General features: G+C 32.9%; 2 protein-coding genes across 2 annotated transcripts; one reads left to right on the forward strand and one right to left on the reverse strand.

Moving 5' to 3' along the window:
• The first annotated feature begins 31,343 nt into the window (after positions 1 to 31,343).
• On the forward strand, positions 31,344 to 37,622 carry LOC126887076 (uncharacterized). The gene is made up of 2 exons (XM_050654412.1): positions 31,344 to 31,647; positions 35,300 to 37,622. The coding sequence occupies exons 1-2, from the start codon at positions 31,538 to 31,540 to the stop codon at positions 36,207 to 36,209; spliced, it is 1,020 nt and encodes a 339-aa protein (XP_050510369.1). The 5' UTR covers positions 31,344 to 31,537; the 3' UTR covers positions 36,210 to 37,622.
• Positions 31,688 to 38,020, reverse strand: LOC126887075 (transcription factor Adf-1-like). Its single transcript, XM_050654411.1, has 2 exons — positions 37,651 to 38,020; positions 31,688 to 34,058 (listed from the first exon to the last, which is right to left on the reverse strand). Exons 1-2 carry the CDS (start codon positions 37,781 to 37,783, stop codon positions 33,085 to 33,087), a joined length of 1,107 nt encoding a protein of 368 aa, XP_050510368.1. The 5' UTR covers positions 37,784 to 38,020; the 3' UTR covers positions 31,688 to 33,084.
• Between the last annotated feature and the right edge of the window lie 34,069 nt (positions 38,021 to 72,089).

Below are 72,089 nucleotides of genomic sequence, written 5' to 3' on the forward strand. Positions count from 1 at the left end.
CTTTCAATTAAGTTTACCCAATAAAAATAAAAATATTAATATCCAATTGTTAGATGCCAAAGCGATCAATAGAATTTCATCTTTGATGTAATTATTAGCTGTACTTTATCTGTTCAAATGATTGAAGTTATGTGCCGTGACAAAAAATCTGCCGTGACATCAAGGAAGTTGTTTAATACCTTAATTGCCGCATGGACGATGGAACACCCACGGATAAAAAAAAGAACAAGGTACTTGCGATATTTTTAATTTTTGAACTCTTACGTCTTCTCGCAAATTAACAAAATGATTCAGGATTCAAGACTTTTGTTTAATAAGAGCTTTTCTAAATTTTTATACGTTTTCAATAAAGTAAGAATAATGTTTAATTATTAGATTTTCTTTACCAATCTCTATCCTTCTTATAAAGTAACCATGCATGAGAGTAGCTACGGTAAGTACCTATTGAGTTTCTATTATATTTAAAATCTATTAGGAACCCATCCCCTAGGTCTCTGACGATTAAGAGCTACCGAGGCACTCCGAAAAGTTACGTAGCACAGAATATATTTTTATGATTGTTAAATTTATCGCGTTATATAAAATGTCGTCCACCGTCGAGGCTTTGGCATTTGACGTGGTCATGGTTTCATATTTTTTTTTGCATTTGTTATCAAACAGGCGTTCTACAAGTTCCATGTACAGTAGAACGTCGATAATCCGGACGTCAAAAATCCGGACCATCAGTAATCCGGATTTGTATCTAGCAAAAATATCTGATTTTTTAAAATAAATTAAGAACTTAGCTGCGAAAAACGAACGTCTACCGCAGTTCAAAAATATTGTACACATTTTTTTAAAAGCCCAAATAGTGTCTGATGTTTTTACTGTACACATGCTGCTATTATAAATTAATTACAATAAAGTGTTTAAACATAAAAAAATGTTTTGATTAATTTCACCTCTAGACACTTTATTGTACAAGAGAAAACATAAAATTTTAAAACATTTGTTGTACTTTAATGTGTATACTGGCCTTTTTTGAGGTAATTTCGATAATCCGGATAATTTGATAATCCGGACGGGGTCCGGTCCCAATTAATCCGGATTATTGACGTTCTACTGTATCTTAATTTGGAAACATTGGAGATCATCATAGCTTATTTTTTATTCTTTAGCTTTTTTATCATGAGGAGTTTTATTGTTGTCTGTCACTCCACTGCTTTAAATTTTTCAACCAGGACGTGTCGTCTCCCCGTTCCTTCCATTTTCTCTTGTGTAACCAATCGGATCAACTCATATTTTCCTTTCGTAGTATGCGATTAAAGTAGCTTGTTTTTTTACTTCATAGTATTGAGTGTTTTCTTTCATCTTTCTTAATGTTTCCATGGTTTTTACTGTTGTTAGATCTCATAGCTGGCAAGTTACACTACAACCACTAGGGTGGATCGAAAAATCGAAGTTTCGAAAACTGTTTTGGAGTAGTGCGCAAAAGTTGCCAACTGGTATTACAAACCTAATTCGCAAAATTATATTCCGACAGAGGGCGCTCAAAATTTCAAAGATGGACGATAACCATAGGAAAACAATGCATTTTGTCATTTGACCTCACAGTTCTAAAACGTTAAATTAAAATCATTTACAAGAGTGTTTTGCCAAAGTAACCACTAAGTTTTGCCACTAAGACATCTTATAGGTTAAAGACGACTCAAAATTATGTTTGAGTTATAAATATTGTTAGGTTTGAAAATTTGATGTTAACTACTGATTTGTTTTTACCTTTTTTCATAAAAAAATCTGGCCCTCCGATAATCACACATCGTTTTAAAAATTATTAATCTATCTTAGAATTTCTAATTTAGTTTTTAATTTAGTTAATAGGTACACTACAATTTATTTTACACCAATAGATAACAATTTTTAATTAAATAAAAACTTCAAACTAAATAGGTGAATTTATTTTATAATAATTGTGTTCTGGAAATTATAAGTTGGTTGGAATATTTTGCATAACAATGTACATTCTATGTACAGAATATATACTACATGTTATTTATTTATTTAATCTTGCAGTCGCTTAAACAATAAAAAATACTACGTTTAATACAAACGTTAAATTAACAAAATGTGTGATTTGGCATTGGTTAGTTTACGTCATTACGTAGAGTATAATAGGAATGAATACTGAGGAACACTGCAATAGTTTTTTTAAGTCGAAATCATTGTTAATTACAACATAAACTGACCGCAAATATGTACACAAATTAATGACAAAGTCAATGTTTTCCTAGAGTTGATGCTTTTCAAATTCGCCACCAGGCGTCGCCCACTTTGCGGTTCCTCGCCAATCTTTATTTGCGATTTTTCAAAAAAATTTCATCTTCTGCCCTCTACCGGGGGTTGAAAGAATAAAAAAAATAAAAAATTCGAACTGATTTTAATTGAAAAGTTAAGTAATAAGTACAGGTTTTTATTATAAAAATGATTTCCAACTGAAATATTTTTGAAATATGTCGTATTTATTCTTTCACCCACTCCCTACCCTCCCCCTTAATTTTAACCATTTATTGTTTAGAGTCCTTTTTGGACTCAAATGTTGGCATACCTTTGCGCGAATCAATTTTTTCCTTGATAAAACTGTCTTTTTTTTGTGACCCAATATCAATTGCGATATCAATACCGAAATGCAGCGATATCAATGATTTTCTCAGGAGATCCGGAAATAATATTTTTCAAATCCTCTACTTTCAAACCTTGAGGCAATGGAAGACAAGTTACTTTATTGTTTTGCCAATCAATAAGATCAATATAGTCATTTTCGTCAAATTTAATTTGTGGAATAATAAAAGCTCGGATGTTAGATGAATCATTATTTTCCTTAGTTTATGCACTGAGAATGCGGCGAAGTGCAAGCTCTCTTATATTATGCGGGCAAGTGTCATCCAGCATACATAGCAGAAGTTTTTCCGGATGTACAAAATAGGCATTTCTTTGAATTACAGGGTCTATACTGTCTATAGTCTACACACCTTTCAAATTTTGTTCTAGGTATCGACTACGCTTTACTGTTTGTAAAACATGCTTTGCACCATTCACATATGATGAATTGCATTTGATCTGGATCAAGGAGCATAAACCGTGACAATAAAGGTCAGTTCCTTTAATTATGATGTTGGATTTTGAGTACTAACATAAAGACGTAGAATGCGACTCGCCAACGTAAGCCATCGAGAATGACTTAACTTTCCAGGGCCTCGGCTTAATAAATCGACATAAAATTCCCCTGTAGAAATTGCGACACAAATTTGAAACAAATATTATTCTGATCGGCACTTAAATCAATTTAATTTGCACTATTGGATTTCCTATAGTTCCTGCAAAATCTCTTGGACCTTGAGTTTGACCGTCAAGCTAAGGCAATTCATTAAAGTGAAGCTGTCAGACAAATCTTTGTAAAGGGCGGCCTAATTTTAACTCTACGTATTTACCTCAGTTCCGTCACATCCTACTACCACCAGTTCTACATTATACCTATAACTCTCTAAAAATTCACAATACTTCGACAAATGCTTAGAGTCGATTCAGAAAGGGGTACTGTGTGACCTAAAAATATGGAGCCTGGCTCTTGAACTAATGAAACATGCTCTTCGATTGCGGTTCTTCTGTGGTGCTTGCCTTAAATATTTTCGATAACGGAGGTTTTATCTTTGCTTCCGTCAAAATATATGGTCTGCAAAGTTCCGGGGAAGTTTTGCATAAAACCTTTTCTTGATTTGTCTCTGGCTTTCCTTGTTTCTGTCTATCATATTTTTCGTGTTAGCGTTGGTAACAATTCCAAGGTCTTGTAGCTCTGCCGTTGCCACAGCTGTTGCAGAACTGTCCGATAGCCCATAGTGGTCACCTAATAAACATTACTGAAAGTCCAAAGGCGCAGTACCCCCGCACCCATAAGTTTGGACTAGACTAAACAAATCAGAACCGACAGGACCGGGCTTCTGTTAGTAATTCCAAATTTATTTTTTCGTTTTTCAGAAGCCTGTAGAGGGCAAAAGATGTAATTTTATCCAAAAGTCGAAATAATACTTTCTTATTGTCGTTACTAAAGGTAGGTAAATTTTGGTGGCTATTCCAACTCAATTTGTCAATTCCTTTTTAATTTTGTAATTATTACTCCAACATTTTTTTTTCGATTTTCAAAGGCCGTTAGAGGGCAGAAGATGTAATTTTATCAAAAAGTTGTAATACCACATTTTATTGTCGTTACTAATGGTAACTTTTGGTGGGAATTCCAAATCAATGTATCAATTTTTTTAAAATTCTGCGATAATCGATCCACCCTAACAACCACACAATAAACTGATACATTTAAACGAGAAAACATCAGAATAGTTTTAAAAAATTAATTCGGTTTGTATATCAGAAGCACATCGGAAGCGTTTTAGTTGAGATGCAGTTTGGTACCAGAGTGTAGGTGTAGGGTGTTGTTTGCTACAATTTAATTATTTTGAATAGTGATGTGGCTTCATCGTGGAAAAGTGCGATTTTGTAGAAAGTGCCAGTGTCAACTACGATGTGAATGTAATTACTAAAAACAAGGAAGATTGGAATGCATTTAAATGCTGAAACACAACAAGTATGTTTTACTGTATACAAAAATCTACATAAGAAATTTCAGTCGGAACATGAACTGGATATATGGAACTGGAATAATTAAAAAAGAACTATCTAATATTACCATACACTTTCCAGTCATACCCTATGGAGTAGAAGAGTAGACTCTAAGTGAAGATATGATTAAACTCTGGGGGGCATTGGAGACTAATAAAAATAAGCTGGGTCGACAAAATTAGATGGAGGGTTCCTTAGATGGCTGAACCAAACAATATAACTGGTCAATATAATAAAGAGATGCGAGCTGAAATACTTCGGTCACATTATAAGACACCCTGACAAATATGACCTTTTATATCTGATCATTTAGGTAAAGATCCAAGATAAACGTGTTCCTGGTAGAAAAAGAACATCATGGAAAAATCTGAGGCATGGAAAATCCACTACACATTACATTGTTATTCAGAGCTGCTGTTACGATCGCGAATATGGTAGTCAACATGATATACAACGATCTTAACGGTCATGGAACTAGAAGAAGAATTACAAAAGCTATTCGATATCGGTTATAAATGAAAAAGTATGAGGTAAGAGTAGGGAATACAGGGTAGAAGGAGTCGCGGAAGAAGACGCATCTCCTGGTTAAACAATTTGAGAGCTTGGTTTAATTGCACTTCTGCTGATCTCTTTAGAGCAGCGGTATCGAAAGTGCGAATTGCCGTGATGGTTGCCAACCTTCTTAGAGGAGATGGCACATGAAGAAGAAGAAGAGTAGGGTCCCTGTAAGGTGAAATGTATTAAATATTTTAATTATTAAATGTAAATTAAATATTTTTAAATACATATATTTAATTACCAAACAACCAGTCGCAGCACTATACTGCCGTGCTAAGCCCAAAGGCGGTAACTGATTTTTTATCGAAAATGAGATTTTTGAATTTTTAGGTAGAATAGGGTATTTAGTATATATTTATAAAGTCTTTGGAGTTGTAAAAGCATTATATTTTAAATAAAATTGCAATTTTGTTAGCGGTATCTACACTTTTCAGTTAAAATACTAAGCCATTTGGCGGTAAATACTATGGCGTTTTGACGGTATCTGCTACAGTTGCCGTCCATATACCTTAGCATATTACACTTACCGCTAATCTACTTTAAAGAATGCTACGCCTACATTTAGAAACCGCCAAATCGCCTTAGTATTACGAAGTAAATTCGGCCTAACTTTACAAGGTGAAATTATTGTGTTAGTTAAAATAGTTGTGTTAGTAAAAGAAATAATTAGCGAGGATAATGAGAACTTTTCGAGATTATTATATCTATTGATATGTATTTTCATTTTTGTTTAGAGTGTTTCAAGGATTAACCAATTATGTTGTCCTAAACAATATGACTCTGCTCCAAGTGGATGATTTATATCTTGAATTAGGCAGTAAGAGATTTTCACATTTAAAAATATTCCTTTTTTTAATTAGGTTTTAAAAACTTAATAATATATCCACACGCTGTCCACAAGCATTTTTAGAAAAAGAGACTTAGAATATTTTGTTTTTTTTTAGAAAATCAAGTAGAGTCGAGTAAGAGTTGTGAAACACGAGGTGAAACCATTGAAGACAATATTATAGAAAGAGGACAATTTATTGTAAAGTAATTACAAGAGGTGAAAGAAAATTATGTTCAGCCTGTACAGGCGCAAGGTTTGTTTCATACTTAAAGTTTTCTGTAATTAACCCTTTGTTGGTCGTACATGGGATTAGCAGTCCCATTGATTGCATTTTTTTTGTTTAAATACAAGCAAGCTATTATCATTGTTTAACTAGACAATATCTAGTAGTCTAGTTATACAATGCTATTATAAATAGGTAAAAGACAATGTGATCATATTTTAATCATAACATATACATAACTAGTTTGTACAATACAACTAATTAAATGTTAAAATTTGCCCTAATTACATTAAGTAATGGTATTTTAATACCCAATATGATATTGTGAAATACCCAATAATATAACAATGCATAATAATATTAGGGTAGGTGTCGGCTATCATAAAAATGTTAAAGCTCTATAATAACATGTCGTAAATAAATAGCGAACCTTTGTCGCTAAGAATATAATGCTGAAAATAGAAAGTGAAAAGTATGGTTTACAATCACATTCACAAGTCAAGAATTCTTTAAAACGCTTAACATCAGCAGATAACAATCTGAAGGGATTCTGTTTTTTCCTAGTATAAGTACAGTTTCGCCTAAATTATTAGACGCACTATAAAAGATTTTATAAAAAATGTTAATTATGAGGTAATACCATTGTAATACTACATAGGTTTTTCGGTATGTACCAGACACAAGGTATGTTGTTCGGTTGGCTATTTAATTGTCTATATTGAATCACAAATGGAACATTATTATTAATAAACCAATATGTATTTATTGACTGTTGAAAGAAAACAGATACAGGGTGTCTGCGTAACTTTGCACCATATGGGAAACTTGTTTAATATCAATTCTACGAAAAAAAGTCATTCTTTATAAAGTGCTCTGCATAGTCTCAAACCTAAGATGCAATCATCAGATATCAATTTTTGTCAACAGTATACGAGGTATGTCAAAAAATATTAATTTCGCATAAGAGCAAACTACCTTTATACTTCAAAATATCAAAAAATTTTATTATGAAAAGTTATTTGTAATTAAAAACCATATTCAAATATGCAATGACATGATAATACAAATACATGAAAAAAAAATTTCTGAGATTTTCCTAAATTACCGATTCCGAACATCATTTTTATTTATTAGACATGTAATAACTCTTTTATTGATAATTTTAGGAAAAAAACTTATTCTTTATAAAAATCTGTGCATGGTCTAAACCTCATGATAAAACCATCAGTTTTCCAAGTTTGTTAATTTGATACGAGGTGTGTCAAATAATATGAATTTAGAAAGAATATAGAAAGAATTCTTTCTAAATTCATATTATTTTATACAGCTCGTATAAAATTAACAATCTTGGCTAACAGATGGTTGCATCTTGAGGTTTAGACCATGCGCAGATTTTTATGAAGAATACCTTTTTTTCCTAAAATTATTAATAAAAGAGTTATTACAGGTCTAATAAATAAAAATGATGTTCGGAATACAAACATGTGTTACAAATAACTTTTCATAATAAATTATTTTGATATTTTGAAATATAAAGGTAGTTTGCTCTTGAGCGAAATTAATATTTTTTGACATACCTCGTATACTGTTGACAAAATTTGATATCTGATGATTGCATCTTAGGTTTTAGACTATGCAGAGCACTTTATAAAGAATTACTTTTTTTCGTAAAATTGATATTAAAAAAGTTTCCCATATGGTGCAAAGTTACGCAGACACCCTGTATAACGACAACTAAATATTGTCAATTTGTTGTTGTCATATCGTGGCTCAACAAAATAATAACATTTAATAGTACTTTAATTCTTTCAATTTAATAAACTTTAATACACAGAAAAGCTTTTTATTTCATATCAATCACAACTGTAAACCACATACCGCTAATAGGCTTAGTATTATAGTAAGTTTTGATAAAACCTTTTAGCGGTATCTACCTCTTTTTATATAAAACTTTGTTATAAAATATAATTAATGGTTCCCTTAATAAACTGGGGCATATATCCATGCATTAAATCTATTAGCTAGTCCATAAATCCCTAACGGGCCAAAATTGTAGCATTCAATTTTGAAATCGATTTTGCCACCATTTTTTCAAATGTTAGTTACCGCCTTTGGGCCTAGCACGGCAGCATATCTTAAAGTAGAAATGAAAACCAATAAATCTAAGCATTCTACTATATTTCTTACCGCAAATATAATAGCGTATTAAACATGTGAAGTCGTATGAATGCGGTAGCTAATTGTATTCAAAAATAGTAAGTCACATTTTTCTATGACAATATGATTTTTGTTTTCATTAAAATATTTGACTAGTTTTATTGGTGGCACTTAACGACTTCTTCATTTTTTTATATTTCCATTGAACATTTTAACTTTTTCTTATTTCTCTGTTAAAAGATATTTACCAATTTTCATTATAAAAGATGTTTTTTTGTATACGTTCCATTACTTCATTTATGTTTTGTACTAACTGCCATAGTGTCAAAGTGCATGCTTCAAAATGCCAACACATATGCTTGCAATTACTTTCTTCATCAAATCAAGCGTAAGATTATTTTTGTGCCATTTCTATTCTCAAGAATGGCACTAAATTAACCGTAAAAGCCGCTTAGAGCATTTTACTTCACGTCTAATGACATTTTGTAGCTTGACATCCTTTCATTTTAAAATTCCACATGCTCTCTTATGAAGTAGATTCAATTTTGCTGTAACGCCATCTGAATGCCAAAAAGAAACTCGCACATAATCATAATCCATAAACAATTTTTTGACGCGAAAAAGTATCTAACGACATTTTTGAAGCGAGTTACTGCTCTTATTGAATTCCGCTGCAAAAATGTATACCTACTTGTGGAGAATATTATATACGAGTCTCAGTTTTGCGAATAACGAATAAAGACATAGTTGGCTTACCTTTACATAGTAAATTTAATATTGTTTTGGTGTTAAAATTTTTCAATATATTTGATATAAAACAAAGGATAGGTACCAACCTAGAAATGGGAAGAGTAAAGAGAAAATGTAACAGAAATTCAAAATAAAGATGATTTGAACAACAATTACAAAAAAATTTCAAGATTTTTAAAAATATGTGACAACATTTCATAAAAAATATAAGTTTTTTGCAACATGAAGTTACAATCCGACAAACGAGACCTGGCGGCTGACCTTGCGCGAAAATACACAACGAGCAATACACAATACGACAAGGTCACGCGCCAGGTCTCGCTTGTCGGATTGTACGAAGCAACAAATAACACACAAATACAACCCAACAGTCACATCCATACACTGTAGCAAACTTAATTCTAAGAAAGATCCCATCATACTAGACGACAAAATCAAGAAGTCTAACCAGTTTCCAGAGACAACAGAATACATCACTAGCGGATGTAAACTGCTCTCTAGTATAGGCAATACAGATAGGCATAATATAGCAGCTAAAAAATACAAAACTAACAACGAAAACGCCACAATTAAAAAAATCGCATGTTTCATATGAAATTCCCAATTCAAATTGCGATGGGCTATATATTGGTCAAACCAGTCAACTACTTAATTCGAGAATACGTTCTCACAAATTTGACACAAGTCAACAGCCCTCGAAAAATATGAAAACGAAAAAAAACCTAAATTTGATTTTGACAAAACTAATATCCTAAAAACTGAATACAACAGAAAAAGTAGGAGCGCCATCCTAGTCCATAAAAATTAAAAAGATAATAATAAGGCAGTCGATGATAATATAGTGACCTTTTTACAGCATATAATGACATGAAGTGAATCGATTCGCGCCTGCGACTGTTCGGCTCCCTCCGAGGAGTGCACCGACTAGCCGAGGCCCTGGTCTGCCTACCTTTCGGCATACGACCTAGCATATAATGACAGAGTGAAAGACTAGATTTCACCTTCAAATACCTAGTGAAAATAAAATCGAAACTGAAAACATCGCAATCAGCCGGTAGACCAGGGCGGCTCTGTAAAAATATTAGTACATTTGGACGTTGAGAGGTGACTCAAATTTTTTTGCAGAAATTGCTTGAAAATAACTCAAATAATAATATTTGAGTTATCCTCCCTATTAAAAAGGTCCGGAACATTGTTTAAATAATCAAAATGTCAAAAAATGAAGGAAAAATTCGATTTGTTTTCTTCGTTTTCTTGATTATAACTTTAAAAGTATTCATTTCCGAGAAAAGTGGTACTGACATAAAAGTTGCACAATTAAATTTCCTACAATATAGAATTAGTCAAAAATTTAAAAAATAGTCACCCTTTTTGCAAAATAGCAATAATTGCGAAAAACTATACAAAAACAAATATTCGCATTTTACGTTTTTTTCAACCAATTATGCTACACTTAGGACCTTCATATTTCACCCAGAAAAACTTTATGATACAGTTAAACAATAATGTAAATTTCATTAAGATCGGTTCAATAGATTTTGCAAAATAAATTTTGAAATCCAGCTTTCGCAAAAAAAATTCGTTTTTTTAAATTGTTACAGGACTGAAAATAAAGCAGATAACAAGTTGAATTTTTTTTACGAATAGAAGTGTACTGTACCTTTTATTTGCAATTTGAAAAATTAAAATCTATTAACTGCCACGGCGTCAGGAATTTTTTTAAATAAACATTAATTATTGGTGCTACGCGCAGGACAGCGGATAGTTTGCTCTGATTTGGCATTTCAGTGACCTTTGATAATGATTAATACATTTTAATTTTTATTACACTTCGATATAAATAAATAAATTTGTGTATTGCAAAATAAAAACACATACTTTATCCTTTGAAATAACACTTTTTTAGCAAAACTTTCTTTGTTCATATATTTTAACTTGGAGAATAAAAGTTTATTATTTTTCAACATATGCAATTGTTTAAACAATATTTCACAAACAATAATAAAATTAGTTTGATTTTTGTGGAATTAAAATATTAAAATACAACAAAATATAGAGTAAGAAAATAATATATTAGATAAAGATTAGAAGAAATTTTGGTGGAAATCAACTTGTGTGAATCGAACACCGCTGTCCTGCGCGTAGCACCAAAAATTAATGTTTATTTTTAAAAATTTCCTGACGCCGTGGTAATTATTCGATTTTAATTTTGCAAATTGCAAATGAAAGGTACAGTACACTTCTATAAGCAAAAAAATTCAACTTACTCTCTGCTTTATTTTCAGTCCTGCAACATTTTTAAAAAAAGATTTTTTTTTGCGAAAGCTGGATTGCAAAATTTATTTTGCAAGATCTATTAAGCCGATCTTAATGAAATTTACAGAGTTGTTTTACTATATCATAAAGTTTTTCTGGGTAAAATATGAAGGTCCTAAGTGTAGCATAAATGGTTGAAAAACCTAAAATGCGAGTACTTGTTTTTGTATGGTTTTTTCCGCAATTATTGCTATTTTGCAACAAGGGTGGCCATTTTTTAAATTTTTGACCAATTCTATATTGTAGGAAATTTAATTACGCGACTTTTATGTCTGTACAACTTTTCTCAGAAATGAACAGTTTTAAAGTTATATTTAAAAAACCAATAAAAAAATCGAATTTTTCCTTCATATTTTGACATTTTGATTATTTAAATAATGTTCCGGACCATTTTGAGTGGGAGGATAACTCAAATATTATTATTTGAGTTATTTTTAAGCAATTTCTTCAAGAAAATTTGAGTCACCTCTCAACGTCCATCTCAAAACAGATGAGCCCTGGACTACGGGGCCTTTCCAAGGAGATTCGTTAAGTCCACTGTGGTTTTGTCTAGCTATGAACCCACTATGTCAACTATTGAACTCCACTGACGCAGGTTTTAACATCAAAAATAACAACAATGTGGTGACAAAGCTTAATCATCTGTTGTATATGGATGATTTAAAATTAATGGCTTCCACTCGAAACCAATTAGACGAGATGCTAAGAACTGTAGAATCCTTTTCAAATGACATTAGTATGCACTTCGGACTAGACAAGTGCCGTGTTTTAAATATAGTCAGAGGAAAATTACAGCCCGGTGGATTTGATATGCAAAATGGCCAGAAGATCGAGGCCATTGGTGAAAACGATATGTATAAATATCTTGGAGTAAAGCAGGCGCGGAAAATTGACCATAAGCAAATGAAAACTGAGATAACTGCGGAGTTTATACGAAAAGTAAAACAGCTGCTTCGTTCACACCTTAACAGTGGAAATTTGTTTAAGGCACTAAACACCTACGCATATTCCGCGCTCAGCTATTCGTTTGGCATTGTTAAGTGGACAAAAACGGACATAGAGAATCTTCAGCGAAAAGTAAGAACACACCTCACAAAGGCACAAAAACACCATACTAAAAGTGCAGTAGGAAGAACAACATTACCACGGAATCTAGGAGGAAGAGGACTTATGGATATAGGTGAGCAATTAAATAAACAAATTGCTAATTTAAGAAATTATTTTCAGTTGAAAGCTGTGACATCTACTCTACATCGCGCTATTTCGGCAGTAGATGGCACAACACCGATCAAACTGAGGGAACCAGAAATGCGCATAAACCACCTCACTAAAGACGAAAAAATGCGCACCTGGATGGGTAAACCTCTGCACGGGCGACATCCCAATGAGGTCAGCCAAGACTATGTCGACAATACAGCGTCGAACTATTGGTTGACATCAAGAAAGATATTCCCTGAAACGGAGGGTTCATTACTGGCCATTCAGGATCAGGTTATACCAACCAGAAATTACCTGAAATATATCATCAAAGACCCTCAGGTTCAAAACGACAGATGCCGATATGGATGTCAAGTCCAAGAAACTGAAGGTATTTGCTGCAACTGAATACAAGGAACGGCATGACACAGTGGGAAAAATCCTTCATCAGGAGATAACTATCAAACTGGGACTCCTCCAAACGGACCATCTCCCATATTATCAATACGTCCCTGAGAGTATGCTTGAGGATGGCAACTACAAGCTATACTGGGACCGCACTGTGCTCACAGACCAAACAGTGGCACATAATATACCAGATGTCGTACTAGTTAATAAAATAACAAAACAAACAACACTAATTGATGTGGCGATACCTAACAACAATAATCTACGTAGTAAATTTACTGAAAAGATCGAAAAGTACAGAGATCCGGAAATTCAAATACGAAGGCAATGGAGAATGCAAAGTACCCAGACGATATCGATTATCATGTCTACTACTGGAGTCATTCCGAAGACCCTCCTCGAAAGCATAAAAAAGCTGGGTCTGAATGAACATCTTTATAAAACCATGCAGAAAGCTGTACTACTCGCGATGGCCAGAAGTGTACGAAAATTTTTGGGAGATACACCGGCATTCCAAGTCACCTAGGGCTCGATAACACGGAAAAAGTCCCACCAGAGCTCTATCCTTTTAATACCGTAGGTATCTGCGATGAGTCAATTTTTCCCTTAGAGGGAGTGTGAGCCGTATGGCTAAATCTGGAGGCAATTAATTATTTTGTATTCTGCAATTAAAAAAATCTCAATATGTCAGTACTAGGTGGCCTCCTTGTCGCTGTTGGCCATCAGACTCTATCTTGATTGGACAAGTCTGAGATCTTCTCCAACATTAGCTTAATTTTTAACATTTACCATCAACAATACTCGACGAGATTTTTGAGTCCTTTGATTTGAAGACATATCACTAGTTGTGAGCATCCTAAAAGAGTCCATGCAGCCTGAAGAAGTAGAGATGACCAACAGTATATAAATAATAATATCGTATGCCATTTTTGTCGGGGGGATCCTTAAACAGGGTTGAAGATCCAATTGCATCTTTAACCCTGTTTCAAGTAGCTAGTGTCGATACTAGCTCAGGGGGACCGACGGCTTTACGTACCCTCCGAATCAAGGTGAATGGCTCGTATCAGTTTTAGACAGCAACATGTCGTTGTTGGTGCCGAGATTCGAGCTCATGTGTTCTTACTTATGAGGGCAGTATAATGCAGCTGGGCTATCAGCTGCAGCTGTACCAATCATTTTTGACGTAATGACACATTGCGTTTTAAGAACAAGACATAGCCAAAGATGTGATCGTATTAAATAATATTTTAGTAAGACACCGTTATGTTGCTAGCAAAAGAAAGCAAGTTACACTCAAAATAAAGTTGGTCCCTTTTTTTGGTAAAAAATCGTGAAAATTACCCCCTTGTTAGCAGCCCAAATGAAATTAATCGGGACCGCTTCACAAGTTGCTTTACGCGTGTCTATTGTTTATATGGTCTGAAAGTTTCATCAGTTCAAAGTGCTTAATTTTGAATGGGCTGTAGTTAAAAGGGTTTGAATTAGTCATTAATCAGGAGTATAGGCACATTTTGAATAGCCTTATCTTAACCAATTTTTCAACATTTCAACAAAAGCAACATTTACAACATTTTACTCTTGAGATTTTTAGTATCCGTAATAATCATTGGGTTATTTTGAAAAAAATGCATTTTTCAAAATTAAAAATTAAAAAATATATATAGGGTGTCAATTTGAAAAGTTGCCACTCCCTATAATTTGGTTCCTATAGAAAATTTAAAAATATACAAAAACACGTCAAATTTATGTGTGAGGGGGACGTTTTGTAGACCAGTTTTCAAGCAAATTACATTAACCCTCTAACGGGGGCGGACACAACCCCCAAAATCTTTAATGAAAAGGGGGGTTGAGTGATACTTCATTTTAAAGATCGTTCGATTACTTTTTCAAAAATACCACATACATTATTTTCAGTACTTTTGAAAAAATCAAGTGAAACCATACAGATATTAAGTATCGAGTCACAACTCCAAAATTTTATTGAACTCAAAATTAAATTTTTTTGGTATTGGAGTATTTAGAGTAGTTTTTTGGAGTATTTTTGGAAACATCAAGTAAAACCGTAAATATAAGTATCGAGTTCAGAACTCCAAAATTTTTTTAGAGTATTTAGTCCATGATTTTTCCAAAAGTGCTGAAAAGAAATATAAGGTATGTGATATTTTTGAAAAGGTAATTGAATGAACTTTAAAATAAGGTATCATTCAACCCCCCTTTCCATTAAAGATTTTGGGGGTAGTGTCCGCCTCCGCTAGAGGGTTGATGTAATTTAGTTGAAAACTGGTATACAAAAAGTCCCCCTCACAAATAAATTTGACGTGTTTTTGCATATTTTAAGATTTTTTATAGGGACCAAATTATAAGGGGTGGCAACTTTTCAAATTGACACACTGTATAGGTACTCTAAAATCAAATTTTTGGCACTTTGAAGCGATAAAACTTACATAATAACATATAGTGTAGGAAAAAAAGGTTGAACCTTGCAAAATGGACACAAGTCCGGTTTTATTTTTTTTCTGGTATATCAAGGGGTGCTTATTATAAGACTAACTTTTTCTGAAAAAATTTCGCCCCGGAACCTCCCTTTTCACCCCTTTTAAGGGGGTAATCTGTGGTTTTTGCGGAACGTAGCCCTTCCTGTACCTTTTACAAAAAATTTGTTTTATAGAAATATGAAGAGGACTATATTTTCTACGTGAATTGAATTGACGAATTGGGAATTGAATTGGTAAGACGTGTTTATGAGTGCTCGTAACTTTTATCAAGTTTTGTGATTATTACGGCTATAATTAAAAAGCTTTTAAAGCGCCAAAGAAACCATAAACTGACAAAGTGAAATTGTGCAGAAAGTGAGTCAAGAAAACAAGCAGAATAATTTGTAAGTACAATTTCTTATATTTACATTTATTGAATAGAACAAAAATATCGCTTGCAAATTAAAGAACTATAAAAACCAGAAACTAATTAGTTCTGATAAGGTGACTTGATTTTGAGCCATCGAGGCGGGCTCGCCACTTTTTCGCAAACCAAACTGTTACAAAATAACGATTGGACTATTAAGTAACGGGAGTGAATATAAGTAAGTGAAAAAAATCTGTATGTGTACAATTTCTTATATTTATTGGGAAAGAACAAAAATATCGTATGCAAATTAACGAACTATAAATAACAGTAACTATTTAGGTTTGATAAGGTGAAGAGCCTCCGCGCTTTTGAGGCGGGCTCGGCACTTTTTCGCAAACCGAACAGTGACAAAACACCGATTGGACTATTAAGTAACGGGAGTGAGTAATACATGCACGCTGGGCCACAAAAAATGGCTTCGAATTTGTTAACACCGGTAAAAATAATGGATAGATACAAAGTGGATTCGGACGACGACACATCAGAAGACCATAGAAAGAGGAACAGAGAAGAAGAGGAAGAATTGTTCCAAAAAAGTAAAAAAGTGTCTAGATCGCCTAACAAAACCCGTAACGAAGATAATAAGCTCGATCAAATTATTAAAATGATGCATGACTTAACCACAGAAACAAAAAATTTAACAACGGAAGTAAAAGAGATAAAGAATGAACAGAGAAAGTACTGGGAGGAATTAAACGACCTGAAAACAGAATTGGAGAAAGTTAAACAAGAAAACCAAACTAAACACAAGGAGAAGGAAGAAATGAAAAAAGAACTAAACTATATGAAAATACGTGTACAAAGACTAGAAAAGGAAAGGAAAGTAAATAATGTTGTAATACAAGGCTTGCCAATAGATACAATCGATAGAAATGCACTGAAACAAACTGTAGGAAACTTCATGGAAAAAGAAATGAATATCAATGTTCAAATCGAAGAAGTTATCAAACTGGGAGAAAAAACATGTTTGGTCAAACTACAGAACAAGTTTGAAAAAGAAAAGATCATGCAAAATAAAGCTAAACTAAAACACATAAAAGGCAATAAAGTATATATAAATAATGACATAACAAAAGAAGAACTACAAACACAGAAAAAAATAAGACAAGTCGCAAATGAAGAAATTAATAAGGGTAAAAGTGTTACAATAAAATATAATAAATTAATAATAGATGGAAAAACACACAAATGGAATCAATACAGCAACCAGCTAGAAGAAGACCAGGGAAATCCAAAAAACTAACAGAAGATGAAAATACACAAACAAAAGCACAAATCACGACAGACAAGGCACAGAAAAAGGAATTGAGCAAGGACGAAAATAGAAATAGAGCAAAAACGAAAGATAAACATGAAATAGACATAAGAGAGAACATATTTATAGGTGCATGGAATGTAAGAACCCTACACGAAACCGGCAAATTGGAGCAGGTAAGCCAAGAGATTGATAAGTACAAATTAGACATTGTCGGACTAAGCGAAACAAGATGGAATGGTAGTGGATCAACCCGAGTAGGTGACCAACAGCTAATGATATATTCTGGGAATACGGATGTAAATGACAAACACGAAAAGGGAGTGGCAATACTGCTAGCCCAAAAGGGGAGAAAGGCTCTAGTAGAGTGGGAACCAGTGTCAGAAAGGATTATTTGGGCGAGACTGAAGGCAAGATATTATAACATAATAGTAATAAATGTATATGCTCCCACAAATAAAAACGACGAAAATGAGAAGGAAGAATTTTACGAGCAACTACAAACAACGTTTAATAAGATTAATAATAAATATAGAAGAGATATAAAAATAGTAATCGGAGACTTTAATGCAAAAATAGGAAATGATAATAAAGGACATGAACATGTGATGGGAAAGGAGGGAATCGGAGAGAGAAACGACAATGGAAATCGATTAATCGAATTTTGTGAGCAAAATGAACTTTTAATAGGCGGAAGCATCTTTAAACATAAGCGGATACATAAGGAAACATGGAAATCACCGGGAGGGAGATACAAGAATCAAATAGACCACATAATAATTGAATATAAATGGAGAAGCTGGCTGCAAGATGTCAGGAGCTTAAGAGGTGCTGATGTGGGATCAGACCACATGCTAATCAAAGCGAGACTAAAAATGAAATTAGCCAGAGATAAAAACCAAAAAATCAGCAGAAGGAACAAGTACAACGTTGATGCCCTAAAACAAGAATGTATAAGAAATAAATTTAGTGAGAAACTGGCAATTAACCGAACAGTATCACAACAAACTGGAGAGTCAGTCGAAGAAACATGGAAATATTTTAAAGAAGTGATGATGAATACAGCAAAAGAAACAATCGGATTAAAAAGAAGACAAAATAAAAAATGGATTACCAAAGACACTCTACTACTGATAGAAGAAAGAAAAAAGATCAAAGAAGAAATTCTACAAAAGGAAGGATCGGAAGAAGAGAGGGCACTTGAAAGGAAATACAAGGCAAAAAACGCAGAAGTAAAAAAACAAGCCAGAAAAGATAAAAGAAACTATATAAATGAGATGCTAAATATATCAGAAGAAGCAGCGAAAGAAAACGACTTACGAACACAATATACAATCATACGAAACTTAACAGGAAAAGCACAACGAAATATACGAGAAGTAAAGGATAAACAAGGAAATAGAATAAAAAATGAGAAAGAAATAATACAAAGATGGAAGGAATACTTCGAAGAGATATATGCTAAGCATGAAATAACTCAAATCATAGAAGATGAAGTAGAATCACCAGAGCTAGAAGTGAATATTGGAGAAATTACAATGGAAGAAATTGGAAACACTCTAAAACTACTAAAAAATGGCAAAGCCGCAGGAATCGACAATATACCCATTGACATAATAAAAGCAGACACCGAGCAGTCAGTAGAGATGCTACATACACTTTTGAATAAAATATGGACGGACGAAGAATTGCCAAAGGAGTGGAAAGAGGGATTGATTATAAAAATACCCAAAAAAGGAGACCTGAGCAAATGCAACAATTGGCGTGCAATAACACTACTAAGTGCCACATCCAAAGTGCTGACCAAAATCATTTTGGAAAGATTGAAGCCGGAACTAGATAAAAAACTGAGAAACAACCAAGCAGGCTTCCGTTCCAACCATTCCACTATTGATCACATTTGCACCCTTAGAATTATCTTGGAACAAACAAATGAATGGAATAAAGATATAGATGTGAGTTTTATCGACTTCGAGAAGGCCTTTGACCGTGTAAATAGGGCACAGATGTGGAAAATCCTTAGATTATATGGGATACCACAAAAAATCATAAACTTTATTAAACTCTTCTACGAAGGATACAAAGCCAAACTAGAACATTCAGGTGAAGTAACAGAAGAGATATCCATAGAAAGTGGAGTCAAACAGGGTTGTGTACTATCCCCTACCCTATTTCTTATTATGATAGATTGGGTAATGAGGAAAGTAATCGACGATCGAACAGGCATCAGGTGGAACCTTTTCAAACAGCTAGAAGATCTCGAATTTGCAGATGACATCTGCCTTATAACTGAACACCGAAATCATATGCAAGCAAAAATTGACAAATTGGCACAGTACTCCGACACGATCGGACTTCGAATAAACACAGAAAAAACTAAACTTCTAAAAAATAATAACCATCCAAATAATAAAATAATGATAAACGGTAAAGAAGTAGAAGAGGTAGACAAGTTCACATATCTGGGATCTGTCATGGAAAGGAGCGGGGGGTGTAAAAAGGATATACAGACGAGAATAACAAAGGCGCAACACGCATTCAACGCTTTAAATAAAATTTGGCAAACAAACGAAATATCGGAAACAACAAAAATTAAAATCTTTAACAGTTGCATTAAAAGTATACTGCTCTATGGAGCAGAAACATGGAAACAGGACGAAAATACAACTAAAAAACTACAAACATTTGTAAACAAATCTCTAAGAAAAATCCTAAAAATATACTGGCCAAATAAAATAACTAATACAGAACTATGGGAAAGGACAAAGCAAACTAACGTATCTACTACAGTCAAGGAAAAAAAATGGAAATGGATCGGCCACACTTTAAGGAAAGACCAAAGCAGCATAGCAAGACAAGCACTTGAATACCAACCAGAGGGAAAAAGAAAGAGGGGCAGACCAGACAACAGCTGGAAAAGAACAACAACGAGAGAACACGAAAAAATTGGACTAAGATGGGGCGAAGTCAAAAAGAGAGCAAAAGATAGAAGAGAGTGGAGGGAATTAGTTCACAATTTATCCAGAGAATAAAAACAAAAGAAGATGCGCTGTCCCGGCCAGACAGCAATCTTACACTTTTGGCCAAGAAACGCATAAGCGCCCAATACTCCACAAGGAGGGATGGAACGAGAGAGAGAGATATTTTCTACGATTTATTTCCAACAGCATCTCTCTATTATCCACCGTTTAGCGGGGGTGGCGCCCTAAAGTTGCCAAGTTTTTAAAAAAGATGTTTAAAAAAATATATATTTTTCCCTAACTGTAACGGAAATTAAGAAGAAATCCTGCGGCAATTATTCACAAATAATTGACTGATTTTATGGTATAGGTTTCACTTAAGGATAATTGCCCTTTTTTTAATTACAGGGTGTTACATTTTAAAAAACCTCTTTGTATACCATCTGAACCGTTTATGCTAGAGTAAAAAGACTTTCAGCGATTACCCATGTACTGGTACTATTTACAAATTTGTATAATGCACCCCCATTTTTCCCCGGAACCACCCCAAAAAAAAGAAGAATTAATAAATAAATTGATTTTCTTGGAATCCTTCACACACAATACCCTTTATTAATATGCTTTATGTATCATTTTGTGCACGTCATTATTACCCATGCATGGACACCAAAAGCGATTTCCTAGTGCAACCCCTGTAGCAAAAAAAAAATAAAATGGGGGGTTGAAATTTTTTTTTTGTTTTTTGCTTTTTGATCCATACGGGCATATGCTTCATCAATAGTGCTTTTCAGAAATATATATGGTTATTGCAACATCTCTGCGGAAACCACCCCTATCCTTGAAAATATACTGCAGGAACTACCCCTATCCCTTGGCGAGCATGTTTTTACGATTTTCTCATTACCTATGTATTATTTTTAAACAAAACTTACACAAGGTTAAAGACCACTATTTACTCTAAAAATTATGTCCTATTCATTTTTTTCGTATAAGCAACCGTTACGGCACAGTGGCGCCGTAAACCTCATATATGCTTTGGCGGGCTCCAGTTTTTGTTTTTTTTTTCGTCATCTGTTCGTTTTATTGATAAAGTACTTATGTAAAATAAAACAACACAGTGTAACCTACAAATTATGACTTATGCACATTTTACATTCTTTGCTCCCCAAAGCCACAGTGGTGGCCCAAAATAAATTTTTGCATATTTTCGTCACCTACACGCATTTTATTGCATTAATGCTACGTTAATAGCACAATATTATAAGACTAACTTTTTCTGAAAAAATTTCGCCCCGGAACCTCCCTTTTCACCCCTTTTAAGGGGGTAATCTGTGGTTTTTGCGGAACGTAGCCCTTCCTGTACCTTTTACAAAAAATTTGTTTTATAGAAATATGAAGAGGACTATATTTTCTACGATTTATTTCCAACAGCATCTCTCTATTATCCACCGTTTAGCGGGGGTGGCGCCCTAAAGTTGCCAAGTTTTTAAAAAAGATGTTTAAAAAAAATATATTTTTCCCTAACTGTAACGGAAATTAAGAAGAAATCCTGCGGCAATTATTCACAAATAATTGACTGATTTTATGGTATAGGTTTCACTTAAGGATAATTGCCCTTTTTTTAATTACAGGGTGTTACATTTTAAAAAACCTCTTTTTATACCATCTGAACCGTTTATGCTAGAGTAAAAAGACTTTCAGCGATTACCCATGTACTGGTACTATTTACAAATTTGTATAATGCACCCCCATTTTTCCCCGGAACCACCCCAAAAAAAAGAAGAATTAATAAATAAATTGATTTTCTTGGAATCCTTCACACACAATACCCTTTATTAATATGCTTTATGTATCATTTTGTGCACGTCATTATTACCCATGCATGGACACCAAAAGCGATTTCCTAGTGCAACCCCTGTAGCAAAAAAAAAAATAAAATGGGGGGTTGAAATTTTTTTTTTGTTTTTTGCTTTTTGATCCATATGGGCATATGCTTCATCAATAGTGCTTTTCAGAAATATATATGGTTATTGCAACATCTCTGCGGAAACCACCCCTATCCTTGAAAATATACTGCAGGAACTACCCCTATCCCTTGGCGAGCATGTTTTTACGATTTTCTCATTACCTATGTATTATTTTTAAACAAAACTTATACAAGGTTAAAGACCACTATTTACTCTAAAAATTATGTCCTATTCATTTTTTTCGTATAAGCAACCGTTACGGCACAGTGGCGCCGTAAACCTCATATATGCTTTGGCGGGCTCCAGTTTTTGTTTTTTTTTTCGTCATCTGTTCGTTTTATTGATAAAGTACTTATGTAAAATAAAACAACACAGTGTAACCTACAAATTATGACTTATGCACATTTTACATTCTTTGCTCCCCAAAGCCACAGTGGTGGCCCAAAATAAATTTTTGCATATTTTCGTCACCTACACGCATTTTATTGCATTAATGCTACGTTAATAGCACAATATTTACCCTCAGGTGGTCGCTAAGCAGTGGCGGATCCAGGGAGGGGAAACGGGGGTGATCACCTCCCCCCTCTCAAACCAAGTGATATTATATTCAAAGATTATAAAAATATTCATTTATTTTTATAGAAATTTAACCAATTGGCACCCCCCTCTTAACGATGCTGGATTCGCCACTGTCGCTAAAGCATAAAAAGTCATTCTTATAAAAATAATATTAATATAATATAAGTATTTCTACAAAAATAAATGAATATTTTTATAATCTTCAAATATAATATCACTTGGTTTGAGAGGGGTGGGGGTGATCGCCCCCATCACCCCTCCCTGGATCCGCCACTGCTTAGCGACCACTTAGGGGTGAATATTGTGCTATTAAGGTAGCATTAACGCAATAAAATGCGTGTAGATGGCGAAAATATGAAAAAAATTATTTTGGGCCACCACTGTGGTTTTGGGGAGCAAAGAATGTAAAATGTGCATAGGTCATGATTTGTAGGTTACACTGTGTTGTTTTATTTTACATAAGTACTTTATCAATAAAACGAACAGATGACGAAAAAAAAAAAACTGGAGCCCGCCAAAGCATATATGAGGTTTACGGTGCCACTGTGCCGTAACGGTTGCTTAAACGAAAAAAATGAATAGGACCTAATTTTTAGAGTAAATAGTGGTCTTTAACCTTGTATAAGTTTTGTTTAAAAAAAATGAATAGGTAATAAGAAAATCGTAAAAACATGCTCGCCAAGGTATAGGGGTAGTTTCTGCAGTATATTTTCAAGGATAGGGTTGGTTTCCGCAGGGATGTTGCAATAATCATATATATTTTGAAAAGCACTATTGAAGAAGCATATGCCCATATGGATCAAAAAGCAAAAAACAAAAAAAATTTTCAACCCCCCATTTTATTTATTTTTTTTTGGCTACAGGGGTTGCACTAGCAAATCGCTTTTAGTGTCCATGCATGGGTAATAATAACGTGCACAAAATGATATATGAAGCATATTAATGAAGGGCATTGTGTGTGAAGGATTCCAAGAAAATCACTTTATTTATTAATTCTTCTTTTTTTGGGGTGGTTTCGGGGAAAAAATGGGGGTGCATTATACAAATTTGTAAATAACACCAGTACATGGGTAATCGCTGAAAGTCTTTTTACTCTAGCATAAACGGTTCAGATGGTATAAAAAGGGATTTTTTAAAATGTAGCACCCTGTAATTAAAAAAAGGGCAATTACCCTAAAGTGAAACCTATACCCAAAAATCAATCTTCTATTTGTGAATAATTTCCGCAGAATTTCTTTTTAATTTCCGTTACAGTTAGGGAAAAATATATATTTTTTAAAAACATCTTTTTTAAAAACTTGTCAAATTTGGGGCGCCACCCTTGCTAAACGGTGGATGATAGAGATATGCTGTTAGAAATAAATTGTAGAAAATATAGTCCTCTTCATATTGATATAAAAGAAATTTTTTGTAAAAGGTACAGGAAGGGCTACGTTCCGCAAAAACCACAAATTACCCCCTTTAAAGGGGTGAAAAGGGGGGTTCCGGGGCGAAATTTTTTCAGAAAAAGTTAGTCTTATAATAAGCACCCCTTGATATGCCAGAAAAAAAATAAAACCGGACTTGTGTCCATTTTGCAAGGTTCAACCTCTGTTTCCTACACTAATACATAATAAATCAACTTGTGAAACAATTAATTTCATTTAAGAAGCTAATTATGGGGTGTTTTTCCGATTTTTTTTTACCAAAAAAGACCAACTTTATTTTGAGCGTACTTAAGCGTATTTGAGCGTATTTTGAGCGTTCTGATGCTAGAAACTTTCTAGAAACTAAAACTAAAGCTTTTTAAAAAAGTTGTAATGAGTTTCCCCCAAAAAGTGCTTCACATTTGTGCTATTTCTTGTCAAAATATTCGATTTGAGATTTGACGAATATGCACCTATTTTTCATTAGTTTTATTCTGCTTCTTCTTGGTTTAGAGACTTAATACATAATCGTTTTTTTTTTTAACTTTTTTCTTAGCTACATTTTTGCTACGAAATTTTTTTCCGATAAAATGCTTCATTTTTTGTTATTTGCGAAAAACCTTCTGAAAACGTGTTTTTTTAATGAACGTTTTATGATTCACTTGCAAATAACTCGAAAAGTATTAATTTAGTGAAAAAACGTTATAAAACAAAAGTTGCATAGAAATAGTCACTTTCGTACCTACTTATTTTGAACGTATATTTTTCACTCCCGAGAAGACCGGAAACTCACCCTCAGGCAAAATAATACATCGGCACAATATTACTTTTTTTCTATGATAATACATACATATACAGTGCGTCCATAAAGTAACGTATAAATTCGTTATTTCGTAAACCGGCGACTTTAAGGAAAAATCCCGAAACAGGTCGATTTTTATTTTTAAATTACGATTTTTTGGCATATATAAATATATCTTCCTTGTGACGTCATCCATCTGGGCGTGATGACGTAATCGATGGTTTTTTAAATAGGAACAGGGGTTATGTGATAGCTCATTTGAAAGGGCATTTAATTCTCTATCCAATAATATAAACATTAACATAATTATTTATACAGGGTGTTCAAAAAATTTTTTTAATTAAAATAAGTGAGACAAAAAGAAGAATATAATATATGTAATTTATTTTAAATCAAAATGCATTTTACTACTGTCAGTAAGGAGAAAAAACATTTATTTGACAAATAAACATTGATTCTCGTTTAAACGAAATGTTTAAACTGCCAAGAGGCAGGTGGGTGGCAGCTTTAACATTGAATTTAAGCGAAAAACAATATTTATTTGTCAAATAAACATTTTTTTCCTGTTTTTTGACAACAGTAAAACGTATTTTGAATTAAATAAATTACATACATTCTTCTTTTGGTCTCAATTATTTAAATTAAAAAATGTTTTTTTGAACACCTTGTATAAATAAATATGTTAATGTTTATATTAGTGAATAGAGAATTGAATACCCTTTCAAATGAGCTATCACATGACACCCATTCTCGATTAAAAAAATCATCGATTACGTCATCATGCCCAGATGGATGACGTCACTAGTATGATATATATGCCAAAAAATCGGAATTTAAAAATGAAAATCTACCCGTTTCGGGATTTTTCCTTAATGTCGCCGGTTTGCGAAATAATGAATTTATGCGTTACTTTATGGACGCACTGTATTAGCTATGTGTATGCCAAATCGCATGTCAATCCAAGCTGTCCTTTAAACTTGGGAGCAAAAACCGTGAGTAAATAGGCTATACTAATAATTATTTTTCGTATTCTAAATAATTTCGTAGCAATTATTGTACGTTTAAAAATTCTTGTCGATCATAAAAGTGTCCGGTGTAAGTAAAACAAATATTTGTCTTTTAAATTAATATACATTATTTATAATGAGGATTTAAGCAAATTTTAAATAACCACACTATGATAGTAAAGCAGAAAAGTAACAACTATTTGTAAAAGCAATGTAAACTCAATCTGGGCATAGTGAGACGACAGAGAGATTTCGCCATAAATGGAATTATAAAAAATCAATTTACACGACCATTTCCAAACCCGAAAAGCCCAATTTAAATGGAATCACGTCTCGACACTTTTTTCGAACATTCTTAGATTATACATTCTTTTTTACCGGAATAGCATCGAGAACGTCATAAAAGTAAGACGGAAATTGAATATTTTCAGTTCAATTTCATTCACTAGCACCCAACGATATTTTATCCGACGTCCCAAAAATAAATTCCAAAGAGAAAACCACAGGGCTTAACTATAAGAAGTGGGTTTCTAGATTTGGGTCCATTTAGCATTCCGCACAATGGTTCGAAATTCATATCCCGTTCCTGGCTCGAGAGATCTATCCTGAAAAGTCCTTAAAGATTCTAGATGTGTATTTTATGTTATCACTGGAACATAAATGTAATAACGCCAGGCGGGATCAAGCCACTAGATTGTCATGGCAAAGTAATGGTCCTTTTTAGCATACACTACGGATACAGTAGATATTGTTAGAGCTTTTTTTAATGTCGGGATAAAAACAAGGCAATTTTGTAAAGTTTTTTATGCCGTTCTACCGGATTTTAAAAAAGTTATTGGAAAAAGAGGAAATACTGGTATTTTTAGGAAAATAGAGAAAACTCTGAATATATTCCTGAGATATATCGAAATCTTACTTTTAAAATACGCTCGAAAATTTTACATAAGATACCTTCTAAAAATTATAACCAATTAATACTTATTATGATCTATTAGTTATTTTGGTAATAAAACCAAATGCTAAATATTAAGTCAACTTTTGTATATCTATGTTAAATAGATGCTAGTCTGATGCCATTCATCATTAAATATTTGCTTGTCCACTTCTGGACATACATCTCCCTTATAATGTTTTATCTGTTTCGATCCTACGTTTCTTGCATCCAATTCTTGTGACAATTTTTTAGATCATCACCTCAGATCATCAACATTTTAGATCACCTCTGCTTCGGCAGGCAATATTATCTCTTGGTCTAAATTCCAGTATCCGCTTTGTCCATCTGTTATCTCGCATTCGAGCCACGCGACCTGTCCGATTCCATTTCAGTATTGCTATTTTTCTGTTGCATCAGCCACTTCTGATCTTCCATCTGATCGGTTTGGGATTTTTTCTCGCAGTGAAATGCCCAACTTTCACGCTTCATCGCCCCTTGAGCCACACGGATCTTTTGCACTATTCTCCTTACCAAGGTCAACGTTTCCGTTGTAACAAAAATAAGAAAACTTCTGTTGGAGTGAAAGTAAAAAGAAAGATATAGGTACTCCAACAGAAGTAAGGAAAAAAAAGATATACTAGGTAACTAAATAGTTGCGGCTGAAAAGAAGAGAATAGAAATGAAGGGGCTTCAGCGTTGAAGCCGAAGTAATAAAAAATAAAAAAATACTACTTTGCAGTAGTACTGAAGAAAGGGGGATTAGAAGGGATAGAAGTAGAAGTGGGAAGAGAGAGAGGCAAACTGAATAGAGTTGGCTAGCAAGAGATGCAAGAAAACCACTTGACACTCAATGATGGATACGGCTCGTTTGCATGCCTGTCGAAGAACAGTAGCTCTATGTAGATAGTAATGATGACTAAAAGGTGAAATAATAAAATAAGAATAAGGTACTGAAAAGGAATGAAGATGAATAATTTCTAAAGACAAACAAGATAAATAAATCTAACAAATCATGGGCGCCATGAAAATGATCTTCGATCATTTTCCCAGGTATCTTATACTGCTGTCAAATATTAAATATATCAAACCTGTAATAATGAACATAAAGGAGTAATAAAATAATTGATATACAAAATAAATAAATATTTATTAAAAATAACTACTAGATCTTGGACAATCTCTGAGTTACACAAAGTGCATATCAGGTGACTCTAAAATGACATAAGTTATACAAAAAGTTATATTTGAGATAACAACAATAATGTTATCTGTTACAAAATTACAGGTATAAGTACCTCTCACTAACATAGAGGGTACAAAATTACATAAGTCTTCTACCAAATGGTTATAGTACGCCCGCTACGTACAACTAAAGGAAACTGACAAAGATGAAAATACTACAAATAAATAGGTCCAAGCCTCACTAAGGGAAAATACAATAATGAATAAATAAAGTTAAATATACAAATGAATAATGTTATAGTAATGAAGTAATTAATACCGAAACGATGACCTAAATTAACCGAGAAAATGCAATGAAATAAAGTAACGACGAATTAACCGAAAAATCGAAATAAAGCGAATAACAATAAAATATTTGGGAAACAAGCAAGTAATATTACAAAATAAATTTACCCGAATTACATAAACCAATATCAAAGCAATAATAAAGTATTAAAAACCTAATTTTCTCTAGGCTTATTCCTGTGCACAAGAAGTTACCGTAGATACAAAGTTTGGGAACCAAATACAATAATATACAAATATGTCATATTAAAAAAAAACCAGAGGTAAACTAAATCTGGAAAAAAAAATTAATTAACATGGTGCATTAAATCAAAGGTCTAAAATATAAAAACCAAAGTTACTTAATGCACAACACTAAATGTTCCCAAACGAGATTGTGGTTGCATCCTAGAAAATGAGCATCACGATGATGCGCCTCCATGCCCCCGTAGGCCCAGGTGGCAGGACGAAAAGGAGCTGGAATGTCCCCCAAAAAGCTTGTTCCCAAAACCCCAATAGTGACTTGGCTGTGGTTGTGGCTGGAATCGACGCCTTCCAGGTGGTTGAAGGAATTACATGGTAGGTTCTAATATTTCTCCCCAAATGGCTAAAAAACATTCCCAGTTTTAGTTTATTTTTTTCACTCGAGCATGTGTGAATAAAAAACAACAGAAGAAGTAATGAAGAAGAGGTTTTTAGAATGAACAGCAATAAAAAACATCAATTAGCAAGGCTTATCAGATGTAAGAAGATACTGTGTGTGACCTTGATGTAGTATTTAAATACAGAATATGATATTGAGAACAAAAGATTATACGATAATTATATTGCCAGTGTGATATGAGCATAGCATTATATTTTTTTATTCACAATTTATGAAATATTGGGTGTGGACTAACTTTAAACTTTACTACCCCAAAAAATTACGACTATGAGAATTTTCTCCGAACACATATTACATACAGTGGAGTGATTAAGAGAAACCAAATTAAGAAAGAATATTTTAAAAGAAAATTTATGTAATATCCCCTAACCTTTATATGTCAAAAAGATATTTACCGGATAGGTCAGTTGTTCATTTACTGTCCCTCTAGAAACTCTGGATGGATTCTGGGAACACCACGGGATACCATTTTTACTTCAGTGGGACTGCATTTTTTTTTCCAAATAGAATGGCTTAAGAAATGAAACCTTCCGCCATTATGGAACCAAATTCGTCGACCGAATCCTAGCACACTTCACAGCCAAGTAACGGAAAACGGAAAATCGCTTTGTCAAATTTTCAGAACGATCAGAACGTCAACGACCACGGAACACGAATTAAATTCACAAACAGAGGCGTAGAATGTTCCATATAGAATGTGACGTCACGTAAATATTTAATTACGACAAAAGTAGAGGATTTAATTGCGCGATCACGAGAAAATAATTTAAAAAAATAATTAAAGCGCTAAAAATGATATTATAACGGGTGGACCGTTACACCGTTCCGTAAGTCAACATCGGCAAAAAACACCTATTAAGGGTGTTTTATTTTGAAGACATATTGTTATCTCGTCCGATTTTAAAATATGGTTAGTTGGCCAAGTCAGCCTTATACTATAGTTAGGCCATTAGGTTAAGTTCAATATGAGAGAGTATTTAAGCACCATTTAGTGACATTTCTACACAGTCCTATGTGTCCTACCTTATACACTCAAAGATCCAGGTAGCTGAGACTACTTTTTTAGTTACTGTAGACCTATAGAAAGAAAACCTACCTGTTTCCTACCTAGAATTACCAAGGTCAACGTTTCCGTTCCTTAAGTCAACATCGGCAAAAAACACCTATTAAGGGTGTTTTATTTTGAAGACATATTGTTATCTCGTCCGATTTTAAAATATGGTTAATTGGCCAAGTCAGCCTTATACTATAGTTAGGCCATTAGGTTAAGTTCAATATGAGAGAGTATTTAAGCACCATTTAGTGACATTTCTACACAGTCCTATGTGTCCTACCTTATACACTCAAAGATCCAGGTAGCTGAGACTACTTTTTTAGTTATTGTAGACCTATAGAAAGAAAACCTACCTGTTTCCTACCTAGAATTACCAAGGTCAACGTTTCCGTTCCGTAAGTCAACATCGGCAAAAAACACCTATTAAGGGTGTTTTATTTTGAAGACATATTGTTATCTCGTCCGATTTTAAAATATGGTTAGTTGGCCAAGTCAGCCTTATACTATAGTTAGGCCATTAGGTTAAGTTCAATATGAGAAAGTATTTAAGCACCATTTAGTGACATTTCTACACAGTCCTAAGTGTCCTACCTTATACACTCAAAGATCCAGGTAGCTGAGACTACTTTTTTAGTTATTGTAGACCTATAGAAAGAAAACCTACCTGTTTCCTACCTAGAATTACCAAGGTCAACGTTTCCGTTCCCTAAGTCAACATCGGCAAAAAACACCTATTAAGGGTGTTTTACTTTGAAGACATATTGTTATCTCGTCCGATTTTAAGATATGGTTAATTGGCCATGTCAGCCTTATACTATAGTTAGGCCATTAGGTTAAGTTCAATATGAGAGAGTATTTAAGCACCATTTAGTGACATTTCTACACAGCCCTATGTGTCCTACCTTATACACTCAAAGATCCAGGTAGCTGAGACTACTTTTTTAGTTAATAATAATAATATCGTATGGCATTTTTGCCGGGGAGATCCTTTCGGATAGTTCCAGCGCCAATTACATCTTTAACCCTGTTTCAAGTAACTAGTGTCGATGTACACTAGCCCAGGGGGACCGACGGCTAAAGCAAGAAACCCATTATGAACAGCCAGCACGGCACAGCCCGGCACGGCACGGCACGGCACAGCACAGGCCGGCCCGTCCAAAAACCCATTTGTAACGGCCAGCGCGGCACGGCACCGGAAAAATGATCATTTGCCATGGAGAGCTCATCGGAAGAGGAGGTTATAGTAGTTAGTGCAATTTGTGCCGAGATTGAAAAAGAGGAAAGTGCAAAATTACGCCGGAAACATCGGTTTTGGGTTCATGAAATATTTAAAAAAAGAAGAGAATATGGCGAGTTTCATCATCTTTTCCCGGATTTATTAAAAGATGATGCAAAATTTTTTAAATATTTTCGGATGTCTCAAACCAAATTTTATGAGTTGCTTAGGATGCTACCGTTTTCGAAGAAATATACTCCATTTAGAGAACCTGTCAGCTGGGAGGAGCGCCTTGCATTGACGCTGAAGTAAGTATAGTGAGCAAACACAAAAATATTTTTTATTATTTTTTATTTTGTGTACGAAATATAACCTAAAAACAGTATTTATTTATGCCCAAGACGTTTACAGTAGGAAAAATGAAAGAATACCCATGAACGAACATACAGAGAGAGTCTGTAATTTGGAATAAATTCAATATCTCAAATACTAACTGTTTTTTTGAAAAATGCTCAGACCCGTCGATTAGTATTTGAAATTGTCCTTTTTTCATAAAATAATAATGTGTAGAGGGTGTCCAATTTAGAGATATGACGTCATCGTTGATTTTCTTAAATGGCAACACTGTCATTTTGATAGTTATTTTGATAGGGTGTGTATAGTTAAACACAACTGCAAAATATAAAATTTTTATTCTCTACCATTTACAAGATAATAGAAAATAACAAAGTTATGTCTGTAATTTGGAATAAATTCAATAATTAAAATACTAATTGTTTTTTTGAAAAATGCTCAGCCCCGTCGATTAATATTTCAAATTTTCATTTTTGACATAAAATAATAATGTATACATTTTAATTTAATTATTTCAATTAAGCAAATGCTCATGATGTTGCCCATTGACAATTTGACAATAATTGAGGGCAACATTATGAGTAGTTGCTTAATTGAAATAATTAATTTCAATTGTTATTTGATTACTTGTTTTCCATAACTTTGTTATTTTTTATTATCTTGTAAATAGCAGGGAATAAAAATTTGAAATTCTGCAGTTGTGTATAACTTTACACACGCTATCAAAATGACAGTGTTGCCATTGAAGAAAATCAACGATGACGTCATATCTCTAAATTAGGACACCCTGTATACATTATTATTGGATGTCAAAAATGACAATTTGAAATACTAATCGACGGGTATGAGCATTTTTCAAAAAAACAATTAGTATTTTAATTATTGAATTTATTCCAAATTACAGATATAACTTTGTTATTTTTTATTATCTTGTAAATGGTAGACAATAAAAATTTGATATTTTGCAGTTGTGTATAACTTTACACTCCCTATCAAAATAGCTATCAAAATGACAGTGTTGCCATTTAAGAAAATCAACGATGACGTCATATCTCCAAGTTGGGACACACTGTATACATTATTATTGTATGTCAAAAAGGACAATTTTAAATACTAATCGACAGGTCTTAGCATTTTTCAAAAAAACCATTAGTATTAATTTGAGATATTGAATTTATTCCAAATTACAGACTCTATCTGTATATAACACGCTGTATTTTCCTGTCACCTTGTCACACAAAAAATTGGCTAGCGCAAGTACATGTAATAATTATTGTTACATATACTTGCACTGGACAATTTTCCTTGTGACACGGCGGCAGGAAAATACAGCGTGTTTTATATGTTCGTTCATGGGTATTCTTTCATTTTTCCGACTGTAAACAAAATGTTTATACTATATTGTTCCAAGGCTTATCAATGCCATGAAGCTGTTCTGATCCGGATTCACTAGGTGCATTGGAGGGCTGTTGTGTGTTGAGAGAGCTTGGTGGTGGATATTCGTTGCTACAGACTGGATATGGTTGTTGAGAACGGTAATGTGGAGTAGGTTCTGATCCGGATCCACTAGGTGTATTGGAGGGCTGTTGTGTGTTGAGAGAACTTGATGGTGGATATTCGTTGCTACAGACTGGGTATGGTTGTTGATAACGGTAATGTGGAGTAGGTGCAGGACATGAAATATTTGAGGCACTTGCGGCAAGTCTATTGGGCGAACACGAAGATGTTGATGTAACATTTTGAAAGTTGTAGTTTCTTAACTCATAATCAGTCACAAGGTTTGAAATTATTCCTTTAATTTCTATTTGTAGTGGTAAGGAAAATGTTCTCACCGTTTGTTCCATTGCTTTAAAAAATGAACTTAACGCATCACTTCTTTCAGTGGCAATGGTTTCTGTTTTATTTTTTCTTGCCTGAAGATACTCTTGAAGAACTTGTGCCACTGGAGGAGGAGACTGTAATGGCACAGCAACATTCTTTACTGCAGAATGTTTTTTCTTACTTGCAACGGTACTTACTTTATGTGAAGTGTTAAGTTTTGAAATCATATCATCATCAGTCACTTGCTGAGAGTTTTCAACCGTTCCATCGTCTTCTATAGGTTCGCATTCGCTATCTTTTTCTAGATTGTCAACTTCAACTTCAGTATCAGCATCAGTATAGGAGGTATTACTACTTTCTGAGTCACGTGCCAAATTAGATATTTGATGTCTTTCTGCAATATACGGAATTATAAATGACATGACTTTTTCGAATTTCCACGGCCGGATTTGTTTAGCCGCTTGTCCACTTGTAGTCCTCCGTTTTCGGTATGCTTTTCTGAAGCTATCTCGAAGGGCTATCCATTTCTTCCTACAGTCATCAGCTGCAAAAAAAAGATTGCTTATACCCAACGCTCTTATAAACTATTATAGTGATATTATACAAGGTTTGTGCATGTTCGTATGTTCGCTAACGGTAAAATATTGCAAACCTCCAAATTTTAAAGAACTACTTGGATTGACATAAAATCTGGCATACACATAGCTAACAAACAAGTCAAAGAAAAAAGTAATATTGGACCGATGTGTGCTTTTGCTCTGTGGGTGAGTGTCGCCTCTTCTCGGGGATGAAAAAATATACGTCCAAAATAAGTCCGGAACTGGATAAAATGACTAATTTTAAGCAACTGTTGAAATAATCTATTTGGAATTTGGCGAGTACGAACCTATTTTTATGAAACGGGTTTATTTAGTTCAATAGTTTGCGTCAAATCTTTAGACGTTAATTTGACTGCCTTTTCTCCAAAGCAAATGAATGAAAATTTGCAGACATATGCATTCGCGGGAACAATACACGAATAGTCAATAATTTTTTTTAAAGCAAAAAATTTAAAAAATTGAAAAAATATTACACATTCGTTAAAGAAAAGCGTGGGGCGAAAACCGTTTATTCGATGAAAACGCGCCACGCTTTTCTTTAACGAATGTGTTAGATTTTTTCAATTTTTTTTATTTTTTGCTTTTTGGTTGATTTTTTTATAATATGTTATAGTCACAGTAATTTTAGTCACTCGTAACTAAACAAAAGCGTTTCTTAAAAATTTTTTTTTCACATTTTCTTATTTTTCAGTTATAACTCTGCTTCCACTAGGTCTAGAGACTTCATGCATACTCCATTTTTTTACCTTTTTACAAGCTATATTTTTGCTACGAATGTTTCTTCGATAAAATTCTTACTTTTTGAATTATTTGCCAAAAACCGTCTAAAAGCGTGTTTTTGTTTTGTTGAAATATGAACATATTAACTCGCAAACCCCTCGAAAAGTATTGACTTTGAGTGAAAAGCGATATAGAAAAAAAGTTGCTTACAATTAGTCAGTTTATTTAATTCCGGACTTATTTTGAACGTATCTTTTTTACCACTGAGAAGGGGTGAAACTCACCCCCAGAGCAAAACCACACATCGGCACAATATCGCTTTTTTTCTTTGACATGCTTGCTATACGTATGCCAAATTTCATAACAATCCAAGCGGTTCTTTAAAATATACAGCAAAAACCGTCAGAAAATGTACTATGTAAAAAGGGTATTGCAACAGCACTTATTAGTTCCTTTTTTATTTTAGATTTATTGGTCACGTTAACTCATTCACCACATTATCATTTAGCTACAGACTTGGATATACAACAGTTCGTACCATTGTTTATGAAACTTTAGAGTGTATTTGGGAAAACTTACAACCTGTTGTTTTACCTAACCCAAGCAAAGAGCACTGGGAAAAGATTGAACGCGATTTTCATGAGATGTGGAATTTTCCAAATTGTTGCGGAGCATTAGATGGTAAGCATGTGGTCATAGAGAAACCTCCAAGAAGTGGATCACTCTATTTTAATTATAAACATCAGCATAGTATAGTTCTATTGGCATTAGTGGATGCAACATATCGATTTGTCACAGTTGATGTAGGGGCCTATGGTAGGAACAGTGATGGTGGGATATTCAATTCGTCGTCTCTTGGAAAAAAATTATATTCTAATGAACTAAATTTTCCTCCTAGTAAGCCTTTGCCGAATACTAATACAGTATTACCATTCGTCATTGTAGCGGATGCGGCGTTTCCTTTAAAAGATAATATTATGAGACCTTACCCTTCAAACGAAATTGCCAATAATGAAGCTTATAAAGTGTACGACTATAGACACTCTCGTGCACGAAGAGTAGTCGAAAATGCATTTGGGTTACTTACCAAAAAGTTTAAATGGTATTCTACAAAATACAACATACTTCCTAGAAATATTGATAAAATCATATTAGCAACAGTAGTGCTGCACAATTTTTTGAGAAACGATAAATGTTCCTGGCAACCAGAAGAATTAGAGAAAGAAGACTTTTGTTTTCTTCGTGACCTTTCTCATATTGGCGGTCGAACCCCCTTTTCAGCAGAAAGAATCAGGGAAGCCTTCACTGAATATTTTGTGTCCCCAAATGGAAGTGTACCTTGGCAGCTTGAACGTGTATATGATGGAAGACGATAATGTATTTTTATTAATAAAATATATACAGAGAGGGGCTAAATTATCGAATAAATTCATTTTCTCTAAAATTTTGGAAGAAAATACCAAAACAGGTCGATTTTTACTTTTAAATTACAATTTTTTGGCATATACAGTGGAACCTCGATTATCCGTCACCTCTGTTAACCGTCAGGGTCCATTAAGTTATATTGTATACACAAGTAAAAATTGAGTCATCAATTCATTTTGTTTGAGCATTGCGATAAGCCAAACGAAATTCATTGAAATGTACACGTGCAGTTATGCCATCACCGCATTTTTTTATGTAAATAATTTTTATTCTTATTCAGGGCTCTGGATTAAATTTCAATTTAAATAGGTAATGATAAATGATACCATACTTTTAGAGTTCTATTTTTAGAATCGCAAGCCGAAAATAAAAATGTACATCACACAAATTATTAGTTAATATCTGTGTGTCACCATAACAGTATGATTTTTATTTTTTTTAATGTTCTGTTAACCGTCTTTTCGATTATCCGTCATACTCTTGGTCCGGTGCCCTGACGGATAATCGAGGTTCCACTGTATTTCATACTAGAGACGTCATTCATCTGAGCTTAATGATGTAATCGATGATTTTTTTAAATGGGAATAGGGGTTGTGTGGCATCTCATTTGAAAGGGTGTTCAATCCTCTATTCAGTAATATAAACAATAATATCATTATTTCTACAGGGTGGCCAAAACAATAATTTTTAAATTACATTAATTGACGCAAAAAGAAGAATGTATGTAATTTATTTAACTCAAAATACATTGTACTGCTGTCAGTAAATAGAAAAAAATGTTTATTTCACAAATAAACATTTCATTTCACTTAAATTAAATCACAAACAGCCTCCCACCTACCTCTTGACAGTTTGAACATTTAATTTAAGCGAAAAGCAATGTTTTTTGCCAAATAAACATTTTTTTCTATTTTCTGACATCATTAGAAAGTATTTTGAGTTAAATAAATTGCATACATTCTTACTTTTTCGTCAATTAATTTAATTAAAAAAGTATTTTTTGGCCACAAATGAGATGCCACACGACCCATATTCCCATTTAAAATAATCATAGATTACGTCATCACGCTCAGATGAATAACGTCGCTAGTATGAAATATATGCCAAAAAAATTGTAATTTAAAAATAAAAATCGACGTGTTTCGGGATTTTTCTCCAAAGCCGTCCATTTTAGAGAAAATGAATTTATTCCATAATTTAGCCCATCTCTATGTAGGAGAAAAATGTTATGTATTGTTTTAATTTTATTTTAGAAACGCATCATGTCATCTATGATATATTTTAAAAACTATCGTAAAATAAAAGTTTTTAAAAGACATAAACTACACAATTTTAATGAATATGCATCATGTTAAAAAAACGAATTCATTGGTTAAAAGATAATGTACGTACCTGTCCATTGATCAAAATTTTCGGATATTTGTACCCATGCATTGTCCTTTTTCTTGCTATCGTGATAACCTGGTTCCGATGCATCATACAAAAATGGGTATTCTCTGACACTCTCAATTAAAAGTTCGTCCATATTATTCCAAAAGAAACAACGCGCTTTCAATTAAAAAATCAACAATATAATATTTTATCTGCTTACTACCAACAATTATGACACACTGGCGCCGACTGGCCGTTCGACGGCCAACGGATTTTATTCTACTCGGAGAATTTCGGCCGTTCCGTTTGCGTGCTGGCCTGTGCCGGGCCGCGCTGGCTGCTCATAATGGGTTACGTTGCATTTAAAACTATACAAATGAATTTGGGCTGTCCTGTGCCGTGCCGGGCTGTGCCGTGCTGGCTGTTCATAATGGGTTTCTTGCTTAATGGGTTACGTTGCATTTAAAACTATACAAATGAATTTGGGCTGTCCTGTGCCGTGCCGGGCTGTGCCGTGCTGTGCCGTGCTGGCTGTTCATAATGGGTTTCTTGCTTTAACGTACTCTCCGAGGCACGGTGAGACGGTTCGTGCAAGCAAGAAACCCATTATGAACGGCCAGCACGGCACAGCCCGGCACGGCACAGCACAGGCCGGCCCGTCCAAAAACCCATTTGTAACGGCCAGCGCGGCACGGCACCGGAAAAATGATCATTTGCCATAAATGATAATGTATTTTTATTAATAAAATATATACAGAGAGGGGCTAAATTATCGAATAAATTCATTTTCTCTAAAATGGACGGCTTTGGAAGAAAATACCAAAACAGGTCTATTTTTACTTTTAAATTACAATTTTTTGGCATATACAGTGGAACCTCGATTATCCGTCACCTCTGTTAACCGTCAGGGTCCATTAAGTTATATTGTATACACAAGTAAAAATTGAGTCATCAATTCATTTTGTTTGAGCATTGCGATAAGCCAAACGAAATTCATTGAAATGTATTATGCAGTTATGCCAACACCGCATTTTTTTATGTAAATAATTTTTGTTCTTATTCAGGGCTCTGGATTAAATTTCAATTTAAATAGGTAATGATAAATGATACCATACTTTTAGAGTTCTATTTTTAGAATCGCAAGCCGAAAATAAAAATGTACATCACACAAATTATTAGTTAATATCTGTGTGTCACCATAACAGTATGATTTTTATTTTTTTAATGTTCTGTTAACCGTCTTCTCGATTATCCGTCATACCCTTGGTCCGGTGCCCTGACGGATAATCGAGGTTCCACTGTATTTCATACTAGAGACGTCATTCATCTGAGCTTAATGATGTAATCGATGATTTTTTTAAATGGGAATAGGGGTTGTGTGGCATCTCATTTGAAAGGGTGTTCAATCCTCTATTCAGTAATATAAACAATAATATCATTATTTATACAGGGTGGCCAAAACAATAATTTTTAAATTACATTAATTGACGCAAAAAGAAGAATGTATGTAATTTATTTAACTCAAAATACATTGTACTGCTGTCAGTAAATAGAAAAAAATGTTTATTTCACAAATAAACATTTCGTTTCACTTAAATTAAATCACAAACAGCCTCCCACCTACCTCTTGACAGTTTGAACATTTAATTTAAGCGAAAAGCAATGTTTTTTGCCAAATAAACATTTTTTTCTATTTTCTGACATCATTAGAAAGTATTTTGAGTTAAATAAATTGCATACATTCTTCTTTTTTCGTCAATTAATTTAATTAAAAAAGTATTTTTTGGCCACAAATGAGATGCCACACGACCCATATTCCCATTTAAAATAATCATAGATTACGTCATCACGCTCAGATGGATAACGTCACTAGTATGAAATATATGCCAAAAAATTGTAATTTAAAAATAAAAATCGACGTGTTTCGGGATTTTTCTCCAAAGCCGTCCATTTTAGAGAAAATGAATTTATTCCATAATTTAGCCCATCTCTATAATATATAGGAGAAAAATGTTATGTATTGTTTTAATTTTATTTTAGAAACGCATCATGTCATCTATGATATATTTTAAAAACTATCGTAAAATAAAAGTTTTTAAAAGACATAAACTACACAATTTTAATGAATATATCATGTTAAAAAAACGAATTCATGGTTAAAAGATAATGTACGTACCTGTCCATTGATCAAAATGTTCGGATATTTGTACCTATGCATTGTCCTTTTTCTTGCTATCGTGATAACCTGGGTCCGATGCATCATACAAAAATGGGTATTCTCTGACACTCTCAATTAAAAGTTCGTCCGTATTATTTCAAAAGAAACAACGCGCTTTCAATTAAAAAATCAACAATATAATATTTTATAACAATTATGACACACTGGCGCCGACTGGCCGTTCCTGGCCGTTCGACTCCAACGGATTTTATTCTACTCGGAGAATTTCGGCCGTTCCGTTTGCGTGCTGGCCTGTGCCGGGCCGGGCTGGCTGTTCATAATGGGTTACGTTGCATTTAAAACTATACAAATGAATTTGGACTGTCCTGTGCCGTGCCGGGCTGTGCCGGGCTGTGCCGTGCTGGCTGTTCATAATGGGTTTCTTGCTTCATTATTGGAAATGAAAATGGTTTGTCTTTGGCAGGGATCGAACCCACGTCTACTGGCGTATGAGGCCAGCGTTTATGCCGTTACCCACGGCCGCTCACCCTTTTTTAGTTATTGTAGACCTATAGAAAGAAAACCTACCTGTTTCCTACCTAGAATTCGCGTCCGTTTTTAATTATTAACAATTTAGTGCAAAAATCGCAATTTTTTCGATTTTTTGCACTCCACTCAAAAGCTAAGTAGTTGACATAAAATTACAAAATTTAATTTTTTAGAACATTGAAAAACCTTCAAGATGCCGATTTTTGAAAGCTAAAATGTTAATTTGTTTCTAGGCAAACTGTAAAATAGTAAAAATTGTTATTTGTTAATAACTTTACTAAAACTACCTTAGAACTTTAGTGTTTCGCCCATAGTTAGGTATGTAGGTACTTAACAAACGTTCAAAATTTGAGACGGATCCATTAATTAGTTTAAGAGTTATTATATTTAGTTTTTCTATATAAGATGGTGTTATATACTATTAATCATTTAGTAATAATTATTTGCTAATTTAACCTTCGGCTGGGCGCGCCTCAAAAAACTACAACGACGGGCGCGCAGCAGCAATGGGATGCCATGTAGTTTCTTATAATTTCGACACTTTTTTTAGTACTAATTAACTGTATCGTTATATTTAATTTGTTAAAAAAATAAAAAAGCTTTATATTTAACTAATTTTAATAACTTGTACAAATAAAACTTTAATTTATTTGATCATTACAAAATTTGTCATCGGAGTTCCGTTTCCAGAGTTGCAACCGAAGATATGTGCAGTAAAACCTCGATAGAACGGACCTCCATTTAACGGACTTCGGATATAACGGACAAAAAACCCGATCAAATGTAAAAAAAATTTAAATGTAAAAAAATATGAAAAATGGATTGTTGTTATAACTGTTGTCCTAACGCAGATGGATCGCATGAATTGACTGTTATAATTTGTCAAAGATATAATGCGTCATGGTACCCCAGAGATCTTTTCAAAAATTGTTTTTTTTTTAAGAAGCTGTACCTGTAGTGAGAAAATTTCAAGTGAATAAATTGAAAATGCCGCCGAAAGAGGTGAAATGTTTATTGATTTTAGACAATACTCCTGCTAATCCCCCTGAAAATATTATACAAGAAGATGGCAAGTTTAAATGGTATGTTTTTGACAAAAAATGTATTGCTTACTCAACCCATTGATCAGAGAATATTTTTGGCAACCACATGAGTACATAATATTGCAGAAAATTTTAAAACGAAGTAGAAAAGTAAAAAAGTTGCGAACAAAACTTGATAAAAAATATTTGATCGATTTTAAACCTATTTTTATATAACGGACTTTCGCCTTTAACGGACATCCCGTTCCTCCAATTAGTTCGTTATAACGAGGTTTTACTGTACTACTTTATAGTCGCCGAAATAGTACAACGAGATATTATTCCACACACCTTAGCAAGACAAAAACAAATAATATAGTTCCGGTTTTATATCACGTCCAGGTAAAAGTTGTAGCCGGAAGTGTCATATTATATTCGCTAAAAAAAAGTACGTGAAATATAGGCTATTGATTATATTCAAAATAAGATAGCTACAAGGAAATACAACGTTAACGGGCTTTTATTATTTCATATGGTCAATGGACATCTATATATGAAAAAACCGCGGAGTGCTACCATTTAAAGGGGTGCGTTTTTGAGAAATGGGTGAATTAGTCCCTGGGCACAAGTTACATTAGGGTGAGTTCTATGCACTTTTGGTATAAACATACCTACATAAAAATTGTTCCTGGTTAAATTTCCTATCTAAATATCGCTTTTTAAAGTCAATGATACTTTTCTTTACAAAAATATATTCAAAAGAAAAAGCACAAAGAAACCCAAAAGAAAGAAATTTTGTTTTTTGTCCCATAACTTTTGTCCACGAGGATATAGGTATAGACATTGCTTTACAGAAAAAAAATCTACATATTTATTCTTTAAAATGTTGTTTAGTAGAGGTAATTAGGATTTATAGTTTTCGAAATATGATTTTTCAAAGTTCGCCACTCACAGCAATTTTGGGCAATTTTCCTTGTAATTTCGCAAATATTGTTCTGTAACTTTCTTCTACGTAACTTTAGTTATATGAAATGGTACACGTAATAGAAATAGAAATCAATTAGCTTTAAAGTGGTCTACTCTCTAATGTTGTACGACTTTTTTTTTAAAGAGATTATGGTTTTTCAAAGTTTTATAATTTTAACGATTTTATATAATATAATATAAAAATAAAATTATATTATTATATGATATATTGTATATTATATAATATTATATTATATATAGTATATATAATATAATATTATATTATATAATATATAATACCTAATATAAAAAAAATATTATTTTTTACATTTTTTACGATTATTTTTGAAATTTCTCATTATAACTTTTTTTCTTCTACATTTAGGTATATATTATATTATATAATAAAAAAAGCTTATTTTGTTTACTTTCAAAATTTGTATTACAAAAAATTCGAGGAATATTTTTGAATAAGATATTATTTTTCAAAATGTAATAAGTACTTGCAACGATTTTTGATTTTAGGATTATTTTTTAAATTTCTCATTATAACTTTTTTTTTTCTTGTACATGAATATACTGTATATTGCTGAATAAGGAGGGCTTACTTTCTGTTCTTTAGAATGGTGTATCATCTATATTTAAATAATGGCAACCGAGTGATTCTTTGATATTTTTTTACCTGTATTATTTAAAATTATTTCTTTTACAAAAATTACATCACTTTAGTTAAAATTATTTATACGTTGACATTTAAAAAATTTCAAAATCAAAGTCCATCTCTTAGTTAGCATTAGCTTCAATATCTTCCTCTGACACCTCAGTTATCTTAGAGTCCCACAATTAGTACCCATGCACATGCACCCTTTGCAGAATATTGAAAAACTAATTCCTATCTTCCTACAACCGCAGTTTTTTGTACATCCTTTGGTACATTTACATGCTATTTTTTCAAGCAAAGCTTGTGGTGCAGGAGCTTTGACAGTAAATATTGGAATTAATCCATATTTTGAAGTTTGCCCGGCCGAGTCAAGTGGATCCAAAGTATTACCTATAAAAAATAAGATTCAATCATAACACACAATCACATAAAAGTTATAAGGAGAAATTTAAAAAATAATCCTAAAATCAAAAATCGTTGCAAGTACTTATTACATTTTGAAAAAGCATATCTTATTCAAAAATAATCCTAGAATTTTTTATAATACACCATTTTAAAGTAAACAGAATAAGCTTTCTTTTTATAATATAATATATACCTAAATGAAGAAGAAAAAAAGTTATAATGGGAAATTTAAAAAATAATCGTAAAAAATATAAAAACTTGTTAAAAGTATAAAATCTTGAAAAAGATAACCTCTTTAAAAGAAGTCGTACAACATTAGTCAGTAGAACATTTTAAAGGTAATTGATTTCTATTCCTCTTACATGTACCATTGCATATGCCTAAAGTTGCGTAGAAAAAAGTTACAGAAAAATATTTGCGAAATAACAAGGAAAATTGCCCAAAATTGCTGTGAGTGGCGAACTTTGAAAAATCATATTGCGAAAACTGTAAATCCTAACGACCTCTACTAAGCACCATTTTAAAGAGAAAATATGTAAGTTTTTTTTCTGTGAAGCAATGTCTATACCTATATCCCCGTGGACAAAAGTTATGGGACAAAAAACAAAATTTCTTTCTTTTGGGTTTCTGTGGGCTTTTTCTTTTGAATATATTTTTGTAAAAAAAAGTATCTTTGACTTTAAAAAGTTATATTTAGATAGGAAATTTAACCAGGTACAATTTTTATGTAGACGTGTTTGTACCAAAAGTGCATAGAACTCACGCTAATGTAACCTGTGCCCAGGGACTAATTCACCCATTTCTCAAAAACGCACCCCTTTGAATGGTAGCACTCCGCGGTTTTTTCATATATAGAGATTCATTGACCATATGAAGTAATAAAACCCCGTTAACGTTGTAGTTCCTTTCTATAGTACATAATCAATAGCCTACTAGGAAAGTTGGTCGAAAACCATTCGTCGACGGAAAATTAGTCGACAACATTTGGCTGATAAACAGTTGGTCAAATACACAATTCATCAAATGTACAATTCGTCGACGAATAATTGTTCAAATGGATTTTTCGTCGACAAACTGTTATTTTTCTTTAGGATAAAGGGATTAATGCAGACAAACGACGGATATTTGTTTTAATTTTGTTAACTGGAATATTGTATTATACATATCTGATCATTTATTTTTTTTTTTGGTTTTTTGGGAGAGTAGACAGCAAACATATACCAATATTTTAATTACTGATGTTGTATCGTTCTTCTTTTTGGTGTCGGCGCACTTGCGAACGAAGCATTGCCGGACAAGTCAAATTTGGGGGTACTTGCGGACAAGACGAAATATGCGAGATGCTGAGGTAAATAAATTGTTACGGACTCGAGGCATTTCTGTACAATGTTTTCGACTGCAATAATCAGTCAATATCAATAAAAAAAGTAAACAAATCGTCTGAACAAACTTCCCTTTACACTTTATTCAAGGCTTAGGACTTGCTTTTAAATTGATACTTATTAACATTTTAGACTACAGCAGACTATTTAACTCATCTTAAAATTTTCACATAATCTGACCAACCACAAACCAAAGACAGCTTGTGTTATCGCGAAAACACCAACTGTCTTTCAATTCTGATTGGTCTATCAGCTTCGTGTTTTCAATGACGTAACCACGGATACCGATCGCAAAGCAAAGTTTGACGTTTGCCAAAAAAATGATTGTAGCTGTATACGTCAAAAAGAGTCGTTTCGGTGGTACTTCAAACGAAGTTATAAACCAAAACATTGAAGAAAATATACCGAGTAACACAAGAAAATCTAAATCTTATATATGGAGACAATTTATGATGTTCTGTGTGGATCGCAACTACAAATTAGATGCAGAAAATAACAACGAAAGACTAGCATTCATTCTAAAAGACTGGGCCTTCAACATGCAAAAAATTGATGATAGTGATTACAAGGAGAGTGTTATTAAAACCATATGGAACACTACTGCAAAATTGGTACAAGAAAAATATTTCTGTGAGTATCAGAGACATATTGATCCCTTCAAAGATATAACCTTCAAGGAAGCGAGAGCGGCTCGTGATAGTAAAAGAAAATTGTTGCAAACTGTACCCGATAAAAGGAAAATGAGTTCTGTATTATGACTAATTGTGAATTATTCAAAAAATGGGTAGATTTGGGTTACCTAGATCAAATGTATTATTATTAAATTCCTTCCTCTCATTCTACTGAATTTTTGACCTATCACTTTGTTCGTGAAATAGTCTAATAAAATACCACGCGTGATTTAATTTGTCTTATAAGTCTGTCTTTTATTTCTAAACTCAACTGAGTGCTTAAAGAAAACACCACTCGTCCTACGGACTCGTGGTGTTTTCAAGCAACTCAGTTTCGTTTAGAAGTAAATCGATAGACTTATCGCGAAAATTGAATCACTAGTGGTATTACTACTGAAAATTTAAACAAAATCTTGAAAAAAAAATTAATATCAATAATTCTTCATTTACCGCCATTATTCCCTTTGGGTCTTTGTCGATGAAAAATCCATTTGACCACGTTTTCGTCGAAGAATTGTACATTCGATGAATGTGCATTCGACCAACTGTTTGTCGACCAAATGTTGTCGACTAATTTTTTGTCGACGAAGTGTTCTCGACCAACTTTCCGACACCAATAATAATATATCAGTGACGCATATTGCCATAAGTCCAGCTCGAATATTAATTTAGTTCCGGTTTTAATGTGATGTTCGGTTAAAAGTTATGATCGGAAGTTTTTCAAAAATTACTTAAAATTACCGAAATTTTATCTGTGCTCTGTGCGTAAAGAGAGTTAAATCCTAAAACACTGTTCTGAGGTAAACGCGTTTAAAATTTGAAATCATATTTTCGAGTTATACTTTTGTAGCTTTTACAAGAATGTATCCCTCAAAATTCTTTTAAATACTTTTGATCAATTAAATACATAATATTAAATCTGTATTTATTTCTCTCAATAACATAATCAATAAATAGTATAAATAAACCATGGGTGAAAACCTAGGACATACCATGTCGATTTGCTTGTTTTTATATAAAACTAAATATTTTATACCTTTCCATAAATTACAACTATTCTAGTGGAAAGTTAAACGTATGTATCTTAAATATCGATTGGCTTCATGCAATTTTACGCTATACTTAAAATGGCATTACAAATCCGTGTACAGTTTCAGTTAAAATTATAATGTTTTGTGGTCCGGTAACATTTTATTTCAATGTCAGTGAAAACCAACCCGGCTCTTACGGGTCAAATAAAAATCCGTAGTCATTGTTAAAATGTTGACTATAAAAACTTTCATTTAAATACAAAATTGGACGCTGTTTCAAGTTTTCAATGTAATAAACTACTATTTTAAATCAAAATAAAGTTCAAGCGAATGAAACTTCATATTTCTGTTACCTAGATTTCAATTTTTATTTATTTTGGGTAATATAGTGGGTAGTATATAATATTTCATTGAAGGACAAATAAAAATAAAGTAGAATAAGCAAAATAGTACAATAAAACACACGTTACCCCAATAACTTTTACACAAAGCGAATACCAGTTTATATAATACTGACATAAAAAAATATAAAAAATATGACTCATATTTTCATCTCTGACGTTTGAAACTTTTTAGTTTCGTCAGGATACAAGACATAGAACATTTAGTTTAATTTATAAAAGCGTTTATTTGAGTTTAGGTTGTTTCTATAGGGCTTTTGTTAACAGGGCTAAGCGAAACTTCTGGAATTGCAGACGAGTTGTAGGTAAAACCTGGGGTTTAAAACCAAAGGTAATATTATTATGTTGATTATATGTGTACATATATTATGATGTTGATATGTAGAAAGAAAAAGAGAGCATAAGAAAATAGACAAATAGAAACAATGGAAGAAAATTTCAAAAACAACGAGATTAGAGGGGCTTACGAATACCTAAAAAAGATAAGAAGTGGGTATATACCTCAAACAACTATATTATGTAAAAATGAAAGTGGGCAAATAATCAGTGACCAACAGAAAGTCACAGAAACCTGGAAGCATTATTTTCATGTAAGATGACATGGAAGATGAAATGGGTATGAACTACGTAGAAGAGAATGAAGTAAATAACGGAGTAGAAGCTCTAATTATAGAGGAAGTTCTCGAAGCTATTAAGGGCCAGAAAAACAATAAAGCTCCGGGAGTTGACGAAATACCAGCAGAACTGTCGAAAATTCCTGCCGAAATACCAGCAGAGCAAGTCACATCCACGCGCTCATCAAAGACATATGGCAAAAAGAGAAAATACCGAAGAAAAGTACAGTATGTCCTATCTGTAAAAAAGGAGAGAAACTCCAGTGCCAAAAATTACCGTGGAATCTCTCTACTATGTACAGCTTATAAAATTCTCACGTAGGTATATTATAAACCAGCGGCTCCAACCACTAGCAGAAAATATTATTAGAGAGTATCAGATGGGCTTCCGACGGGGAAGATCGACACTGGATCAAATATTTACAGTCAAAGAGATCTTGAGCAAATCATGGGAACACGATATTGATATTCACAACGTGTTGGTAGGCTTCAAACAGGCATACGACTCAGTCAAAAGGAACAAACTATACAATATATTGGCTGAATTAGCAATACTACACAAGCTAATAAGACTCATTAAAGCAACAATGGATGAAACTCAGGCATGTGTACGAATACAAAACCACCGGACAGAATATTTAAAAATTTCTCAGGGACTAAAGCAGGGAGATGGGCTGGCCCCAACATTGTTTAACCTGGCATTGGAGTATGCGGTTAGGCAAATGCAAACTGGACGAGGAAACCTACTGAACAAACGAACGGTTCAACTGGCCGCTTATGCCGATGATATTAATATTATAAATACAACATCAACAGGAGCACAGGAAACATACGCATGAGTTAAAAACACAAACAAAAATACTAAGTCTGAAAATGAATACAGAAAAAACAAAAGTAATGACTCAGAGAAGAAGAAATATAGCCCCACAAAACATTATACATGAAGATGATATTGAAACGGTTGGAAAATTTACATACCTGGGAGTAGAAATATATGCCGACGGATCAGAAGATGGAGAAATACGGAAGAGAATAACGCATGCAAACAGAGCTTATTTTGCCCTCTCCCATATATTTCGATCTAAGAGTGTCCACTGAAATACAAAGATGAGAATCTATAAAACTTTAATTCGACCAATAACATGCTATGGCAGTGAAGCCTGGGTCCTGAAAGAAACATCCAAAAACAAACTCGACACATTCGAGAGGAAATTCCTGAGGAGAATACTAGGACCTGTAAGGGAAAACGGAATCTTCAGAAGTCGATACAACAACGAACTTTATCAACTTTATAAGGAAGCACCCGTGTCAGACTTCATTAGAATACAAAGATTGCAAAGCCTCTTTACTAATTTGAGTAGAACTTAAGTAATATAAAATTCAATAAAATATTCTAAATGATAAATTGCCCTAATTTTTTTGCTTTCGAATATATATATTCCGAAAATTCTATGGTAAGGTTTGATTTTACGCGCAAAATATTCGAATAACTGGTGGTATATTTGAAAAGGAAACGTTCCAGGCCTGCGTAATGCATTAGATGAAAACGGAGCTTCCCTTTCACGAATTCCAAAACGGTGGGACGCTACAAAAGGAAAATCACTAAAAAAATTCTTTATGTGCCTTGCCCGTTCCGAATGTTTGCAATTAATATGGCTATTCTGACTTTGCTTACGGCAGATCTAAATAGTTCGGCAGATGACAACTCGAACCATTGCTGCAAGTTTTGGAGCCACGAGTGTCTCCTCCTTCCTGGATCCTTTCTGATGTCTATTTTTCCTTGGATAATGAGCTGAAGTACAATATATTTACCGTGTCTCATAACGTGACTGAAGTATTCCAACTTTCTTTTTTTTATACTAATTCCTACTTTTCTCTCCTAGCATTTGACCTTGCATTAAGAGCTGCCCCAAATTTTATTTTTCTAATCTTTAGGTGGGGGGCAATAGTAGTATAAATTTAAAATCTCGACTGAATTTGACCATTGCTGAATTGTTTTCTTTTTCAATATCTCCACCATTTTCAACTTTTCGACAAAAAGTGTAACGGCTGAAATTGTTGCAATTACGATTTGCTACAATTTTTCAAAAGAACCAGTGGCGGGTCTACGAAAGGGTGGGGGGGAATGGGAAAACTCCCCCCAACAGGGTCCAAAACAAAAAAAAAATGTTGAAATATTAATATATGTTAGCTGACATGTAATTTAATTATCGACAGACAAATTCAACCAATCAAACCCGCTAGTTAATAAAACTAAGTAAACGTAATGTATATAAGTTATTGTTTATGTCTTTTATGTACTTAGTTTGGTTAGTGTTTCATTAAAAGTTTTAAAAATTGTATAAAATATAATTCTCTTTATTTTTGTTTAGGTACAATTATGTCGTAAAGTTAATAATAAATGAGACAATTCAATAATTATGCTTCCCCTCCGCTTCCACTATTTTCCCCCTTAACTCGGAGAATATTGATCGCATAAAAAAATTGTGGAAAAGAAATTGTAGGAAATTGCGTCTCCAACAATTTCAGTTTCAATCATTTTTGTCGAAAAGTTGAAAATGGCGGAGATATTAAGCAACAACGGTTCTCCATTAAAATCAATAGGGCGGCTAATGCAACCGCGGAATTCAGTCGAGATTTTAGATTTACACTACTATTGATCTCACTTAAAGGATAGAATTATAAAATTTGGGGCAGCTCAGAAACAATATTCAATTTAGTAATTATTCTCCCCCCACCACTTTATACTATTTTCCCACTTATCTCGGAAAATATCAACCGCATGAAAAAATTTTTTAAAGAAATTGTACGAAATCATATTTGGGACAATTTTAGTTGAAAATAGCTTAGATATTGAACAAAAACAATTGCTACAAAATCAATCGGTTCTTACGCTCGCATCATTATCGCATAAATACTACCTTAGATATTAACTTAAGCAAAAAAAGAAACATATTAAAATTGTGTAGAATTTAATTCTCTCTATTTTTGTATAGAAACATTTTTGTCGTAAAATTAATAATAAACGGGATAATTCAATAGTTATGATCTAACTGTCATTATTTTCCGCCATAACTCGGAAAATATCGACGGTACGAAAAAATTGTAGCAAAAGAAATGATAGAAAATCACATTTTCAACAATTTTGGATGTTATACTTTTTGTCGAAGAGTTGAAAATGACGGAGATATTGAGCAAAAATGGTTCTCGTTTAAATTCAAGATGACGGCTAGCGCAACAGCGCAATTCAGTCGAGATTTTAAATTTACACTACTATTGACCCTCCCTTAAAGATTAGAAAACTAAAATTTCGGGCAGCTCCTAATGCAAGGTTAGGCCTGTTATTCGTCTAACCCGACTGGACTCGTGATATAAATCGGTAAGCCCACATTTTGACGGCCTCTGCTTTTTTTATTAATGTTGCGGTCATTGTCCATGCCTCCATTCCATGTCCATATTAAGGATTTCCATAGTTTTCACTGTATTCTTTCACTAAACCGTTCTCTCTAGCTCTTTTTTTCTTGTCAGTCCCCTTCCTGTACATTTCTTCTCTCCATTGTTTCGTCTAGTTCGTTTCTGAAGGATCTTCGGGGTTTGCCTCTCTTCCTTTTTCCTATCGGGCTCCACTCTCTTATTCGGGTATATTTGAAAAGGAAACCTTCCAGGCCTGCGTAATTCATTAGATGAAAACGGAGCTTCCCTTTCACGAATTCCAAAAAGGTCGGATGCTACAAAAGGAAAATCGCTAAAAAATTTCTTTATGTGCCTTGCCCGTTCCGAATGTTGGCAATTATCATGGCTATTCTGACTTTGTTTACGGCAGATCTGAATAGTTCTGCAGATGGCAACTCGAACCATTGCCGCAATTTTTGGAGCCACCAGTTCTCCTCCTCCCTGGACCCCATCTGGTCTCTATTTTCCATTGGATATCTGCTCATCTGCTCTCTATTTTCTATTGGATGAGCTGAAATACTCTATATTTACCGTGTCTCATAACGTGACTGAAGCATTCCAACTTTCTTTCCTTTATAGTTATTCCTACCTTTCTCTCATTGCCTATCCTCGTTGGTGACGTGCTCGGTTTAGGATATACGTGATATACGTCGGTAAGTCCATATTTTGAAGGCCTCTACTTTTTTCATTATTGTTGCGGTCATTTTCCATGCCTCCATTCCATGTCCATATAATATATACTAAGGATTTCCACAGTTTTTATTGTATTCCTTCACTCAACCGTTCTTTCTAGCTCTTTCTGTCTTACCAGTCCCCTTCCTGTAGATTTCTTCCCTCCATTGTCTAGTTCGTCTCTGAATGATCTTCGGGGTCTGCCTCTCTTTCTTTTTCCTATCAGGCTCCACTCTGTTATTCGGTTTATCCAACGATTTTGGTTTGCTCTTCTGACATGTCCGTACTAGGTTGATCTCTTCTGTTCGATATAGTCTATTATATCTGTGTTCACTCCCATTCTTCTCTTAATCTCTATGTTATTTATTCTATCTCTCCCTTTTACTCTGCAGCTTTTCCTTAGGAATTCCATCTCTGTTGCTCTTGTTTTATTTTTAGTTTTCTTATTTATTATCCAATTTTCACACCCAATCCAATAACCGGAAATACATAACATTTAAGAAGTCGGATTTTGAGAGGTAGGGTAGGGGCTGTTAGAGGTGAAAATTTGCTTCATGCTAGTGAACGATGCTCTTGCTTTTTCTATTCTCTTTTTCTATTCTTATACGTACATCCTTCTCTTGATCCCAACTTGTATTACCTAACTGTTGTTCTTACGCTCATTAAAAAACTAAACTAAAAAAATATACATATAAATCTCTAAACATTGGAAAGTTTGAGTAACAAGTAGGGGTCGACAAGACAAGAATTCTTGTCTTGATAACAACTTCTTGTCTTGTCTTGAGAAAAAATCAAGAAATTTAAAAAAATCTTGTCTTGACGTTTTCTTGACATCTTATATCTTGTCTTGATTCAAGAAATTTCAAGATCTTGAAATTTCTTGATTACCTGGCCCGGTGATTCCCCGGCGATCTTTTTATACTGATATAATTAAGAGGAAACAGTAGCGATCAACAGGTAGCGAAAACGCGTTCCAAGATTGCGGCTGTAATTTTGAATATTTTTTCGAGATATTTGGCACACGTATTCGTAATATAATGAAGAATGGCGGTATAGAGCCCAATTTTAAAAATATATTAATATGTGGAAATTACTCTGTAATTAAATACAATATTAAAAAAACGAGCCTGTACCGCCATTAAGAAGAACAAAAAATACACTTTCTTCAAATAAACTTTTTTATCCGATGCCTAGATTTTGTCATTTTGGAACTACTAAATTTTTTAATTTCATTAGTAGTTCCAAAATGACACAAAATCTAGGCATCGGATAAAAAAGTTGATTTGAAGAAAGTGTATTTTTTGTTCTTCTTAATGGCGGTACAGGCTCGTTTTTTTAATATTGTATTTAATTACAGAGTAATTTTCACATATTAATATATGTTTCAAATTTGGCTCTGTACCGCCATTCTTTATTATATTACGAATACGTGTGCCAAATATCTCGAAAAAATATTCAAAATTACAGCCGCAATCTTGGTACGCGTTTTGGCTACCTGTTGATCGCTTCTGTATCACCTTAAGCTGATAATGATAACTTATAATATTGGAAGCATGAAAGTGAAAAATACTTAGCCTAGGTCAGAAGATTCTGAGAATGTGGAGGAGAAGGCATGAAAATGTCAACCCGTCATTATCGAAAATGTCTAAGGATTTTCTCGGAGTGCCAGCAACATAAATACTTGCGAAAAGTCTATTTTGTAGAGCAGCTTTAACAGTAACAATGCAAAGAAATCGGCTACGCGTCGACTTCATGGTTAAGAAGTGTTATCTGTCTTAATTCATGGCTTATCAATTCAGATTTAAAAATGTGCTAAATTTGTTATTTAAAATAAAATTTATATAGTTCGCTTTGTTTTCAATAAGATTAGGTAAGTATCATTAATTATTATTTTAAACTGAATGAAAGGGAGAAAAGAGTACGTTCGAAGTGTGTAAAAAATTTAAATCCTAGCTGAGCGCTTTCGGCTTATATGTAAAGCCATCTTCAGAGCTATGGTGAATATGGTTCAAAATACCACTATGAAGAGAGAGAGCGATCTCATGCAAGATTGAAAAAAGTTTAACTTATGCAGTTTTTTTATTGATTGAAAAAACCTTGTTCAACGATTGGCCGAACCCTTTCTCTTCATAGTGGTATTTTGAATTGGTTGGTATTTTGGTTTGGTTGATCCCTCTCTCTTCATAATGGTATTTTGAAATTATTGGCCATAGCTCTGAAGATGGCTTTATAAGTCGAAAGCGATCAGCTAGGATTTAAATGTTTTACACACTTCAAAAGTAGAAGTAGACCTACTCTTCTCTCCCTGTCATTCAGTAGTCATAAGTGTCTACAAAAACATTTCAGTCTGTACAATTTCAATAATATGTTAACTATGTTATGTTAAAATAATGTTATCTTTTTCACAAATAAATACATTTTAGAGTTTTCATTATTAATAAGAAAATAGTCAAGATTTTTCAAGATTTCTTGTTTTCTTGACAAGAAATCTTGGTATTGACATACAATTTTTTGTCTTGTCTTGAAATCTAAAATTACTTCTTGTCTTGATCTTGTCTTGAAATCAAGACAAGATCAAGACAAGATCTTAAAATATTCAAGAACTTGGCGACCCCAAGTAACAAGGATGTTCATGCTTGTAAGACTTTTTTATGTTTATTATCCATAATTGATGGATTCGACCGTTACTTGATGGAAGTTCATTTTATCTAACAATAAAACACTGACAACGTTTGTTTTCTATACTTCCACAAAATTTATTACACTAAATTTTCAGTAGTAATTGCACAAGAGCTCTGAAATGATTGAATTTTTCCCGAGTGACACTTTGACAGTTTTAATTTCACGAGCCAAAGGCGAGTGAAATTATGTCAAAGTGTCACGAGAGCAAAAATTCTATATTAATTTCAGAGGTCGAGTGCAATTTGTTGCGATTATTTCATGAATAAAACTGTCCAAAACCAAAATTTTATTGTAATTTATTTATGTAAGTAACATTAAATACACAGTTTTTATAAATATTTGACGATTGAAAGTCATCACTTTTATAATTTTTAAAACATTAATTGTCATTAATGTCACTGAATGTATTTTTTCGTAGCAACTAAGGGCATCTGACGTAATATGCTTAACCACGGGAGATTATCAAAAATTATCACCTTAATTTGCATCTCTGTAACTTTCTATTGGTCAGAATATCCTATGAATGAAATAATCACCTAAATTCACTGTAAAAAATACACTAGAACTAGTTAATAAAATACATTTTCAATTGCCCAACAACTTCAGACTAATTTCATTTGACGTAAAAAATCTTTTTCCTAGTGTTCCTCCTACAGAAACTTTTGTTTTAGTTAAAAATCTTTTAGGCCATAATAGTACAAATCCGATCATTGCATCTGAAATTTTACACCTTCTTGAAATTTGCATAAATCAAGATTATTTTGAATTCAATAATCAAATATACACCAACAACAGTGCAGGACTTATTATGGGTAATCCTCTAAGCCCATTGCTCTCAGATATATTTATGAACCAACTTGAAACAAAAATTTCTAAACATCCCGTATTTAAACAGTTCTTATATTGGTGGAGATACGTGGATGACATACTAGTATGCTTTACAGGAACTAACAGACAACTTGACCAATTTCTATCATACATTAATTCACTTCATAGTAATATTGAGTTTACAATAGAAACAGAACAGAGTAACTCCATAAACTTTCTAGATGTAACGATTACCAGACTACACAACAAATATGAGTTCTCCGTATATCATAAACCTACCCAAACTGACACAACTATACACAATTCATCATCCCATCCTACACAACACAAATTAGCAGCCTACCATAGCATGATACATAGACTGACAGAAATTCCCATGACAAAAAATAACTTCGAGATAGAACTAAACATCATTAAACAAATAGCAGTAAACAACGGCTATAACGAACAAACAGTTAACAAAATTTTAAACCAAAAACTCCATAAAAAAGCCCTGAAATTAGTGTATCCACCACCACAGAAAGAACCCAGTACCTTCTGCTCTCTCATATATACTGGCAAGATAACAACAAAAATAGCCAGATACATAAAAAAGAAAGGAATGTTGTTCTGAAGCTATTTCCTTGTGGCATTTTTATGATTCATTATTTATATGGGAAATAAGCCACAATTAAAATGAAAAAAATAATTTTATTAACGTTTCGACGCCCAAATTGGGTGCCGTTGTCAAAATACAAAATATTACTAAAATAAACAAAAGTGTTGTTGCTAAGCAAAAAAAAATTCTTCTAATAATTTATTTAATCTCACTCATTTATATTGGCAATTCAGACATATATTATACATTTTAAAGTAGAAGACTTTAAAATGATATTGCCAATATTTATGAGTTGCGTTCCTGGGACGACTTACTGAAAGATAGTTCATTCGATTACATGAAATTAACTCCAACTCAAGAATATCCGTCATAAAAAATTATAGCATGTGATATGTCTTTAAAAAGACAACCAAATGCAACGACAGTAAAATTCTCGCGTTAGAGACTTCATAGTAAATCACAAGGGAAAACCAGGAAAAACCCTGTGATACTATTCCGACATCGTAAGTATTTGGTCTTACATTAATTTAATCTCAAAAATAATACCAAATTCTGACTTATAACATGTTAAAATTATAAATAATATTAATAATACTAGATATATAAGTAATACTAAAATATAAAATATGTACTAGCTCGATATTATTGACTTACTAATCTTGGTATTTTCTTTCTATTGACTTCCTCTTTCAGTATGGGTAACCACATCCTACTGCATTCTACCGAAGAATTTGCGACACAATTGGTTTCATTTAGCATAATTAGAGCCGCTTCTTTGATTTTTCTCTTTTTACTATCTGATTCTTTCAGGACTATACTTGAATCTCTCCACTGAACTCTATGTTCATTATCCCATGCGTGTTGACATATTTGAGATCTCTCAAATTCTCTATTTTTAATATAAGATTGATGTTCACTTATTCTAACGTCTAATGGTCTTGATGTCTCACCTAAATAAAATTGTTCCCATTCACAAGGTATTTTATAAATGCAATTCTTTGTTCTTTCTTGATCATTGTTAGGTTTAGTTTTAGGTTTTTTTTCCTGGTTTTCCCTTATGATTTACTATGAAGTCTCTAACGCGAGAATTTTACTGTCGTTGCATTTGGTTGTCTTTTTAAAGACATATCACATGCTATAATTTTTTATGACGGATATTCTTGAGTTGGGGTTAATTTCATGTAATCGAATGAACTATCTTTCAGTAAGTCGTCCCAGGAACGCAACTCATAAATATTGGCAATATCATTTTAAAGTCTTCTACTTTAAAATGTATAATATATGTCTGAATTGCCAATATAAATGAGTGAGATTAAATAAATTATTAGAAGAATTTTTTTTGCTAAGCAACAACACTTTTGTTTATTTTAGTAATATTTTGTATTTTGACAACGGCACCCGATTTGGGCGTCGAAACGTTAATAAAATTATTTTTTTTCATTTTAATTGTGGCTTATTTCCCATATAAATAATTAATCACAAAGAAAGGAATAACTCCAGCTTCCAGAACTAGCAACAACTTAAGCAAATATATTAAGAACAATAAAAGCCGAAAGAGAAAGCAAATACAGAGAAAATAAACTGAAAAATACAGATATAATTCTGAATGACCAACTCGAGACAAACAGCTCCCCACTCCTCAACCTCTTCAGTTAAAGACTTAAAAATGCAAACACATTGTAAACTATATCACTTGAGAAAGGCACTCTGCCGAAACAGCTGTAGTCACATAGTTGTAATAAATTTTGTGGAAGTATAGAAAACAAACGTTGTCAGTGTTTTATTGTTAGATATTATCTGTAAGTTATCTTATAGTGTATATTATGTTCGTAAGAATATTGATTGAAGTAAACGTATTATTATTTTAAATTTAAATACGCCAACCAGATTTTCTGAAAGTAAGTTCAAATAATTAGCAGCTGGACACCCTGTATATAATTATTTGAGAACTTAATATAAAATCCATTAAATTAATCTAAATGATAAATTGCCTGATTTTCTTGCTTTCAAATATATATTCCGAAAATTCTATGGTAAGATTTGATTTTCCGCGCAAAATATTCGAATAACTGGTGGTATATTTGAAAAGGAAACCTTCCAGGCCTGCGTAATTCATTAGATGAAAACGGAGCTTCCCTTTCACATTCCGAAAAGGTCGGATGCTACAAAAGGACGCTAAGCACAATTATTTAAGGTGACAACTCGAAAAGCGGATTTGCTCAAGTCAATAAGGAAATTTCTAAGTCAACATCCTGCTTAGGATTTAGTTGTAAAACCAAGCGTAATCCTTGAAAATCTCCCGAGTAATCATGATGGAATCGTCGGACTATTGTGAAAAGCTGTTGCGGACAAATACAGCAAATACCTTCTTCTGCCCATTTACTCTGTTTACGTAAACTGAATTATTTACAAAGCCGTTCGAAACGAAAACGTTACCTGTCATTCGATGTGGGATACTTAACGGTACATTTCCACTACAGAACTTCTAAATAAATAAACTTAGCAAAATATTACACAACCATTCGATTTTACTTGTTAGTTACTAATTTAGAGACTGGAATATATGAAAAATCCATTTTGTTTCGTATCTGGCATATTTTGCAAAAAATTATATTTTCACAGGAAATTACATATTATATTAATAGTTTTTTTATTACAAAAATTAGGTTACGTTACAGTGTATACGAACTGACGTTGCTTGAAATTTCTATAACATTAACAACTTTTAGAATAGAAATTTCGCTAATAAAGTTAATAATAGATGACACCCATACCGAACAGGTCAATCTTTCATATACTCCAGGGTAATAAGCTAGAAATCGACCATGTTCGGAACACTCAAAGATCCAGGTAGCGAACTACTTTTTTAGTTATTGTAGACCTATAGGAAGAACACCTACCTGTTTCTTGCCTAGAGTTCGCGTCTTTTTTTTAATCATTAACAATTTAGTGCAAAAATCGCGATTTTTTCGAATTTTTGCACTCCATTCAAATGCTAAATAGTTGACATAAAATTACACAAAATTTAATTTTTTAGAACATTAAAATACCTTCAAAATGCCGATTTTTGAAAGTTAAAAAGTTAATTTGTTGCTTCGCAAACTGCAAAATAAGTAAAAATCGTTATTTGTTAATCACTTTTACTAAAACTACCTTAGGACTTTAGTGTTTCACCCAAAGTTGGGTATTGGCGTACTTAACAAACCCACAAAATTTGAGACCGATCTATTAATTAGTTTAAGAGTTATTCTAATTGATTTTCCCAGAGACCTTTATTTTGCAATAACATAAGACAGAAAATAATGAAGATAGGTAGAAAACTGATGCTATCAAAATGTACTAAAAAAAGATAAAAAAAATATCTAATATAATAGTCAAAAATCCTAATGCCAAATTTGTGAAATTTTGTCATTTATAATTATTTCGAATAACTTTAAAAATATTGTCCGTAGAAAATAGTTATTTTCCTAACAAGTGCATAAAGTTATTCTTTTCCACACGCGACTGCAGTTTGCCGAGCGACGCGAAGCTGGAGTTCGGCAAACAGTCGAGTGCGGAAAAGAGACTTTCTGCAAGAGTTAGGAACAATATTTTTTCTAAGAGTCTTTAAAAAATTACCAAATCTTAATCAATTAATTTAATTAATATGAAAATACATACACAAATTAATTCTTTGACAAGGTTGTCAAAATCAAACTTTCAATATAATTAGTTAGCATGACGACGATCTTGGTTTCCATGACGATGATTAAAAACGACTGTTATTGTCTAACGATTTGACTTTCGAATATTATGTTAAAATAATTTTATTTCGTCGAATTGTCGCGTTAATTTCATTAAAACAGGAACACAATAAGATATATTTGAAATAGATTAGTAAATAATATCTTAGAAATATATTAGTAAATATTAGTTTATTGCATGTATTATAATTACTTTAAGGCCATATTAACATATCTTAATTAACACGCGTGCGGAAAAGTAAAAACCGCGTGCGAAAAAGTAACACGCGTGCGGAAAAGTAACACGCGTGCGGAAAAGTGAAACTTTCTAAACTAATATGCGTGCGCGAAAGTAGACATTTATGCACGCTCGTAGAAAAAATCATTTTACATATTAGAAAAGCTGTTATTTTACACGAATTTTTAAAATGTAGTTCAATTGGTGATCAGTCGCGGTAACTGAAGGGGGAGCGGGGAGCCGACAAATGCACGAGTTCAAAAACTAAAAGAAGCAACTTAAAACTACTATCATTTTCTATATCTCGGGATCTACTGGATATATTTTGATTAGTTTTTTTTTAATTTGCGTATAATTTTTCTGTACATTATAAATATGCAATTTGTCTAGACATTTATTAATTAATAAACAGTCTAATTTGTTTAAACAATTTTTGAAAAAATAATTTTTTCCCAAAAATTGATGATTTTAATATTATTAATATCTTTTTTATACAATTAGAAAACACCAAACAACACGAACATTTTTCAAATCCATTTACATTTTTTGTTAGGTTCAACAAACAGTCGTATTTTTTGTCGTTGTCGTTACGTTGAGAAATAGTAGGTACTTATACTAATACACTAGAAAAATGGCGGATGTATCGCACATGCGCAAAAAAATTTGGATCCTGAAAGAGTCGATGCTTTCGCTTCTTGTTGGTTGGGGTATTCTTTGGTACAATCATCAGCAAGAAAAAGATAACAGAAGGTCAACTCTACATCAACCAAACCATATGGAACGAATTGAACACTAAAACTACCTCGGCATCATAATAAATGAAGACTGGACCAACCGTCAAGAGATAAAAGCGCGCATCGGAAAGCTGGGTCCAACTTTAACCGGATGGGGCCTCCTTACAGAGCCACAAGCTCTTTTTTCTACGGCCGTGCTAAAAGAGCCGTAAAATACCTTGTAATGTGGCATTATAATATATTATAATACATGCAATAAACTAATATTTAGATATTATTTACTAATTTATTTGAAATTTATCTTATTGTGTTCATGTTTTAATGAAATTAGATGCCATAATTCATAGCCATAATTCGATGAAATACAATTATTTTGACATAATATTTAAAAATCAGATCAGTAGACAATTACAATGATTTTGAATCGTCGTCATGAAAACCAATATCGTCGTCGTGGTAACCCATTATATTGAAAGTTTGGTTTTGACAACCTTGTCAAAGAATTAATTTGTGTATTTTCACTTCTAAATAAAAATTGATATAACTCTATTTTTTGTGGATTTTTTCCAAATGTACGGCCCTAGAAAAAATATTGTTCTTAACTCATGCGGAAAGTGTCTTCCCCGCACTGGACTGCTTGCCCGAACTCCGCTATCGCGTCGTTCGGGCCAACGGCAGTCTCGTGCGTGAAAGGATCACTTTCCGCACTAGTTAGGGAAATAACTATTTTGGCATAATAAAAATGTTGCTAAGCTTTGTCTTCTCTGTCCTTTTTTTATGGTCTTAAATCGTAGATATTCCCCTTCTCATAGGCATCTATCAGTGCGTCAATTTTTTTCGATTTCTTTCTAACGCATTAAGTTGGAAGTGAGAGAAAAAAGGTACGCCCGTGATTAAAATCATTTATAACATTTATTCTAGTTGTTGATAGATGGCGCTATAATCAAACAAAAAATTATTATGTTACCAGAGAACGGCAGCTCTCGTCAGTGGCGCACAACCCCAACAACAATACCCCTAAAAACGACACATATATACACGAAATTTTCGATTTTCTAAATCTGACTGAATTGAAAACTGGGCCAAATCCCATCTTAAAGTTTAGGAAAAAACTCACCCATCCATATATCAACTCTCCATTTTGGTCCAAGGGTGTGGATTTTACGTTCCTTCCCATTTAGGGTCTGTTTTTCGTTCTCGTCCTCAATACTCCCAAAAATTTCAAAAATTTAGGTCCGACCTTTACGGCATCTGATAATACTGATCATTGCCTTTCCAACGGATGTCTAATTTTGAAAATCGGTTATACCATTCAAAAGTTACCGAGTTCAGAAATATGACTCAATTTTTATTTAAAAAGGGGAAAATATTTGTGAATATGTTTGTATGTATGTATGTATGTATGTGTGTGGAAAAGTTACACCGATCTGAATTTTTTTCTGTGTTTTAGGAGGGTGTGAGATCTGATTCAGAACCGGTGTAATTTTTGAGTTTTGACTACCCTTAAGCCAGCTAGAGGGCTAGGGAGATACAAAATAGCATATTTTTTGGGCGTATATATCTTAGATTAAATAAAAGGGAAGACAGGAAAACCGCAAGTACACCAAATCAATAGGGTTGAGTTAAACTTTTAAATGATACTTAAGTTATCAAGCTTAGACATATACACTGCTCACCATAGTCGAAAAACTGACAAATTAAAATTTGAAATTTTGGTTTTTCGACAATTACTCAAAATTTCAACCTTCGAATTGCGCCAATAACTGAGCGTTTGTAGGAGGTCTCTAGTCGCGGCTAACGGTGTATACCTCATATCTGGGAAAATTCGAATTTTTAAGTTATAAGCTTCATAAGTATGATCAAATCTATTTCTTATGGGAAAAACGGTTTTTCCAGCTCAATAATTCCTGTAATACGTTCAGTTATCATACTTGATCTAGGATGTATCAGATACTACTTGTCAATACGTTTCAAACTCATGATTACTGATCAAAATCAGTTAAGCCGTTCAGAAGTTATTGGCTCTGAGCTTCGCTGGTGTCGCTCCTGGCGGTTACTAATTCAACTTTTACCGGTAATTTTTAAATTTATTATTTAATTGTTATCGCTTAATATTTACAACGCAAAAAAGTAATTAAATTGTAATCGATTTTTTAAAAAATTTTCTAATCATTTTGACGTTCTATTGATAAAATATCAATTTCTTACTTCGGATACTTTGACAATAATCGTGTAGATGGCGCTAAGATTATAATAGATTATTTATAATTAGATATTACGGAACATTAAAAAAACTTAAATTCAGTATTTAAAACGTAAGTATTGATGTGATCTTTATTATTGATATGAGATAATATTCTTATATGTCATTTAATTTAATCAATGCATTAATAATAGTCTAATTAATTTACCAGATCACATATCAATATGTTTTCAATCTCAGGGCGAATTATAAAATTAATTACTTACTCTCGTGGCTTCCAAGTATTTCTCAATGGTTCCTAATCGGGATAGGAAAGAAAAGAGTAAAATAATACACACATATGGGTTACAATTATAATCAAAATATTGTTTATTCTATTTAAATGGCAATCACTTCTTAATATTTGCTAGATCTTATTATTCTTAAACATAACATTTACAAATGGGAATCTTATTTCCTTTTGGTTTCCAATTGAAAGTTTTTATTAACATTTAACTATTAGGATTTATTAGCAACAATTCTATTTAAGTTTGATTAAGCTTTTCTGATATTGTTTATTATGTTCTTCAATTTATAATGTGGTATTTAATACGAAAAAACCCATACATTCATGTCCAAACAAATGAGACTGACCTTTTTCTGGTGAACTGAGAATGTCTTCACACAAAACCCGTTTCCTGCTATCCTTGGCTGCGATCAAAACCTCGTCCTGGTTTTCAGTAATGTTCTCCTTTTGAAAACTAGCTCGTATAGCTCTCGCTCCTGCTTCTGTCGTGATGCTGTATTCTACCTTTTTCGAAACTGCAATCAGCTACCGGGACACTCTTGGCTCAAGGAGGTTCTTTTACTCTCAACCTGGCCTACCTCTCGTTCCACGATAGATACTCCACACTCACGTAACTACACCGGCTTTCTGACTCTCCGTACACTACCGTCTACTACTGGACTTCACTTCTCGACAGCTCAAAACATTCTGATCTCTATTTGTCATTCATTCCCCTACTTTCTAAATATGCTTAATGGATTTCCAAAAAAAATAGTTAATTCCCATTCTAAAATTACTTTCTACTATTTACAAAATTTAATGACCTATTATCTACTTCAACTGAGTCTTATTTAGCATAGGCTAATGATCGAACCTTCCGCGAACAACGATAATGACCTATTATCGATTTCACTTGAGTCTTATTTAGCATAGGCTAATGATCGAACCTTCCGCGAACAACGATAATGGTACGCGCCATTCACTTTGTTTATTCTAAGCGCATTGTCCCGAGTTTCGTTTAATCACTTCTTAAAATTAAATATAACAATTTGTTGTATACAGGTTGTTCTAAATTTATATGCCCGTGGTTGAGAAAATTGAAAATATTTTATATTAAATTGAATCCTGTTTATAATTATCAAAATTTAATTTTCATATCAAATAGAAATATAACAAATCCCCGCCTTGTATTCGATAAAATTTATCTGCATTTTTAAATAAGTTTTCTCGAGGCAAAACCAACTCCCTGTATATTTCCTTACTTTAATCTACGTCTTATACCCCTTCTTCTTGTATTACTCTAATTAGTCCCACCTGTAGAGTAATTGTTTCATTATTTTCAGTGTCCTCATCCTGTGTTAGAGTGTCGGCTATTATGTTGTCTTTCCCTTTTTCCCATATCAATCTTCTGTCTTTTTCCTCAGATTTTTGACATACTTTTACCGTGTATTCTGCATCCTCGTTTTCATATGCCTCCTCTTCAAATGCCACTGTTTCGATCATATCTTTTTCGCTTTCATTTGTTAGCTTTATTTCTTCTTCTCCTGAGCTCATCTCTTCTTTTGAGGAATCCCAGTTTTCTTTTGCTTTTGATACTCTCAATTTTTCTTCTTCTGCGCTCAACTCTTCTTTTGAGGAGCCACAGGTTTCATTTTCTTTTGTCTTTTTCTGACTTTTTCTCCCTTTTCTTCTTTGTCCTTGCTTCGTTGCCAAATTCATTTCCACTGTTTGTTCTTTACCTGATTCGTCCGTATTTTGTTTCTCCTGTTCCTTGTCCTGTTCTTCTTCTTTTTCTTCTGTTAGATTCATCGTATTATTTTTAAAATCTATCACTAGATGTTTTTCTGCCAATTCGTCAACTCCTACTATCATGTCATGTGACATGTTTGGCATTATTACACATTGTAGTGCATACATCTTCTTACCCAGTCGTACCATTACTCGTATGCCTTCATTTATAGTTGCCAATGTCCGTTTGTTTGCGCCCACTAAATTTACCCTAGGTATTTTGTAAATTAAATTTGTTAAGTTAACTTCTTCTATTAGTTTTCTGTTGACCAATGTTATTTCAGATCCAGTGTCTATCATAATTTTAATTGGTTTCTCGTTGATAAATCCATCCACAAATTTTAAATTAACTCCACTTTTCTTTTCGTTGTTTCTTGCCAATTTAATAAACTCCTTGGGGTTACAAAAGATTCCTGTTTGATTTTTGGTTTTTAGTGAGCGCCGTCGTGAAAAGACGCCGGTTGCTCATCGTTGTTTATATTTTCGTCATAATGTCTCTCTCCGTCATATTCATCTGTCTGGGTATTATTTACTTCTCTTCTATTTTCTCTTGGTCTGTCGGATCTGTTTCGGTTTTCTCGATATCCCTGTTCATTTTGTCTACCATTATTTCTGTTTTCTTGATTTGCGAGTGTGGTGTTTCTATTCTGGTATTCTCGATTTCTGTCCTCATTCCATTGCCTATTTCTTTGTTCATAATTTCCTCTTCCGTTGTCTCTATTTTCGTTTTCCCTTCTGGGATTAAAATCTCGTCTTGTATAGTCCCTCCTATTTTGATTTCTATCTCTGTAATCCTGTGTTTCTCGGGGCCTGTAATCTTCTCGCGACCTTCTTGATTTTCTTTCTCTTAAACGTGATTCTCTTATTTGTAGGAATTGGCATAAAGTATCTATGTCTTTGTAGTTTTGCAATGTGATATGGTCTTCCAGCGTTTCTTCGAAATGTCTTGCAATCAGTTCGACTAATTGTTCCGATGAGTAATTATATTGTAAATGTTTTGGGTTATAGTAAATTTGTAATGCATATGTCCTTTCTGATATACCCATCCTATCATTGTATTTCCCATTTTGCAATTCCTTGTTAATTTCCAATTGTTGGACTTTTCCCCAGAAATAATTCAAAAATTTTTGTTCAAATTGTTGCCAACTGTCAAATTCTTCTTCTTTGCATTCAAACCATAGGCTTGCTTCATATTTTAGATGGTTTCTGATAGTTTCTTTTGCTGTTTCGAAATTTCCGATGTGCTGTATTTTCTTTTTCAGGCTATTTATGAACGGCACTGGGTGTAATCTTCTTACATCCCCGCCAAACCTTATCTTCACGTCATCTGTGCTATGTATAACCATTTCTCTTCTTTCTCCTACATTTTGTTGCGTCCGGTTTTCGGTGACTTGTTTTTCTATTTCTGTGATTCTTTTTTCCACTTCTTCTCTATCTACTTGAATAGCATTTTCCAACTTGTTTTCCAAACTTTCCATTTCTTTTTTCTGGCAATTCGTTAACTCCTTCATTTTATTTTGAATTTTCATTTCTTGTTCTTTCATGTGGTCCTTCATTCTCATTTCTTGTTCTTGCATGTGATCTTTAATTTTCACTTCATACTTTTCTATGCGTTCCTCCATTTTCTTGTTGTTCTCTTCTATTGCTTGTTTCATTTTTTGTTGTGTTTCATCCATTTTTTGTTGTGTTTCATCCATTTTTTGTTGTGTGTCATCCATTTTTTGATCCACTTTATCCATTTTCTTTGATGTTTCTTCCATGGCTTGTTTCGTTTCACGTTGATTTTCATCCATTTTTTGTTGTGTTTCTCTTTGATTGTCATCCAGTTTTTGTGACTGGAGTTGCATCAGTTGTAATAGTTTATCTATTCCTGATAATTCCTGATTTTCTGATGCCATGATTGTCGTGTCTAAAATATCTTCTTGGTCTGAATGTTCTTTTTGTTTTTTGTTGTCTTTGCTTTGGCTTCTTGTCACAGACATTTGTTTTCAAGAAGTACTATCCCAGCCAAATATGAAATTTTACTAGTATGTTACCAAGACGACTTTTTCTCACCCAAATATTATAAATTGTCAATAAATATACGAAATGTAAATATCGTAAAAATAAAATATTAAATCAGTTATGTAAAATTTGTACCTAAAGAGATCTAAAATTTTATGTTATCAAATGTAAGTATTTCACTTTTTACCACAGGCATATAAATTTTCAAATACCGGCTTTACTCTTTCTATCCTTCAAATTTGCCACTAGAAATACTTATCAATGCTTTCCACGTTGGACGACAGTTGATGTGATCTTTATTATTGATATGAGATAATATTCTTATATGTCATTTAATTTAATCAATGCATTAATAATAGTCTAATCAATTTACCAGATCACATATCAATATGTTTTCAATCTCAGGGCGAATTATAAAATTAATTACTTACTCTCGTGGCTTCCAAGTATTTCTCAATGGTTCCTAATCGGGATAGGAAAGAAAAGAGTAAAATAATACACACATATGGGTTACAATTATAATCAAAATATTGTTTATTCTATTTAAATGGCAATCACTTCTTAATATTTGCTAGATCTTATTATTCTTAAACATAACATTTACAAATGGGAATCTTATTTCCTTTTGGTTTCCAATTGAAAGTTTTTATTAACATTTAACTATTAGGATTTATTAGCAACAATTCTATTTAAGTTTGATTAAGCTTTTCTGATATTATTTATTATGTTCTTCACTTTATAATGTGGTATTTAATACGAAAAAACCCATACATTCATGTCCAAACAAATGAGACTGACCTTTTTCTGGTGAACTGAGAATGTCTTCACACAAAACCCGTTTCCTGCTATCCTTGGCTGCGATCAAAACCTCGTCCTGGTTTTCAGTAATGTTCTCCTTTTGAAAACTAGCTCGTATAGCTCTCGCTCCTGCTTCTGTCGTGATGCTGTATTCTACCTTTTTCGAAACTGCAATCAGCTACCGGGACACTCTTGGCTCAAGGAGGTTCTTTTACTCTCAACCTGGCCTACCTCTCGTTCCACGATAGATACTCCACACTCACGTAACTACACCGGCTTTCTGACTCTCCGTACACTACCGTCTACTACTGGACTTCACTTCTCGACAGCTCAAAACATTCTGATCTCTATTTGTCATTCATTCCCCTACTTTCTAAATATGCTTAATGGATTTCCAAAAAAAATAGTTAATTCCCATTCTAAAATTAGTTTCTACTATTTACAAAATTTAATGACCTATTATCTACTTCAACTGAGTCTTATTTAGCATAGGCTAATGATCGAACCTTCCGCGAACAACGATAATGACCTATTATCGATTTCATTTGAGTCTTATTTAGCATAGGCTAATGATCGAACCTTCCGCGAACAACGATAATGGTACGCGCCATTCACTTTGTTTATTCTAAGCGCATTGTCCCGAGTTTCGTTTAATCACTTCTTAAAATTAAATATAACAATTTGTTGTATACAGGTTGTTCTAAATTTATATGCCCGTGGTTGAGAAAATTGAAAATATTTTATATTAAATTGAATCCTGTTTATAATTATCAAAATTTAATTTTCATATCAAATAGAAATATAACAGTATATTTAAGGTAAAAATATATACCACAGCTTTGACGAACTAATATTGTTTATAATTAATGTTTTTAATTTTAATTTTAAATTAATCACTTTGACATTTATGTCAAATTTCCAGTAAACGTTTACAAACTTGTCACTACTGGCGTTCGCGAATTTGTAAATATCCCCTCTACGTACGAGCTCACAGCGTATAGAGTTCCAAATGTATAATTTGTCCAGGATCTGAAACTTTTCACTTCGCAATTTTTACAGAATGGACCGATTTGCTTGAAAATTTGACAATAAGTAGTGGATAGTCCAAGGATCAAAATCTATATGATGCCGAAAGACGCTATTACCATGGGGTGGTTGCCACCCCATCTCGGGGGTGGAAATTTTTTATTATATTTTGACCGCAAATGTTGATAAAAACATTAATTGTAAGCAAACAATATTTTATACATTTTTTTGATAAAATTAATTGGTAGTTTTCGATTTACTGGTTATCGAAAGTGTTAGTTTTATATCGAAAAAATCAATGTTATTAACCAGTTTTCTGCTAGTAACTCAAAATTTTTTTTCTACGAGCGTGCAAAAATGTCTGCTTTCGCGCACGCATTTTAGTTTAGACAGTTTTACTTTTCCGCACGCGTGTTACTTTTCCGCACGCGTTTTACTTTTCCGCACGCGTTTTAATTTTCCGCACGCGTATTAATTTAGGTATGTTAATATGGCCTTAAAGTAATTATAATACATGCAATAAACTAATATTTAGATATTATTTACTGAATTATTTCAAATATATCTTATTGTGTTCATGTTTTAATGAAATTAACGCTAGAATTCGATGAAATAAAATAATTTTGACATAATATTCGAAAGTCAAATCAGTAGACAATAACAGTGGTTTTGAATCGTCGTCATGGAAACCAAGATCGTCGTCATGCTAACCAATTATGCTGAAACTTTGGTTTTGACAACCTTGTCAAAGAATTAATTTGTGTATGTATTTTCATATTAATTAAATTCACTGATTAAGATTTGGCCATTTTTTAAAGACTCGTAGAAAAAATATTGTTCCTAACGCTTGCAGAATAGTATATTGTGCAACAAGTGCAGAAAGGTACTAATTTCTCACGAGTTTGAAAAGGTACGAGCGCAAGCGAGTGCCGCAATTCAAACGAGTGAGAAATTACCTTTCTGCACGTGTTTCACACTATACTTTTTCTACAAGCACAGTTTTTCCTAAAAATAAAAATCACAATTTCCAAACGACGATTAATTATAATAGGTACCTATGTGATAAATTTTAAACTGTATTTAATTAATACCTACTAATCAATTTAAATTCCTTATACCTAAATAAATTGCACAGAAATCAGTTAAAAAATTAATGCACTGCCTTAATTTGTTTAAATTTAAACAATTATTACACATTACTGACATTATATTTATGCAGTCACGGATTTACACAAAACCTACTTCATTCGACGTCTCTTGCACACGTTGATAAATCCTTATTGGTTATTTGATACTTATAAAATGTTTAATAAGAATAAAATTGTAAAATAAAACAGTTGTAACATCCATAATTTAGTTTCTATGCTATAGTTAAATATAATAATTGTCTTATAGGTTATATATTTGTCTAAAGTTTAACCACGGATGTAAACAGAATATAAAGTTACTCAGAATGCGGTAGTCCACGGATGTAAACAGAATATAACGTTACTCAAAATGAGGTAGTCAACTGTGCAGAAAAGAACTTTGCGGCACAGAAACGTCACTTTGCGGCACAGAAACGTCACTTTTCTGCACACTAATGTCAAATATCTTATACTGTGAGAAAATATCAAGTTTGCTAACATAAAACCGTACAGAAAAGTGCACTTTGAATAGTGGTTGTAGAAAAAGTCTCTTTTCCGCACTCGACTGGCCGAACTCCTGCTTGGCGTCGTTCGGCAAACTGCAGTCGCGTCCGGAAAAGTATGACTTTCTGCACTTGTTAGGGAATAGTATAATTGTGCAACAAGTGCAGAAAGGTACTAATTTCTCACGAGCTTGAAAAGTTGCGGTACGAGCGCAAGCGAGTGCCGCAATTCAAACGAGTGAGAAATTACCTTTCTGCACGTGTTTCACACTATACTTTTTCTACAAGCACAGTTTTTCCTAAAAATAAAAATCACAATTTCCAAACGACGATTAATTATAATAGGTACCTATGTGATAAATTTTAAAATGTATTTAATTAATACCTACTAATCAATTTAAATTCCTTATACCTAAATAAATTGCACAGAAATCAGTTAAAAAATTAATGCACTGCCTTAATTTGTTTAAATTTAAACAATTATTACACATTATTGACATTATATTTATGCAGTCACGGATTTACACAAAACCTACTTCATTCGACGTCTCTTGCACAGGTTGCTAAATCCTTATTGGTTATTTGATAATTATAAAATGTTTAATAAGAATAAAATTGTAAAATAAAACAGTTGTAACATCCATAATTTAGTTTCTATGCTATAGTTAAATATAATAATTGTCTTATAGGTTATATATTTGTCTAAAGTTTAACCACGGATGTAAACAGAATATAACGTTACTCAGAATGCGGTAGTCCACGGATGTAAACAGAATATAACGTTACTCAGAATGAGGTAGTCAACTGTGCAGAAAAGAACTTTGCGGCACAGAAACGTCATTTTGCGGCACAGAAACGTCACTTTTCTGCACACTAATGTCAAATATCTTATACTGTGAGAAAATATCAAGTTTGCTAACTTAAAACCGTGCAGAAAAGTGCACTTTGAATAGTGGTTGTAGAAAAATAACTATTGTTTTATCAAAACATTTAAAAAAGAAACAAAGTGTTTTTTTTAATTTTCTTTAAGACCGATAGTAATGAGCTGTACTTTATTATAATATGTTAGCTTTTCTTCGTCAAATACTAAATATTATAGTTTCGAAGTCAAAAGACGGAAGAACTATGCATTTTTCGAGGATAAATTATAGAAACTAATTTTAAATGTTTAAAATTATCTATCTTCAAAAATGAAAAATAAAGTCTGTAGCTTAAAAATTAAGTGACTTAATTAAAAGAATGTCACTCCCAATTTTTTTAGTCAAAAAGTTACCGGAAATAATCCCCTAATTACCACCCTGGTTAAAATTAGTCATCGACCTTATTCCGTATTTTTTATTTATTTATTTTTAATAGATTACAGAAGTTTGACCGGCTTAAAACAATTAGTTTTAAAAAAACTGGAGTTAAAATCGAATAACGAATTTGTAGTTTGGTAAAACATGCCACTTTCTTCAGAATAGAAAGATTAGCATCAGAGATGCGAAAAAATGTTTAGGTGTGAAAATATAGCTTGTTTAATTCTTAAGAACTGGGTTTACGAAAATTTTTTCTTCGACAAAAATTAAGTGAGCTACAGACAATTAGAACTTGTAATAACATGCAAAAATCACCTTTACCAAACCTTACAAAGTCACCTCTTTTTGAGACTGAGGATTCTAAAAGGATTTAATATTAATAATAGTCTTACAGATCCTATAAAATCTAACAAAAAAATTTTATAACACACTCTCTAATATAAAAAATAAAAAAGTTAGGGTCAAAAACACAATAAATTTTTTTGAAAAAAAAATGGAAAAATCCAGTTGGAAGCATAATAATGTAAGTTAGCTGTGTTTTTTTGTATGGTGTACGTTATTATTATCTATACCACTATAATCTGTACAATTTATAAAATTATACAAATCAAAGAACATACCTTTTTATAAATAAAATAAAAACAATTGATTGGTTTTTATA

Source organism: Diabrotica virgifera, chromosome 6, assembly GCF_917563875.1.
Source record: "Diabrotica virgifera virgifera chromosome 6, PGI_DIABVI_V3a".
NCBI classification, from domain to species: Eukaryota; Metazoa; Arthropoda; class Insecta; order Coleoptera; family Chrysomelidae; genus Diabrotica; species Diabrotica virgifera.

Bases quoted from the DNA above. Each gene is read 5' to 3' on its own strand.
- LOC126887076 (XM_050654412.1), top strand. From the start codon at position 31,538: ATGTCTCAAACCAAATTTTATGAGTTGCTTAGGATGCTACCGTTTTCG. The intron at 31,648-35,299 runs GTAAGTATAGTG...TTTTTATTTTAG, and splicing joins CGCCTTGCATTGACGCTGAA to ATTTATTGGTCACGTTAACT.
- LOC126887075 (XM_050654411.1), bottom strand. From the start codon at position 37,783: ATGGACGAACTTTTAATTGAGAGTGTCAGAGAATACCCATTTTTGTAT. The intron at 34,059-37,650 runs GTACGTACATTA...TTTTTTTTGCAG, and splicing joins AAATTTTGATCAATGGACAG to CTGATGACTGTAGGAAGAAA.